The sequence below is a fragment of the Schistosoma mansoni genome, chromosome 2 (assembly GCF_000237925.1).
Source record: "Schistosoma mansoni strain Puerto Rico chromosome 2, complete genome".
NCBI lineage: Eukaryota > Metazoa > Platyhelminthes > Trematoda > Strigeidida > Schistosomatidae > Schistosoma > Schistosoma mansoni.
In genome coordinates this window covers 23,258,670-23,330,758 of record NC_031496.1, presented here as the reverse complement: position 1 = coordinate 23,330,758, position 72,089 = coordinate 23,258,670, and the positions used below count along the sequence as shown (strand labels likewise).

Genomic DNA, 72,089 nt, shown 5'->3' with positions numbered 1-72,089 from the left:
GAACTAACAGCATAGTTAACTATTGAATCTCGGTTCATTGGTCTAGAGTCTAAGTATTTTTACACGAAACCGAAGCTCTCAGGTTGGAATCCTATTTGTACAGTTATATACTAGCGCAGTTGATGAGTCACACACTATGAAGAAACAGTCGTTCAATTGTTCAGGTTTTCTATAGTTGTCTAACTTTGATTTTAATGAAATTCAATAACCTCCACAACATTATACTAACAATAACAGAAAAAACAGAGAAAATAATGAACATCGTTTGGTTATGATGGCATAGCTTAGTTTTGATTATTATCAATAATTTTACGTAGTTGAGACCATGAGTCAATCGAAGCTAGACTACCATGGAGAACCTCCAAACACTGGACGGCCGTTTCGTCCTATTGTGGGACTCTTCTGCAGTGCACATCCACGATCGTCGAGTGCATCCAGGTTTTCCATGGTGGTCTAGCTTCAATTGACTCATGATCTCAACTACATAAAATTACTAAAAATCTCCACAAAACCCCCTTCTAATATTATCAATAAGTTCATATAATTATGCTAATAATCAAATGAATTTGATTGAAACATAAGTTATACACTTTTTTTAAATTCTATTTACTGAATATTCAAATAAAGACAATAGGAACTTATATCAATGCAAATGGTTTAATTATCAATAATAAATAGTATTCTGATACTGTTTGTAGGCACATTTAAGAAATTCGGAATTATCCATGGAAATTTCTTTTTAGTGTTAATTTCTTACGAATAATTTTAGTTTGGAATTAATAACCCAGTATTCAGGCATAAATTTATTCAGCAGGTTCGCAATAAATCTTTTATAATATCTGTACACAATTATTGAAATGATAGTACTTCTAACAAGTTTATAAGGTGAATAATTCTTCATTTCTCAAATACAAGAAACATTTTGATGGAGTTTTGTTCTGTGAGCTGGATGGTTTGGTCGTGGAGCTGATGGTGCCGTTCAGAAGGACGATGAATCATCCACCTGAGCTACAAATCTTCTCCACCATCATAGGAAACATTTTCATACTTCATACTGACTGTATCATATATTTACTTCTGTAAAAGTTTATCAGGTTATCTATTACTGATCAAATTATTAAAATTCAATATAGACTTTATTTAAGGATATTCTTTTTTACCCTAAAAATATAGATCACTATATTTAAATAAATGTATATTTCTTGCAGCCCATTTCAGCAACCGTAAAGTAATTAACCTAAGTGTAATTTATATCATAATTTATCATTTATTGATGAATGTATTGGCCTTAAGGATACATTGTGTTGATAAATTTTTGTTTTGGTTTAAAAACTTGAATAGCTATTAATTGTATCAGTAGTAAATGCTTTTAGAACATTAATTAGGTGTAATTCTATTCGGTTTATAAACCAATTTAGGTTAGACAATCATTGAAAATCTGGAGGCACAGGACTGTCATTTCATACTAGTATAAGAATACCGAGCAGTTCGCATCCACAATCCCACACGTGGGAATGGAATACAGAACCTTCAGTCTCTAGAGTTTACTTTTATCTCCAGGTCACTGAGTCGGTGTCCACCGGTGTTAATGTCCAACTTCAATCGATCCATTTGATCATTTCATTAATTTCTAAATGTAGCTAAGATCACTATGTGAAATATCTATAAATCCGAATTCTGTTTTGTATTGCTTATTTGTCCCTCAACTTAATTTTACAGATACATAATTTCCTAGTCTTTTTACACTATTTCCAACCTCATCTTTTCTCATAATTTTTGACAACATTGAACTAGCTTTTACTTTGATACTTGGGATTTTGGTGAGTGACCTTTCAGGTATATTAAAACCCGGTCATATATTCCTTGTTATCATTAAATATATCTTTGATTCAGTTGGTTACTAAGGACGTTGAATTTAACCTAGTTCAAACTAACTTTTAAAACTATCAAACAATAGAGTCTTATGTGGAACAAAATTAAAATATTTCATGTTAGATATTCAATAAGTATATACCAATCAGAGCTTACTTTTATGCATTTAGTTGCAACTTTACTGGAAATCAGTTGATAATTGTTACCGGTTAACATTACTTCAGAAATTAAAGTCATTTAATCCGATCAGGTGATACAAATATCTTTCATAAACGTTTAGTAAAGATTAACACTGATATCAAAATGTGATGTGATCTACTGATATCGAGATATATTAGTAGTATGTATCATCAATCGAAAATGAAATGCTTGATGGCAGAAGGTTAAGAAGATCAAAGAAAAGAGAACGTAAACAAAGAATGATTGATTTGGAAACAAAAGACTAATGAAATCTGAGACGATTAATTAACATTTCGCAAATGAATTATCTACTGTACGGTTCTCAGATTTTATTAAGATAATTCGTAATTTTATGTTGCTAAGACATTCGATTGTCCCTACTTCTATTCACGTTCACAACAACGATACCACTTTTTACAGGTATAATGAATTAATATAGCTCAATCATGTATAAGATTTCTAATTGTATATATAATAGATATTCCAATTAAATAGTAGAAATATCTAAATTCCTGTTTCGAACTGATTAAATTAATCAACAGTAATGGAGAATATTATTGTGTCTACAGTTACTTTCATGAACTGTTGCTTATAAAGCTTGTGATTTTAGGTAATATCGAGGTAGTCTGAATAGGATGCACATATGCCAACAAGAGACTGATCAATTGCAGTCCAATATAACAATGGGAAGATACAAGTAAAACAACAACACGTGAATAAATCTTCACCCAATTGCACAAGCAAGTGATTATCAGGATTCATTAGCTAACTGGATAACGCGATGACGTTTAAAGCGGATAGTGCTGGGTCTGACTTCCGGAATGAACATCAACTCTGGGATGTATGTACATCCAGCTGACGAGTCCCAAATAGGAAGAAACGCGCGCCCTGGATTTCACTGCTGGCCACCATCTGTCTTTGCTTATAATGCTTATGAATTAAGGTACAATCGAGATAATACGCACAGTATGCACTTATACCAATAAGAGACTGATAAATTGCAATGCTAAATATCAATGGGAATATTCAAGTAAACAATACCAAGTGGATTTTTAGATAACATTTTAAAACCATGACGTTCATGCTTTTACTTAGGAAAAAACGAAGTAAACCGGTTAACAGAATTGTTTCTTTTATTTACCACAATTCCATCACAAATACGTCCGTCTAGAAATTAATTTATTTTATATAATGGTGTACAGGAATGAGTTTAAATGAAGAAGTTCGGTATCTGAGTGTTCATTATTTATTTGTTTGAAGGTACCACAGAACAGTACAGAGTTTCAATGTCTTGTTTTGAAGTTTACCGAATAGCCTATAACCACATAGAATGACATTAGGTTGAGTTTAAGAAGTTTATGTCTATTGATCAATAAGATACCTTTTGATCACTGAAATGGAATCCAGTAGTCCCATTCCACGATATCAATTTATCTATGATATACTTAGTTAATACCATTCGTTGATTATTTTATTAGTCATGGCTTCCGATTGTAAATTCAGCTTAATCTATCTTTACATGTCATTAATGAGAAAAGTGTGTTTTTCTATTTTATTCCCTTAATGCTTTTTCCAACATTCCAACTCATACATAAAGTATAACAAGCAAAGTATTCTAAACATAAACTAATTTCTAAATGCATATACATCAGTAAGCTTTCGAATTAGTTTATAAAGGGATCATAAATTTTTTTAAGATTGCCAAATTCCATTTTCAAAAAAAATTTTTTTTTAGAAAAAAAAGGTAACGAAACAAAACATACCAACACAAAAAACTGAATTTTTCACGAACACATTTTTTCGATATACACATACAAGCAACTATCTTATTGTCGTATAGTTTACAAGTATATTCCTTGAAAGAATGTCAATAAGTTATTTAATACTAATGTCATAACGAATTCCGTTGGTACTGTTTGTTTGAATCTTCCCATTGATGTTTAGAACTGCAATTGATCAGTCTCTTGTTGTCATAATGATTTTAATAAATCGTCGAACAAAAAAAATACTTCCCGATAATGATCTTCTACGTTGTTGTGTTTCTTTTTTCTTTCTGTTAATCTATACTCCCTCAGTTATGTCTATGTATATTACAGACAATGTTTAGAATGTTTGACAAGCAAATAAATTTGTTTATTATGTATTTCCCGTTTGTTTTTAAACTAAGATATTGTAAATAAACAATATCCGTTTGATTTAATTCTTATCAGATTATACAAAAGTGTATAAAGGAATTTGTTCAATAATGGAATTTATGAATTAGAAATTGTTTATAAACGGTAAAATGTTTAGTATTCTAAGCAAAGATGGATAGTGGCTGGCAGTTGAATCCAGGACGCGCGTTTCGTCTTATTTTGGATTCGTCAGCTGGATGTACTTGCATTTTAGAGTTGATGTTCACTCTGGGACTTGAACCCAGCAACTTTCGCTTCAAACGCCATCACACTATCCACTCAGCTACTGAGTCCTGATAGCCACTTGCTTGTGCGATGGGGTGAATTTTAAATTCACCTAAATTCACTTCCCATTGATGCTTAGGCAATATCGAGGCAATACACACAGTATGCACATATGGCCAATAAGAGACTGACCAGTTGCAGTTCTTAACATCAATGGAAAGATTCAAACAAACAATGCTAAGTGTTTATTATTATGTTTTAAAGTTAGAACGAACTGTAAGAATGAACATAGTAAATATAAATAACATGAGGCAAAAGAAATAATATAATATTTTGATAATCAAACCAAAATTATAGGTGGTATTCGTCACAAAATAATATCAGTTAGATTACCATTAAAAATTGGAAAGAATTAGACAGCTGTTTCACTGTTGTATGGAATTCCTTAGCAGTGCGTACCGATGACTAGAAACAAAACAGAGGAATTATAATTTTTTTTACTTCCAGAACATAATTAATCCACCACTTAGCTGACCTGCAATGTTATTTATTTCCAACTGCAGTAGATTCATGATATCGAGAGTATGGTCAGAGAAAACATCTTTTGGGATTCTTCACTTCTGAATGATAGATATAATAAAAATAAATTTTTTATCGCTGATTTTATGAACATTGTTATGTTTTTGTGAGTACATGTTTATTTGTAAGCTTTTGTCGGTTCAAGTTTATCCTGGGATTTTTATACACTGTGATCATTTCCCTCCAAAATGCACTTGAAGAGCATATAGCGGTAATTCCATAGTGTAGACATACTGATTGATCTATTTTATGCTGTAAAATTAAAAAAAAAACAAGGACACTTGTCTCTTTTCCTATTTAGCATAATGGTTTTACAAGGGGCGAGTGCACACTCTTTATAATAACAGCTCCTATAGTGACCTACTTCCCGGCTAAGCTAAAAAATATCTACTGACTAAAATCATTATGACGAATCCATTATCACAATATTTTTCTTTGTCAGTCATGGAGTTTGAAAATGAATTTACAATTTAGACTGTTAATCTGAGCAGCGTTGATAAATCCAGACTACAAAGTTAGGATTGACCTAATTTTGCAATACATACTTGGAGATGTTTAGTGGTATCTCTACCGCAATTATTTGAACTATTTGCCGCTGCTCTTTTTAATTTAACCTAATCAAGCTGGTTCTTTGGTATAACTTGAGCTAACATAAAATCATGTCAGGCTATATCTTGTTTGTGACTGAGGTTTATGTTTTTAATCAAATCTAAAAATTGGATTGCATGTTTAATAATCATTATCAAAGTTTTGTAAAGTGGTTTTAAAATAGATTTAGCCATTTCGTCACAGCATAGTCAGGTGAATTTTCCATGTTTAACACCAACTCCAATGGAACACTTCGGGTAAGGCATAAAGTAATGACACGCCTAATTGTGTTTCAGGAATCAAAATATCTATAAGCTTTTGGCAGTAAAATATCCGCGTTCATGTTTTATATACATCTGAGATCTTACATCTCATGGATATCTATCACTATTCGGTAAGTTATATTACTTCTACTTATTTAAAAGTCTCCGGCCATTAGGATTCTTAATTCTTAAACTAGGGTAAAGTGACTATCATAATCCATCATAATTCACATCAGTTCATATCCTTTTAATCGATCATTTTACTTAAGCTGTAGGGAAATATTGTAAAAATGTTCTTAGTTATTGAATAAGTTGAACACAAACTTCATTGTTTGATGTTCATAACAATGGAGAATGAATATCCGATCAGTTTGTATTTCTTTTTATTTGTTTGTTGACCAATCACTTTTGGGATGTGACGATAGTTTTAGATCATTAGTTATAACATTTGTCTTTTTACCATGTGTTTATTGATGCATTAGCATCTACTCTTTGTCTCTCCTTGGATTCTGATTTTTTTTAATGACTTCTTTTCACTATATGCATCCATATTTTTTTATGAATCATATATTCTATACTTATTCGTTTCTGTTATGATTGATACTGTTACTACTTGTACTACTTCAGGATCTCGCTGTATTCTTGAGGAGTTGGAAATATATATATATATATATATATAAAGGGATAGTTTTTAAGTTCTATAATACTAGCTAGTAACTAACTAATGTTTTCAATGTAAAATCAAGGTAGGATTGACTATATTCTAAGATATATCAGACCATCTTCTTTGAAAGATTTTTATGACAACAAGAACTCATTTGTTGCTACGACAAGCTAATAGTAGCAGTACCACTATAATTAAAGTCAAGATTAGATCTGATGGTTTTCAATAGATTAAGAATTGGGTGTAAAGTTAATAATAAATGTAAGTTTGTGATTTCCAAATAAGCGGAATATTGTTCCCTTTGTAATGTATAATTTTAGTCTTATTTTGGTTATTTATTTACTCTGAAGAAGCAACCTACACAGGTCACGAAACATCAGAAACACAATTTTGTATTCGTTTGGATATCACAAAAATATATATATTTGTACCGTTGTAATGGACAAGAACACAACTGGAGACAATCAAATGTATTTAAGCACAGATTACAAACTATCTTAGTAGGATCTGATAACCATACAGCAAACAGTCCCTTCTGTGAATATATATACATCATCTCTGATTTCATTGTTTATGCACTTTTCTACCAATTGCGCTTCAGTTCTGTTCTTCATTTATCGGTCTTCTGCCCAAATACATTCTATGTCTGACCATCACCATATACTACTTATGAGGATATAAGTAGACCACATCACACCGTGACCTCTTTTCCAGTCAGCGTTTTTTTAATGAGTTAGTTTTCTACGCTGTGGGGTTGTTAACCCCATCCCCAACACTCACAGTTTATCCGAGTTTAGGACAGGCAGTAGCCTCAAAGGGGCTCCAGGCTGGTTGAAGGATGCTGATCAGAGGCTTATGCTCCATTGAGAGTAACAATTGTAAGTAACTAAGTAAGCAAGTACCGTGACTTGTAAAATGTGGTATAGTAGGTCTTAAAACAAATGCAATAGTAATAATAGTAGAACCATATATATTACTGGTAGTAATAGTAGTATGTGTGGAAAGGAGAGAAAATTATTTTTTTTTAAAAAACGGATAATAAAAGTGATGGAATGTTGAAAAATAAAAATCATACTGTTGTTTTAACTATTCGTTTCCCATGAATTAGAAGTTTGTAGTAGTTTTTTTTTTTCATCCTTCACATAATTTGATCTAATCATATTGAAGTAATAAATAATTTTAATCCGTTATATTCATTCTATAATAATCATAATCATAATTGTAAAGCTTTAAATCATTTAAAACTGGAATGTTTGAAAGGGTATTAATAATGATCAAGTATCACTAATCCTCTAATTTTAATTCATGTAAAAATGGTAGAATGAAAGAAGTAACCTTTATCTCATAGAAACGTGATAAATTTCTATACACTATGTAAACATTAATAATGTAGTAGAATACAGTACTTATCATCTCATATGATTAGTGATGGTAAGTTGAATGGTAAATATTTAGTACACTTTATGAAGAAAAATTTTTTGGTATTCAAAAGAAAGTGTGCTATACTTGTTTGATTTATGTTATTCCGTTACTTGTATGATGCATATGTATATATATATATACATATATATAAGTCATGAAAGAAAGTTCTGAAATGCTTAGAAAGAATGGCATGTTCCATTCTATTCCTCTATGTCCAACATTTATTTATTCATGTGATAATTGTGTAGTAAATGGGATTGTAAAATGGAAATACAATAATAGTAGTTATAATTTATGTTTCTTTTTGATGTATGAAAATCATTAAAACGAAATAACCAGCTGGAATCCCTTCAATATTTTATATTAGAATATTCAGTGAAATTAATAACTTCAAAAGACAAATACCTTAAGTCTACTACTGAATAAACAAGATTTAGATCAGTTAGTTATGTCATTTGTTTTAGTTTTTAACAGTTCACCTAAATGTATTCAAGATGGTAAATAATTTTGAACAATGAACTAAATGTTTTGATGAATTACAGAAAACTAAATGTAGTTTAGGACTGCAATTAATCAGTCTCTAATCGGCATATGTGCATACTGTGCGTATTGCCTCAATATAGCCTTAATTCACAAGCATTGTAAGCAAAGATGGATAGTGACTAGCAGTGGAATCCAATTTGACACGCGTTTCCTCCTATTTGGGATTCGTCAACTCTGAGATGTAGGTACATCCAGCTGACGAGTCTTATTTAGGTTGAAGCGTGCGTCAAACTGGGTTCCACTGCTAGCCACTATCTATCTTTGCTTAAATGTAGTTGTTTAGTGTGCAACATCAGATTGCAGTTTTTATCATGTTTTATACTTGAGATTTCAGTCTTATTGATTTTTGTAGTCATTTGAATTTCGACTGATTGAATTATAAAAGAATTAAATATGCCGCATTTAGAGACAAATCAATGTTAATAAAATTGCAAACAATGTAACATTGAATTATATAACAGGTTTTTTTAGTTTTCTAAACTACTGATAAGTTATATGACAGGAATGGAAAATTGTTGGAACGGGTTTTTGTGGAGATTCAGTATTTTCATAGTTGTAAGCGTGAGCCAATTGAAGCTAGACCACCAGGGAAAACCTGGGAGCACTGAACGGCCGTTTCGTCCTATTGTGGGACTCCTCAGCAGTACGCATCCATGAAAAAGTTTTTAAATACTGAAGTGTTAGTTAAATGTAAATTTACTTCAGCTCAAATTTACATCCAACTAAGGTATTGGAAATGAGCATTATAATATATGAATGATAAGATGGTTGAATAAGGATATATTATAAGTTTTCATATTCTATAAACGATACAATCAAATAAACACTGGACAACTTTTTATTGTTGGTGGTGGTATGTTTTTAAAAATATACAAGTAAGATGATTTAGATCTTAGCAGTTATTCCTTTGATTTACAAAGGTATAACTCAGTGGCAGCAAAACTATATGTTGCACAGTACATAGACCATGAGGTGAACAACGTAAAAGAATAAAAAAAAACAAAGGTTTTCTAAAGCTTTTGATGAGTTTTGATGGTTCTGAATTTTCACAAGTCTTCTGTTTTGATCTACTTATATTTATAAGCAGTTCGGTTTCGCTTTTTTGAAAATATCATTTCGTGAAATTACAAATTATAATTTGCCTGTATTCTGTGGTATATTTCATGTGAACAAATATGAAATAAGTAATAACCAGATTAATAATGCAATTATACTGTTATAGCTAAGGGTGATGATTGTCAAACAACATTTTCTTCAACTGATTTCCAAAGTCCTTCAAAGAAATCTACTCTATATAGAATTTGTAGTTGTCTCAAATAAGTGGAACAATTGTTAATAACGCTTAATTTTTACAAAATCTAAGTATAATATAAAGTTGTTGTGAAAAATGAATAGAGGGATGGTTTTAATCACAAATTGCCATTAAACTGAGAACCGCTGAAAACTTGGAATTTAGTTAAGACAGCCAGTTTTCCAATATATACAAACACCATCGGATGATGGCTCAGTGGTCTATTGGTTAAGTGCTTTAGCGCCAGGCTGGTAGGTCCTGAGTTCGAATCTCGCGAGGCGGGATCGTGGATATGCAATGCTGAGGAGTCCCATAACAGGACGAAAAGGCCATCCAGTGCTTCCAGGTTTTCCCTGGTGGTCTAGCTTCAATTGACTCATGCTTTCAACTATGAAAATACTATAAAAGCACATTTTTTTCGAAGGAAAATCAATTTCAGAATATAAATGAAAATATAAAAAATATTTTAAGAAATATAAGATTCAAGTAAACAATACCAAGTAAATTTAAACTTCACCCTATTACACAAGCAAGTGGCTATCAGGACTCAATAGCTAAGTGGATAATGCGATGGAATTTAAAACAAATAGTACTGTGTTCAAATCCCTGAGTGCAGATACATCCAGTTGACGAGTCTCAAATAGGACTAAACGCGGATCCTGGTTTCCACTGCTATCCACTATCCATGTTTGTTTATAAATAAATTGTGGTTAGTAACTTCAGTGATTTTCATTAATCTTGTTTGTTTATTTTTAACAATTAAATTAGAAAAAAAAATTACATTTGGCTAAGACAACTAAATTTAATACTGAACTAATTTATGACATATTCATCAATTTAATTCTTTATTTGTATTTAATTTGAAAAATGTTTTAAGAATTTCCTCTCTCTCTCTATTTCTCCCTCTCTCCCTCTTTCCCCAAGTTACATTAACTATTTTGGTTGGTTGTTTATTTATTCAGGCTTTCTGAAGTTGAAAAAGCGTAAACTAACATTTTTGTTACATGTTCTTTACGATAACCTCACTATAGAGTATGTAATTGTTTTGATCAATAAACTATTTATATGCAATGTAAAGAAGCATCTATGAAACTGACCGAAATAATGAATATGCCTTGAAAAAAGACAAACATCGAAGATATATATATATATATATCGTTTAAAGATCCCGATCATATTAAAAGACTAATATTTGAACGAAGAATATTCTTTTCGATAAATTCTCTCTTCAGGTTCTACAATTATATAATCCAAATTAATAATCCGAAAAAATGGTCAGGTTAAAGCCAAATTATATCGTTCAAAGCATGTAAATTTAGGATTGTCAAACCAAATAGAATAAAATTGTTAATCTTGATATGACTCATATAGAATGTTAACTTGAAACTGTATATATGGTAAGTGAAAATTTAAGATCTATGATCAGATCGCTTCAATCAATAATATATATTTGACTACATTAATGAATTATCATCTTACGATGTAAACAAATTACGATAAAATTATTAATTTATCAGTGTCTATTTATGCATCAAAGTTTTACCTAATGATTAGTTGCCATTCATATTCATGCGTAGACGTTTATAACTAATCATACTTCCATGAGATCCTTTTTTTCATCACTGAATATGTTTTATGCTTGAACTGTACAACAATAAACTTTCATCTCTTCAAAGAATAGAGGAAGCATATAAAGAATAAACAAAAGTGTCACTTCTTGAGTTTCCCAATTATTGCATTCAGATTTTACATATTTTATGAAAGCACATAAGTAAGCGTGACTAAAACACAGAAACTAAGTCTTTTACTGGAAAATATATGGTAACAAATGTGTGTTTGAGAAAATGATAGCTCAGTAGTTTGAATAGACCAATATGTTTGGACATTCAAACATCAAAGATATAACATCATTACCCAAGACATGATTTTATAATTTCAAATAAATTGATACTAAATCAACGTTCAAAATTTTCCAGATAATACTTATTTTATTTTATTTAAACACACAAATATTGGTACAAAGGGGCACCAGATATAGATGAGCCACACAAATCTCATTTGATTTGTGCGGAGGCTGTAATACTGCCCGGTGCCCAAACCGAAACAGATGGCTTTCTTAGGGAGCCACACCCGGAGCCTTTGACCTAAAGATCTGATCCACAAGGCAGTGGAGCTTCGTGAGGAGATGTAGTCCCATGGAAGCTGGTGACCAATGATTGATTCATACGCCATCCGTTCCCTCAGGATACTGGAGTCCATGTGCACCATTGGTTTGGAATCAGGGTTTTCCAAGTTCTCTAGGTGGACATTTCGTGTCCACCAACCCGGTTAAAGCGCCGGAGATTCTCTATTCGTCCTCTTAATTTCGTAAACAACAGTAATGGCACGAGAAGGCAGTAAGTAGGATTTCCCTAACAAAGGCTATATACGCTTGACCATGTGAGAGCATTTCGAGAGGGAGAGCGAACTCTCCCCAATCTCAGCAGTATCAGGGCATTCGGGGGCTTCTAGATAATAAATTCAATGAAAAAAGAAAAAAAATACGAACAAATTATATAAACTTTTCCCATCAACTAATTAATTTTAAACACTTGAAATGCATAAATAAGTGATGGATCAAAAAGAAAATATCGTTTTCATTATGTAACATGTATGTCAGTTAGAATGTTGTTTAGTTTTTGGCAATTAGTAATGTTGAATAACACAAAACCCTAAAACACATCCATACTATATATCTAATATACTATTTTTAGGAATTAGGTGTTTGGCACATGAACAGGAACAATCTTTGTTTTGTTTCTTTTTCTTAGTTTAACGTATTAAATTTAGAACATGAATATTGTTTTTTTTTTGTTATTTGATTGTATTTCATTTAATTTGATCAGATAAAATTCATCAGTTATAGGGGAAACTAATCATTTCATTGAATAACAATAATTCCCAAAGGGCATTTAACACATCGCTAAGTACATGCATGTGATCATAATAATAATAATAATAATAATTACTGTTATTACTACTTATAAACTACTGATGAATATAGAATAGAATGTGAAGAAAACAAAAAAAGGAAGAAGCTTTAATTTCCATACACATTTTAATTTCAATCAATGAATTGTTCTTTTAATTTACTAATTATGAAAATCTTAATCCATTTTAATTAATTAATTACTTAATTAATTAATGAAACAATTACAATAAGCAATAAAATGTTTATAATAAGTGAATGTTTCTGATTAGATTCATAGATTCGAATTGGATAGAAATAAATTTCGATGATACTTTTTTCTTTATCAGAAGGATTTTTGTAGATAATATAGTAATTCTAATAGTTGAGATCATGAATCACTTAAAGCTAGACTCAGTGAAGACATTGGTGGATGTGTCGGTCAATTTCGTTGATCGGTTGAAGTTAGACATTAACACCGTTGGATGCCGGCTCATTGGTCTAGTGGTTAAGCACTCGCGCGCGAAACTGATAGATCCTGGGTTCTAATCTCGTGAGGCGGGATCGTGGATGCGCACTGATGAGAAGTCCCATAATAGGACGAAACGGCCGTCTAGTGCTTCCAGGTTTTCCATGGTGGTCTAGCTTCAAAGGATTCATGATCTCAACTATTAAAATTACTTTTTTTGTTTGATTAATAAACATACAATGTAGTTCATCAGAACATGTAAACAATTTTAGACTGTTAAATAATACATCAGAACTTTCGTCTAAATTTGAATGGATAGTTTCATAGTACATGGGCGCCGAGTTAATGTCAGATATTAAAGAGGTAAAATATATTTGTAAAATCTCAGCAAATAGATTTGTAGCAAATCCAAAATTTTACTTGGCAATCTGGTCCAAGCTTTTTCAACAAAATATAATAAAACATCAAAATTATCAAACATAAAAAGGTACATGATTCATGGTTTAACTGTATACTAAACAGGTTTCTTATATATTACCACCATTAAATTAATTACTTCCATGAATTCGGTGTTCATCTTGTTGTGCTTATGAGGTATGACAACTTTGACCGATACATATATGTGCCTGGTCCTACGTTGTAGTTGACTGACTGACTGAAACACGTCATACAATCATGTTAACAATGTTAAGGTAAGTAATTGCTTTAGTTTGTATGAGACATGTAGTATGTAACGAAATAAGTAGTAATATAACAGATTATATATATTTCCAAGTGGATCTGAAGTGTGAGAAAAAATTTCATTCATTAATTATTCTGTCTGATCAGCATGCATAAAATGAAAATAAGTAAACAAAATAAAAACAAATGAATGAATCCACTTAGTATTGTTTGTTTGAATCTTCCCATTGATGTTTAGAACTGCGACTGGTCAGTCTCTTATTGGCATATGTGCATACTGTGCGTATTGCCTCAATATAGCTTTTATTCACAAGTACTGTAAGCAAAGATGGATAGTGGTTAGTAGTGGAATCCAGTTCAACACGTGTTTCGTCCTGTTTGGGACGCGTTAGCTGGATGTACCTGCATCTCAGAGTTTCAGGCCTACACATCAATGGGAAGATACAAACAAACAATACTAAGTGAATTTAAACTTCACCCCATTGCACAAGCAAGTGGCTATCAGGACTCAGTGGCCGAGTGGATAGTGTGATGGCGTTTGAAGCGAGGGTACTGGGTTCGAGTCTCAGAGTGACTATCAACTCTGAGATGCAGGTACATCTAGCTGACGAGTCCCAAATAGGACTAAACGCGCGTCCTGGATTCCAGTGCTAGTTACTATCCATCTTTGCTTAAAATGAATGAATCGCTGAGATTATTTCACATATAATGACTTGTTTATATTCAGCGCCCAATTTTTTGTCAAGCTATTCGTTCTTATCTTGACGAATATTCGTATAAATGAATGTTTGTATTATTTTTATTGTTCCAGTTATCTGTTTAATATATTCAAATAAGACAATAACAATTACAGTTAACTGTTCTAGACATTTTCAATATGATTGGATTAACTGATTAGTATACAATTAGACGATGAATCATGTACCTGTTTATATTCGATAATTTTGATGGTTCATTATAATTCGTTGAAAAAGCTTGAACCAGATCACTGAGTAAAACGTCAAATTTACTTCAAATTTAATCACTGAGATTTTATAAATACATTCTTCCTCCTTAATGTGGAATGTTACATTGATGATAATTATGTAATGATAGTAGAAGTGTTTAAGGTAGTTTTAACTATTAAAACAATTTCCGTGGCACCATTGTTAGAAGCGATTGAATCTTGAGCAGAATACCGTTATTATTACATGATGCTCTAATTTTTCAAAGTAAATTTAGTCACATTAGATCTTTCTACTATCTAGTTTTGATGGCGTTTTATTCTCTTCATCGTCCTTCTGAATGACATTATCAGCACAAACTTCGGGTACCCACCTGAGCTAAAAATCTTCCCCATCACTATTTACTTTCGTTAAAAATTTATCAGTCAAAATCAAAAAAATTATTTTCAATAACTGGATTGAATGAAAGATATTTTGATAAGTACCGTATTATGTAGAATAAATACCCTTACAAAGTGGAATCAAACCTTAGGAAAAAATAAACTGACTAATAAAAGATAATAGAAATAAAAATTTGAAAACGTAACTCAAACATGACGTTTGAAATAGGTGGTAATTTCGAGTCCTACAATAAAACATTAACACTATGATACTGGTACATTCAGATGACCAACATCAAAACAGAATGAAATAAACATTCGTGATCTCACTCCTTACCTCAAATCTACTTTATCACAACATAAACTTATTATCAAGATAATAAAAAAATTTTAAATTTGATAATATTCAGATTGCTAATTTATTTTATATCTAATGACTTTAAATTCCTTTATATAGTTAATAAGAAAGACGTATGAGATATTTCAAAGCAAAATCAGACGGTACTGGGTTCGATTTCCAGACTGAACATTAACACTGGGATTCAGGTACATCCATCTGACGGGTCCCAAATAGGACGAAATGCGCGCCCTGGATTCTACTGCTAGCCACCATTTATCTCTGCTTATACAGAATCAAATACGTTTATATCTAATGTTAAATGAATCGCTATTTGAAAGTAATTCTTAATAAGCTTTTACTAAAAGTAGTGTGATTTCTTATGGAGAATGTAGAATAGTTGGAGATAGTTCATGACGTTTCGATGTTTACTGAATTTAGGTAAATAAGCATTTAATAATTATGTTTATGGAATGCTAAAATATTAGTAAATACACTAAAACTTAGTTAGGAGAATAACAAGCCAGTCATAGACTACTATGTCATAAGTTAGATTATTAAATCTAACCAGTTTTAGTAAATAAATTAAATGTACAGTAATTCTTTATTGATTGCTACCATTTAGTAATGTAGTGAACGAGACCACAATTGAGGACAGCCAAATGTGTTTGAATATAAAATTACAGAATCTCTTAGCAAAGTTTGAGGACCATACAGTAAATACATTATTTGCACAATATCAGTCAATTGTCTCAGAGTTCATTGAACCTTCGTTTCCACAACAATCATTCACTCTTCTCGTTCTCATTAACCTTCTCCAGGCAGGTATTTTACTTTCGATTGATGATACATACTACTTATATCTGTCAACATAAGTAGCATACACCACAGTAATGGCATATATACAACTTCATTAGTTCAGTGAGATTTAAATAAACTCAGTGTGCTATTATAAGTTATAAAGACTTTTATTTTCCAGTCGTTATATATATAAATGAATACAGAAAGATATATGGACGGATACGTTGTGATTTGCATGTCAGCGCATATTATGATCTAGTAACCTAGTGAATGCAACTTTGGGGATTAAAATAATTATTACTTGTTTAATCACATATATGAATCTCGAAATGATATGTTAGTTAATTAGTCTTACAAGTTTTAAATGTTATAAAAAATACCTCCGATATTCCTCTATAAGGTATTACTCAAAACAATATAACTCAATTTTTGTATTGAATATTGATCGAAATAACTGAAATTAAATGTTTCCATTTATTTATTTATTCAGACACATAAATACTGGTACAAAGGAGCACCAGATATATATGCGCCACACAAATCTCATTTGATTTGTGTGAGGGCTGTGGTACTACCCGGATGCCCAAACCGAAACAGATAGCTTTCTTAGGGAGCCACACCCGGAGCCTTTGACCTAAAGATCTGGTCCGTAAGGCAGCAGAGCATCGTAAGGAGATGTAGTCCCATGGAAGCTGGTGACCAATGATTGATTCATACGCCATCCGTTCCCTCAGGATACTGGAGTCCATGTGCACCATTGGTTTGGAATCAGGGTTTTCCAAGTTCTCTAGGTGGACATTTCGTGTCCACCAACCCGGTTAAAGCGCCGGAGATTCTCTATTCGTCCTCTTAATTTCGTAAACAACAGTAATGGCACGAGAAGGCAGTAAGTAGGATTTCCCTAACAAAGGCTATATACGCTTGACCATGTGAGAGCATTTGGAGAGGAAGCGCGGACTCTCCTCACTCTCGTCCGTACCAGAGCATTTGGGAGCGAAATGTTTTAATTCATAAAGATGGACAAGACTAATGACTTTAAGTACATATATTAAAATCAGATTACATTAATTGGAGAAACAAAGAATGTTACACTGTTATTCTAAATAATTACAGACTAAATATTTGATAAAACCATAATAAATGAATTCCGATTATTCAAAGAACTAGAAAATGTCACTTGTATTTGTTTAATTAATATAATTTTTGAAGATTCCATCATGGCGTCTTATTTAAAGTTAAACATTCAAAAAAATAAGGGAACAATTAACTTTACAGTCAAACAAAAAACCGTCTACAAATCTGATATTATTATTCCTTTGAAAAGTAAACTTTTCTTATAAATTGGATTGGTTTATTAAAATAACTTCTTAATAAGTATTCTAAATGATTTAGTCTGAAATCACAAACTTGTTTTTATGGTCAATATTTATTGTTTTTCTAACCATCATTATACTATTGATCTTTAATGGTAAGAAAAAAACAACTGAATTTGGATAATTTTTTGTTCAGTAAATGTTACCAGGTTTCTACTTAGACGGTTGTTACTATGCAATTAGGTTACTTTAATAGTAACTAACAACTTGGTTGACATTTTTGTAAATATGTAACATTCATCTGGCTAAAATTGAGATGTTTAAATAGTTAAACAATTCGTTTTATTTCCGATACTTAAAGCTAACTTACTACTCGCATATTTACAAGAATAGTTCACAAAGGATAACGTTTGTTAATCTTAGATTTCAATAAACAGAATAAGCAAAATAGTGTTACTAGGGTACATATTAAACACACTTCGATAATAGAAATTACAATTGCTTGTTCCAATAAAACTAAAATGTATTATGTTACCATGGTAACGGGTGGTTGGAGGCAGTTGAAAAATGTTGAACCTAGATTTCCTGTTAATTGGGATCCGTTAGAATGAAGTACCAGTAATTTTGAGGCTACGTATATACACAGTAGAGTCCTAACCCAAACCCCAAAGTTTCATACTCTGAAAAGTTTCGACTTAACTTTCTTGACCACGACTGACGTCCTACTGAAATAAAATATATACATCAATCTATCACTGAATCTCAGTCAATGTCAATATCTCTCTTTCTCAGTGTTAGTCGGAATTTGTCGACCGAAGATCAAGCAAATATATAATTGCTTAGTGGTTAATCAATACAAATTTAACGTCGTTTTACACAAGCAACCTAATCACTTTAAGAATTCGTCGTTTGCCATCATTTATTTTATTAAATATTCATTCTTACCTGCTTCAAACTTAATCATCTATGTAACGAACACCATATGGCATATTGTTGAAGTATAAAACTATCTGATATGACGAACTTTCAGAAAGATCGAGTATCCATAGTGTGAATTCAGTGTCTGTTTTTAAACAAACATGTGTAAATACATGGTGAATATCGTTCTCTTCCAAATGAGAAAACTGAATTAAAAAATAATGAAATATATTAAACTGTTGTATTTATGAAAAATAGTATGAAGAACATTTCAACTGTAAATATCTTAGTGGCCAGTTGATAGGATATATAACAAATTAAATTGAGCGGCTATTTCTCTAGAATAATTCATCATCGTCGTTCATTATGGAGTTAGCACGAAGCTTCATTCTATATCTGGAATTCTATATATGATTGTACTGTTGTGTGCAATAACTATGTGGATAGAAATAATTAGTATTTAGCAGGGAATAGAAGTAAAATACTTATCAGTAGAAAATTGAAATGAAGAGAACAGGAAGGAAAATGAAGAGCGATTAGGATAAGAACAGAATCGAATAGATGATGAAATGCGTGAAGGACAAGTGTAGGAATATATACAAATGATATATTTAATGTATAACTTTCATATTTTACAAAGCTAAGTCTTCGTTCATTACAGTACCACTAAACAATAAGACATTCAGAGTTTTGAATTTCACTTACTGATCCACTCTCAGTAGGGTAAAGGTTCAGCTACTTAGCTTTCTCCCTTCTATGTCAATATATTTAATGTCAGAAAAACAAATGTGTAGCAATATCATTATTTATCTCAGAAAACACAATATTTCACTGATTATCATTCAGTTGAATTACAATACATCAAGTTATTCGATATATTTCTTTATAGACTCCCAAACAAATAAATATAAACAATCTATTGTCCAGTCCCATAAACCTTTTACAGATTATATAATAAGCTATCATTTGAACAAACTGTCAACGTTTAGATAGCTTAGACGGTTAAACGGTTGCAGGTGGAATTTCTATACATTATATATTACCATAAAGTCTATCCGAGAGTAAGCATGGTACTTTTTTTGCAAAGTAAACTACCATTGCAATATAAGCTAAAAAGTATGATGGATTGTCTTAGCAAATGTGAAAAATCATTGAACTTTTAACAAAGATATAATCATATACTCACTAGTGACTGACTTCGAGAGGTAAATCCAGGAGTTCTAGTGAGAAGCAGTGACCAGTGGAGTTCAAACCACGTCTGTTGTGAGATAGGAACCCACTGAAAAAAATTGGTGAACGGTTGCTAAACTTTATGGATTCGTTGGAGTTAGACATAAACATCATGGGATGCCGGCTCAGTGGTCTATCGGTTAAGTGCTCTGGCGCGAGACTGGTAGGTCCTGAGTTCGAATCTCGCGAGGCGAGATCGTGGATGAGCATTGCTGAGGAGCACCGCAATATGACGAAAAGGCCGTCCAGTGCTTCCAGGTTTTCCCTAGTGGTCTAGCTTCAACCGGCTCACGCTTTCAACTATGAAAATACCAAATCTCCACAAAAAACCCCTTCTGATAAAGATATAATTGCATACGTAATTTATTTGAATTTTTCACTATTTTCTTGTATTTTTCCCACCTTTTATGATATGATCAATTTACCTGGGTCTTGTTATTTCACACCATAAAATGGCGTCAGAGAAAGTCAAAATGGTGTGAATATGAAATCACATGAATTGTAATTTATAAGTTTTTTTATATACTACTGATTTATCTTTTTATATGAAATATATATGAAATCAAACAAGAAGTTATCAAGTTATTGAAACATCAATTCAATAGTGAAATGTTTAGTTTGATTCTGTTATTAATTCATAATTCAAATTATAGAAAAGCTTACGTTAGATATATATAAGAACTTTCGCCTAAATTAGAGTGAATAGTTTCACAGTATTTGGGTGCCGAATTGATGTAAGACATTAAATAGGAATAATATATATTTGTAAAATCTCAGCGAATGAATTTGAAGTAAATCCAACGTTTCGCCTGGTAATCTGGTCCAAACTTTTTCAAGGAGATATCATATTTCATTCGCTGAGATTCTACAAATAAACTATTCCTATTCAATGACTAAATTTACTTTAAAAAGACAGAAAATTATACAATAATAACGGTATTTTGCTCAAGATTCAATTGCTTCAATCAGTGGTGCTACGGAAAGTGTTTTAACAGTTAAAACTAGCTAAAACACTTCTACTTTCATTACATAATTATCATCAATGTAACATTTCACATTAAGGAGAAAGAATGTATTTGTAAAATCTTAGTGATTAAATTTGTAGTAAATTCAACGTTTTGCTCAACAATCTGGTTCAAACATCAAAATTGTTGAATATAAACAGGTACATGATTCTTTGATTAGCTGTTTATCCAATCATATTGAAAATTTCTAGAACAGCTAACTATTATTGTTGTCTTATTTGAATATGTTGAACAAATAACTGAAACAATAAAAGTAACACAAACATTCATTTATACGAATATTCGTCAAGATTAGAATGAATAGCTTGACAAAAAATTGGGCGCCGAGTATAGAGAATTCATTATATGTGAAATTATCTGAGCGATTCATTCATTGTGAATCAAGGCTATATAGAGGCAATACCCACAGTATACACATATGCCAATTAGAGACTGACCAGTTGCAGTCCTAACACATCGATGGGAAGATTCAAACAAACAATACTAAGTGAATTTAAACTTCACCCCATCGCACAATCAAGTGGCTATCAGGACTCAGTGGCCAAGTGGATAACGCGATGGCGTTTGAAGCGAGGGTACTGGGTTCGAGTCTCAGAGTGACTATCAACTCTGAGATGCAGGTACATCTAGCTGACGAGTCCCAAATAGGACTAAACGCGCGTCCTGGATTCCACTGTTAGCCACTATCCATCTCTGACTCATTCATTTGTTTTTATTGTGTTTACTTATTTTCATTTTATACATGCTGATCAGAGGGGATAAATAATGAATGAAATTTTTCTCACACCTCAGATCCACTTAAAATTGTACATAATCTGTTATATTACCACACATTTCGTTACATACTACATGTCTCATACAAACTAAAGCAAATACTTACTTTAACATTGTTAACATGGTTATATAACCTGTTTCAGTCTGTCAGTCAGCTATAACGTAGGACTAGTTGCCACACCTCATTAGCACAACAAGATAAACATCGAATTCATAGAAGCAGTTAATTTAATGGTGGTAATATATCACAATTGATTGATCACTGGGTGGTGATCAATGTCATGCGTGTCAAGTCCTTCTTAAAGGTGGTAATATATAAAAGATGTGTTTTGTATACAATTAAACCATGAATCATGTACCTGTTTATATTCGGTAATTTTGATGTTTCATTATATTTCTTGAATCAGATTGTCAGGCAAAATGTTGGATTTACTACAAATTCATTTTTTGAGATTTTAAAAATATATTTTACCTATTTACGTTAGATATGCTTTCAAAATTAAAAGAATACTGAAAAAACATTTTAACGAATCATTTTACATTTCGGTACAAAGTATCATAGTGACAGTAATAGAGATCGATACTAACGTCTCTAAGTTCCTTAGTTACCACTTTACCCTTAAAAATAATTGAACCTTATTTATTAGTAAACATTATATCTATGAAACAGAAGGGTAATGATTTTCCTAACTTCTATTGTTTAGATAATAACTATGAACAATATTTAATAAGCTCATTACACTGATATGTTCCTAATAACGGACTTGTTTGAATATGAAAGTTTCATAAAAAGGATTTACTAAAATATGTAAAGTAGGCACTGTCAAATTTGTAATTTTAGAATCCATAATCTTATCCAAAGCTTCTCAAATATTCATAATTCTATCGTATTATCTTCTATTTTTTAATTAAATTGAAGGTTTAAAAACTCTTCCTCTTCATATACCTATGGGATACTAAAAACTGCAAACATCCGGTAAATAATGCCTCATTTTTTAAATAATGTACATTATTTTAAATCATATGACTTGCGATACGAATTCACTCATTTCTATTTTCATGATGCAATTTAAAGAAGATTTATAGGTGAAAGTCTATTGAATAAAAATGTAGTAAACGAGAATATATGCGGAAACAACCAAATGTACTTGGAAACAAGCTTACAGAATGTCTTGGTAAAATCTGAAAACCATACAGTTAGTACTTCATTTGCAAAATATCCATCAATTGTCTCAGACTTGATTATTCCTTGATTTCCATACCAATCGCTCTCTGTTCTCGTCCTCTTCAATTTTCTCAACCTTTTGCCACCAAGCATTTGACTTTCAATTGATGATACATACTATTTATACATGTCAACATCAGTAGCATACACTATAAGGTAATTATAATTAAAGGGTTAACTTGTTGAGTTTTCAATCAACACATCAGAGGTTTGAATATTATCTCATCTATATTACTTCGCGCAATCGGATAGCATCACTCATCCTTAAACAAAATGTTACAGAAAACTAATAAGCAGTCTCAGACCGTATGATATAAATAATTTTAAGTTTGTTACTAAAAATTGTCTATGTAAATCATCAAGATATAATGAATTGATGTTTTGATATTCTTTTTAAAACCTCAGTTGATTTATACATCATCAACTAGTACAATTAACCATGAGCATAACTTCACTAAAAAATATACATCAGCCGAGGTTGTAAGTTAGCACGGTTGATGAACAGCGAAAGTAATCGAAATTGGTTCTTTAATTTTTCAGATTTTTAATGTTTTTTTCCACCTAATGTTGGTTTGTCTTTGAAAATAAAATAAGATTATTCTACAACTAATTAGAGATTAAATTCACATGGTGTTGTTTACTTATATCTTCCCATTGTTATTTAGGACTGCAATTGATCAGTCTCTTGCTGGAATATGTGCATCCTGTACGGACTGCCTTGATATTTCCTGAAGTCATAACCTTTTTATGCAAAGATAGATAGTGGCTAACAGTGGAATCCAGGACGTGCGTTTCATCCTACTCGGGACTCGTCAGCTGGGTACTGAGTTCGATTCCTAGTGAGATGCAGGTACATCCAGCTGACGAGTTCAAAAACAGGACGAAACGCGCATCCTGGATTCCAATGCTAGCCATTATCCATCTTTGTTTATTATTAGAGATTAGTTTATTTTATCAAATAATTGACATATTATTAAATAAAAACCAAAAGGTTTCGGTAATATTTGCCTAGTTATCCAGGAAGAATTACTTTAGATTTTGGAATAATATTTGTTCATTGACTATTATTATGATAGATAGATAGATTGAAATAGAATTAAGGTACGAAAGTATATTGATTGTTTAAATGTACATATTATTCAAACAGTTTAACTAATCTCTTCAATTCATGTCATTTTTATAACCTAAATTTTCATCGGCATAATCGTTCACTCCAGGATATTTTACATTATTTGTATTAAAATTTGTATTAAAAATTTGTATTAAAAATATATAGTATTCCAAGCAAAGAATAATAAAGTTGGCTAATACTATAAGAGAAAAAGATAAACCTTCATTGCTTATAGAGTATAACTGTTTTTCCTTCTGTAGTCGAATTTCAACTGATCTTATTATGCATATCATAGAAATGATCATTATTGAGCTGATTTGTAAAACACTGACAGTTGTTATGGAGTGTGATTTTAATCAGTGATGAGCACATTTTTGATTGATAAAGTCAATCTGTAGAATGTTAATTAGTAGATTAATATAATCATATGAAGTGGTTGGGCGATAGCTTCTTACAAGGATCCCAAATGGATTGAGATCAAAAATGGAACCAATATCCAAATGAATGACATTTTATCGAATATAATAACATGCACACAAAATAACTACAAGGAAATTTCATGGGATGCCGTAAGAAATCAGCTTGTAGGTAACTTATTCTCCAGACAGTTAAGACCTGATATAAGGTTTCATTCTTGAACATCTTATCAAAAATATGATGCATAATCAAACATATGACATTCTAATTGGGGATTTTTCGCCTAAGTTAGTAGTTCGTTTAATGCGAAAGACCGGAGACACTATTTTGGTGAACAGCTAAATGAATTTTCTCAGAAACCAAAGAACCCGATAATCATGGTTTCAGTCTACTAATGTATTAACTAATATATACATAAACAATCTTAAACATTATAAAGGTTATCTGGCGTGTGTTTTGCAGCTTTGGTAGTTTATGACCGTTTTTCCATGGAAGCACGGTGTTACCAAAAAGTGAATAAATAGGAAATCAGTTTAAACAATGATATAATATCTAAGATATTTAAATTTCGAATTATTCCCCCAGTGTTGTATCAGATTATATCAATAAATATTGATTAATTGGACTCTATCATCACACTTCCTATCCAGAGTATTGTGTGATTTCATTTTAAGAGTAGATAAACCTTGGCTAACATTTTACTCAGTTAATGAATGATTGTAATGTGAAACATATCTCAGCACATTCTATAGTAAATTCCCTTGGTATTCTTCATTTGAATATTCCCACTGATATTTAGCACTGCAATTTATCAGTCTCTTATTGGCATATGGGCGTACTGTGTGTATTAACTCCATCTTGTCTTAATTCATAAGGATTATAAGCAAAGATGGATAGTGCGTAGCACTGTAATCCAGTTGAACATACGTTTAGTCCTATTTGGATATTCTTTAACTGAATGTACCTGCATCTCAGAGTTGATGTTCATTCCGGGACATAGACCCAGCATTATTTGTTTTAAACGCAATCGCGTTATACACTTAGCTACTGAGTTTAGATAAGGACTCGCTTGTGCAATGTGGTGAAGTTTAAATTCAATTGAGTTTTACTCCCAGTGTGGACATCATCTCTGAGATGCAGGCACATCCAGCTGACGAGTCCCAAATAGGACGAAATGAGCGTCGTGGATGCCACTGCTAGCCGTTATCTATCTTGTGTGTGATAGTGTATTATAAAGAAATGATTACGGTGTAAATTTAGCGAAATATAATACGACAATAATAGAAGTGATTTTACAAAGTCAAAAGTTTATAAAGGAGAAATAGTCATTATTCCTATGTTGTTGTATGTAGACTAAAGAATGTTCAGTGAATGAGAACACGAGTGGGGACAATCGAATGCATTTGAAACGATAATTATAGACTATCTTACTAAAATCTGATAACCATACAGTAAACAGTTAATTTGCAAACTATCAATCACTTGTATCAATCTTGACCATACCTTCTGCAAATATCAATCCATAATCCCCGATTATTATTGTTCATACATTTTCATACATATTGCGTTTCTATTCCGTTCTCTTCTTATCGATCTTCTACTGAAATACACTCAATACCCGACCATCGTTACATACTACTTATATGGATATAAGTAGTCCACACCACAAATGTGTACATTAATGCATGTTAACGATGATTAAGGAAAAATGTTTTTTTCTTCTTTTGAAACTTACATGCCGACAACGGTTTATCATTCGAATAATAATTCCGGTCTAATTTTCAATTTGATTAATTAAATTCATTTAAAAATTGAATAATGAATGACATTTATTATTTTAAACAAAACTTTTCATATTTTTGACAGTTAACATTTATCTAACTGACAATTAAAATAATCTGCTAAATTGTATATCCTAAATTGTTTACAGTTAGATTGTAGTTTTCGTTTTTTTATTACTTTCAGTAAATAGATATTCTTTTTTCCATAAAACACTTATTTAAAGCATATTACAGTTGTTCATATATCGATTAAATCTAGACCACCATGGAAAACTTGAAAGCAGTGATGAGGAGTTCCATATTAGGACGAAACAGGTTTCCAATGCTTTCAGGTTTTCTATAGTGGTCTAGATTTAATCAACTCGTGAATTCAACCATTAAATTACTCCAATGTCTACAAAATACTTTTACCGATAATATTCATCATATGATCACTAGTGACTAGTTTCAAGATAGATTTCCTGGAGTTCTAGTGAGAAGTAGTGACTAGTAGAGTTAAAATGTGTCTGTTGAGAGGCAGTAACTCGCTGAAGACAATGGTGGACGGTCACGCGATTTTGGGGATTGGTTGGAATTAGACATTAACACTGTTGGAGGCCGGTTCAGTGGTTTAGAATTTCAGAGATCGTGCGCGAGACCGAAGATACTGGGTTTGTGTCCCGCGAACAGGATCGTGGGTGCTGACTTTTTACGAATCCCATACTAGGACGAAACGGCTGTCCAATGCTTCCAGGTTTTCAATGGTGTTCTGGCTCAGATAGACTCGTAAATTCATTTCATAAAATAAGATTGTTTGTAAAACTCTAATCGTTGAAAGAATCGCAAAATGATTTACACATTAGTTATGTAAGATATGTTACGTGATAACCTAAACGAAGATTACAAAAATAGATCAGTGAAAGCTATTTCTTCTGGATTGTTTTCGGGAATCAGCAACTTTGGTTGAACTTTAGAATACAAAGTATTCTTCATGTTGAAGCCATTAAAGTAGTAAAAACTGTTCACCTGGGTCGATGAAGGTTGATCAAATATATTGTTTTGATTTTTTCAAATAAATAAGTTTTCTTAATGAAAACTTTGTAATTCCTAATGTTTACTGGCACTGAATGAACAATAGACTGAAGCTCTGTTATTTTGCGTTTAAGCATTGTCAAATACAAATTAAGTATAAGTTGTCTTCATGAACTCGTACATAAGGTGTGTTACGATAATTGATCAGTCTATATTTATCCACATACATTCTTTTACATTTTATATATGAATTATTCGTCAGATTGTAAGTAGTTCCATTATTAATGAACTCTAGTCGTTGTAGAATTCAATGTATATCACCTACTGTATTGAGATATGGAAATGATTGAAATGGTTAACAATGGATGTTAAATCTACGTCTAGTTTTTCTTGTTTCTCAAGAATTCACAAAATAACCAAAAACCACCTATGCTAATCTGGTAAGCACCAGTTACACTTATATTTTGAGAAATTATTGATTACTTATTGTGTCATTCGCTTTAGAAAATACACAAATCAATCGTTCGATAAAAAAACATTTCACTTACTCTATATCATCATTTTATCACTGACCTAATAAAAAGTGTTTGGTCTAAATGACTGAAGTTCAATTATAATGTCAATTGTTGATAAATGTAATTTGGACTATATAAAGCCTAGCAGTCGGTATCTAAGTTGCTCCTGATCTGTGAATCTTATATTGATCGAAGGAAGTTATGACATACTGTAATAAAAGAAGGCTTAGAGTTGGATTGAAACATATATCAAATCAATTAGCATAGATTACCCTTGTTTGTCTGACTAGAAATTAATTCTCCATTCATTAGGTATTTTTTCAAATACTTGGCTAACCAACTAGTTTAATATAAGTATTAAAAGTAAATATGAATCTGATCAAGATTGCTATCTCGAACATAAAGGTGATTCCTATTTGTTTAATTCTTATTCATAATCTTAATAAATTAATAAAATAACAAAGTTATTAAATCAAATATTTCTATGGAAATATTATATTAATCGATAATAATTTTCATAAGAAACAGACGCTAGCTGAAAAACCATTGAAAATGTAATGAAGCTGCACAGTCATGTTATTCTGGTTTGAAATTTAACTTAGCAGCACTCATTTGTAAGCACGTTCTAGATCAGTTCTAGTTTCATGAAACAATTCTTTGAAAATCATTGGTTATGTTTGCTGATATACGTTCACTATGATAATTACTAGCCAAGCAAATTTCACTTTAGTAGTCTATCTCATATCTATATGCAAGCAAAGGTTTCATTACAAATCGACTATAGCTGAAGAACAATTAAGGGCCAAGCAAAACTCGAAAGCTTTTACTTAATAATCAGATCTTTTAGCTATGTTTATCGAAGATCGCATTGAAAATGAAACTCAGAACACTTAAGTGTTGCCTAAATCACCAAGCTGTTAGTTATTGGTTTAAAAATATGACTCCAATCATTACGCAAAACTACGCCAACATATTTTGATGTGGCACAAAGAAACAAATTACATCAACTAGATTGTGAATTTAATTCGTTTACGTCAGCCATATCAAAGCCATTTGCTAGCTAGTTGATTGTCTGTAGTTCTACCACTTTTTTGACTTAGATAATGAATTATGAAAATTTTTTAACTGATAGAAACTGTGTCTAGCAAAAATTAAATCGATCTAATTATTCATCGAAATCTGTTTTATACAGTATTATGTATGATCACTGATCATTGATTACTGGAGTCAATAATTTGTGCATTATTGATTAAAACAATAGCATCATCACAATTAAATACTCATTTTATACCGGTCAAGCAAATCAAAACTATCGATTCCTTCTTCTTCTCCAAAAAATATTTTAATAAAAATGAACCATTTGTTACTCGATTATGAAATGGATGATCCCTGAAGATAATTATGAAATACAAGAGAATTTTGTTTGTTTCTTTTACCTACTTAATTATTATAAAGTAATATGAAATGAAATAAAGTTTTTCCTAGGCCTCATGGTTATTTAACTATAACTAATTCAATATTAAAACTATGATTTTTAAGAATTTCGAAATGATAAAAGAAAATTAAGCCTATCATCATTTAATTTATTTATATAACAGGATAGTTAGGTACAGCCTGATTAAATAGTTTTTAATGTTATGAATCAGAGGAAATAAATAAGTCTACGATATCTTAATTTTTCAATAAACGTGGTTATTATTCAATGAAACGAGAATTAAATTATTTTCATTATCGATATGATGAATAAGATCGTAACTGATTAGAAAATGACTGATCTAGGATAGTTTTATTTTCCACAATACCCTATCACATATTATCATATTTTATGAAGTAATTATATAATTATATCTACACAGTAATTTATTGATTCATTAATGTCAAGAACTATTTGGTTTGATTCATTCAATCTCACTACTAATGAGTAAGAATAAAACAAATAAAAATCATTGCATGGAAATATATGTTATAGTGAATTTTCATATGTCGCCTTCTACTTCTCCCTTGTGTCGTGCAAATCTGAATTTCTTCTGGCCGGTTTCAACTTTTTTTTTAAAAATTATATCAAAGTCTATCATCATAATTACTTGTAGAGAGTATAACTAAACGTATTCGGTGTATGTTGAATATGATGTTGAACTAGTAAAATTTTTATTTCTAAACAAAATAAACTACATTTTGAATTCATTTTACATGTTTAAAATGATTAAATTCAAAGTCGTAAATGCTAGAGGTTTATGAAATTTGATGTTGTCTTCTTCAAAAGTGAATATTTACAAACTTAATTGATTCAAGTTAATTGTTTTTTAAGATTTAAAGTGAGTAAAATTTATCACTTAACTATTCTGATTAAAAACGTCGTTTGACTTTTAAATGTCAGTTGATTATTACTATTAGAATGGGGGTTTATGTAGATTGTAGTAATTGTAGTAATCCTGAATGCGGTATTGTGGCTGTACTCTGATGAGGAAACCCATGTTAGGACAAAACGGCCGTTCAATGCTTCCAGGTTTTCAGTGATGGTATAGAATAGATTGACTCATGAAATCAACTGTTAAAAAAATTGATTAAAAGTGGCGAGACTATAATTTATGGACGAGCCAATCATCGTTTGAGGGATCTCAAGGTCACGGCTCCGATTTCGGTACATGGCGCTCATGTACGTATAGTTTACAGAGGATTTTAGATAAGATATGATTATTAAGCGGCTACAATAAATGGGACTACTAAGAAGTTCGTTTATTTTTAATTGCGGTAATTAAATGACTCGTAAACTTTGTGCAGACTACCATGATGTTGTCTTTCGATGTAATATATGTTGGAGGAAGAAGTCTCCTGGTATAGGAACTGTTTCGCTCGATCCAGATTGAGACTAAGGTAAATTATATTAATTCTCGCGAACTGTATAATAAAAGCACCAGTTAGATTGGCCGAAATATTTTCAGATGTTACTGAAGCTTCAGCTGTTCAGTGGTATGAGTATTGTAAGGATATAAAATAAAAATAAAAATGACAAATTTACTCAACCGAAGTACACACAAACAATACTGAATCTATGTGGTCGAGGCTGAGGGAGTTTTTGCGACCTTATCATGGCTCCAGAGACCGACTATTATGGAGCCATATGGATGAGTTCCTCTACCTTCAAAGGTCGTCCATGAGTTATAGTCTCGTCTTAAAAGTCAGCGAAAGCCAAAAGTAAACTGATCAATTATATTGTTTAATCTAACAACAGTGAAATTCTATCATGATTAAGTTAATTATTATAACAATTAATAAAGAAATACTAGATGAATGTACACATATATACGCGTTGAGATAAAAAGGTTGATCTTTGATTTGATGTAACAGATGTTTCCAATTTATTTCATGATTATACAAATATATAGTTACTTGGATTATTCCTAAATATGTAATACCTTATCGATTGTCAATATCAAAACAGTATTCTTTTATTGAAAGACATACTCATACAACATATCTCTTAAGCAATTCTTTAATGAATAAGCATTTAACATGATTGTACTGTTGAGACCTTCAATAGTTCATACCAATCAAGTTACATTTATGTCTTTTTATTTCTGTTTTTTTTTTCAAAACTTTTTTGTATTAAAAGTTCAGGTCTATTTTTTTGATAACAGCTCTCTAGTCAGAAAAAATGTATTGAGCTATCCAAACATAGTTCATATTCATTTTTATACACTATATAAACTCATATTTGTTTTGACAGATAGTCACTAGAGATATGATTGTCTGAACATATTTCTACCTATATTCATGAAACTTTTATCCTCTCTGTTATATCTCGTGGAGATTTATGAATGGTAACTTTGAGAACTGTTTATGGACCAACATAAGTGTATTTCCTATTGTATAATCGTTAACTAACTAAACTATTCATATTCGTGTCCCTCTTATTATAAGCTTTATTTTGATGTATAAACTATTATTATACGATTTACCATTCTTGAGTTATCCCTAGTCTATTAATTACTGTTCCCCACACTCATAGCCACATTTGGCTAAATCTTGTACAAATGTTATTTTCTATTTTATTGGTACGATGTGGTCAGTTTGTTTGGTATATAAACCCAGTATGTTTGTGAAAAATGATCCATATTTCAGAGGCTGTTATTGGTGTTCTGGACTTAATTGGCTGAGTTAGGCAGAAAGCAGGACTGATAAGTACTCAAGACTGCTCATACGGTAAAATCGTGTATCATTACTCTGATCGATAACCCACTCCTCTCTGATTGGCGGGGATCATCACGTCATACAATAACTGGGCACTAGAGCCAATCGATATAACACTATCTTTCTATAAATGAGACTTATTACATTTATCAGACTTTTGAATATATATATATATATTTTATATCTCTTTTTTATTATTATTTCATTATGATATTTAGAGGATTGTATACAGATATACCACATTTATGCTCTGAAACTGGTTATTTAATCTGGATTGAACCAAAACAAACTATGCATGTTTTATTTACTTATGGAGATACAAATTGTGATTTTTTGTAAGTTAACCAATGAGAATTGATTTAACAATTTTTAGTTGAGTAAAACAAAATGAATTTTTGGTTGATTTAATAAAATTTTAAACATTTCTATATGTCGAAGATCAACAGATAAAGTGTTATATTTCTATCTTTTTATCTTGATGAAAATGTACCGCCCAGTGCTTTCAGGTTTTCCTTGGTGGTCTAGCTTCAATTGACTCGTGATTTCAGCCATGTGAAAATGTATCCGTTTGAAAAATCTTACAATTTTCATTCGAGATTTAAACACTTTTCTCAGATGTTTGGTGAATATTATAGCTTTGTACGGCCGTTTCATCCTATTGTGGGGCTCCTCACCAGTGCGCATCCATGATTCCGTCTCGAGAGATTCGAACCCACGGCTTACCAGTTTCGCGCACGAGTGCTTAACCAGTACATGATGATACATACAACTTACATCTGTCGATATCAGTAGCGCACACCACAGTATCATTATCTGAATAAAACCAATATTCATGTTAGTATTTATACATAAGTTAAACAATTTTAACGTACATTATTCCTAATGTCAGTTATTTATTTGATTGACAATCATAGAACAATTAGTTAACCAGTCAAAGTATGAACAAAAAGTGATGAAAACCTATTTCCAAATAAAAGTGAATATTAAAGCATGTAAGGAATGCATAAATTATAGCATCCAACAGTCAGTTCTTTCAACAACAAAAAATATCATTATGCTTTATTCCATTATTGAATATAATGATAACTAAACTGATACGTACTAAAGATAACAGCAGGATATATTGGACTATTATAATTGATAATAAGAAAAAGAAAAAACATTCATAAAAAGAGTTGAAAGTTCTTCACAAAAAAAAGATTCATTTAGTGAATTCATACTTTTTCAATAAAGAACCCTAACAGTAATGTGTTCAAGTTGTAAGGTATTGAAGTAAGATTTGTGAACTAAATGAATTTCATGTTATTCGACTAGAATTACTATTCCCTATTGATTGAAATTAATACATGGATTACTGATTACATATTGTAAAGTTCCAATTTATTCAAATCATTATGACATATAAGTCAAATCTTAACAATGACAATTTTATAAGAAAAGATGGATAGTGGCTAGCATTGGAATGCAGTTTGACGCGCGTTCCGTCCTATTTAGGACTCATCAGCTGGATGTACCTGCATCTCAGAGTTAATCTTCACTCTGGAACTCGAACCTAGTACCTTTCACTTCAAATGCCATCGCGTTATACACTCAGCTACTGAGTCCTGATAGCCACTTGACTGTGCAATGGGATGAAGTTTAAATTCACTTGATATTGTTTGTTTGAATCTTCCCATTGATGTTTAGGACTGCAACTCTGAGGTGCAGGTACATCCAGCTGACGAGTCCCAAACAGAACGAAACGTGCGTCAGACTGGATTCCACTGTTAGCCACTATCCATCGTTGCTTACAATGCTTGTGAATTAAGGCTATATCGAGGCAATACGCACAATATGCACATATGGCTAATAATAGACTGACCAGTAGCAGTCCTAACACATCGATGGGAAGATCCAAACCAACAACACTAAATGACAGTTTTGTTTTATTTTACAAACAATAAACGATAAATTTACTTTATATTTGGATTACAAATTTGTTTATATAATTGTAGAATCGGAATACAATTTAGCGAAAACATAGAATCTCGCAACAAATATATTGGTATAAAGACATTTTCCATGTACAATTGAGAAGTAGGCATTTTGTTGTAACTTCACTAAATACGAAATCAGTAAATTAGATTATTAATGAATAAAAAAACTAACTACTTAATAATAAATAATAATCGTTCTGGTCAAAAATGTCATGTCCAGGACTTATATTATTGATATACCGAGTACAACTTGAGCACTTGAACGCTAGAAGCTTCCAAGTCGCAAATAACAAGACAAAAGACGAATGAGAAGGAATTCTATTTTAGACAGTATCAAATATGGTACAAACCTCTCAGGTATATATAGTTTTTAGTAAAAACGAAATCATCATTATGGTCATCCAATCCGTATACAGTGGTTTTTAGCATTTGTCCAATAGGGAAGCAACACGTCGAGATTCCGGAATGCTCTTCTAAAAGATAATTGGATGGAATGTCTTTGGCTCTTTCTGAGTTTCGTAGAGCTTTCTTGATTTCACCTGTAGGCCATCCTTACAAAAAATTATTTTGTTCTTTTTTGTCCTCAAAGTATAAATTTTCATTTTTTTTTTCATAGATGTTATTTAGAACCAGAAGTTCCAGGTGTTGCAATAAACTATTTGGAGCCTAACAGAATAAAACATTTTCAATATTTTAATGAAAATGACTACAGACCAATACAAATTCATTCAGGATTAGCTGCATCAATAAATGGTTCCACTGGTACTAGATATTCATGTATGGGATCATTGTTTAATACATTTTCTTATGCAATCGATTCAGAAAATGCTCAATGTTTTATTGAATTAAATGTTTTGAATAAAAAACAAATGAGTGAATTAACTGAACCAATTTCACGTCCATTCAAACTTAACTTTCGTTTAGTTCTTTAGTGTAAGCAGGATTATCTTAGGAGTCTTTATTTGTTTACTTCTATTAGAAAAATATAGAATGGAGGTCTGTCATTCTGGAAATATTTGAATGATAATCTTTTTCACATACATTAGTTTATATTTCATCGCATTTTCAGGCTATTTGCACTGTTGACATATGTGTTAACTAAAAGCTGTATTATATTTAGTCAAACTACTGCAAATGACTTTGTTTATCTCTAAATGTAACTTTATTTTCATGAACTATGGCTTGTTTCAAAAGTTCCAATAAAGATTTAATCAACTCATCCTTTTTTTGATATATCTGGATCAAATTTCAATGTTCAAATATTTGCTTGGCTGTAAACTATTAATTTTCATTATTTTCAATCTTATTTTATTTGATGCCCAAAATAAATATTTTTTAAAAGCACTTCATTATGACCGATACGATATTATGAACTATTGGACAGTTGTCTTAAAGAGGTATTGGTTAGTTTAAAATCAACTAAATCAAATGATGACAAATTAATTTAAGTGGGATCGCTACGTTTGGTAGTCTGGTATTTCTGTTTGTTTTGTTTCTTTACTCTATTCTCACATAAATGAAACTCTGTCCGAAATGAATTTATTTACTACTTAGGCTGTGCTAGAGAGGGAGGAAAGCCCTGAGGCTGGAGTACGATAGGAGAGATTGATCGGCTAATAAATTTTATAATTTACTAGTAAGGATGCATTGATTAGGCGGCAACTTCATTTCAGTCAGCCTAATACTGAACTGAGATAGGTATTGGAGCAAAAGAAAGAAACTTATTACATTGATTATGATAAAATTCTAAACAGCCATTTTCCGAAGGTGTATAGAGAGTGCTGAAATTAATTTGAAAGTATCCATCAGATATAAACCCACTCGTACCAACCAATTTATTAAGGTCCATAAAGTTTGATTATAACAAACAGAGGTTTACTTATCAATAACAATGATGATGAAAGTAGATGGTATTTTCAAGTTTGGTATATGAAAAATAAGTCAAAAAGTAAGGTAGTGTTTGACTCAACCAGTGTACCACAGCTATTCTCCACCACTTTATAAAAAGCAAATGACGAACTAGTGTATTTCTTTCACAGACTATATTCAGAAGAAATCTGAATGTCTCACGGTAAATAGGAAGTGTAAAACAAAATCTAATGAAATAACCTACTTCGTTACGCCTTTTATTCCTCATCAAGCATGGGTCACCAACCAGGAATATGTAACCTGCTTTGTCCTGAACTCTTCAGTAGTTTCCAAGTGCTTTTCATTCTTTTGATGTCTGCTTCCACTTTCCATTAAAACGTATCTATTGTTATGCCTTTTTTTCCTTTTTCCTAGAAAATTCGAAGTAAGAGTGTTTTGTGATGCAGTTTGATGTTTTCGCAATTCATCATTCGGTTGAAAGCTAGTTTATTCTTTTCCACGGTGAATTGCTGCTAATGGTGTCCAGCCCGTGAATACTGAGTATCTTGTGTGGACAATTATTTACAAATACTTGTACCTTTTTTTACGATAGTTGTAGTAGATTTCCAAGTTCCATATCCAAACAGTGGGGCTCTCTCTATGTTTGAACTGAAAATTCGAACTCCTCAGCAGGGTACATCCCAGATTCCGCGCTCAGGACTTGAACCCAGGGCCGTCCAGTGCTTCCAGGTTTTCAGTGGTGGTCTAAAATTGACCAATTCATGATATTTATCCAAACTCGACAATCTCCATAACCCTATACTGGTCTTTGGAGAGTGTCAGTGCAACTCCTTGTGTGTGTGACATTCCTTTCTTCATAAGCAGAATACAACAACACCTCTTCTGAATGTAACCTCTTCTGTCTCGCCTGTGTGCAATGGATTTTCCCTGATTCTGAGCACCTTTGGCTTATATCTTTTCGTTTTCATAGCTATTTCAATGGTTCTCACGATGTACCATATCGGGCGGATATTACGTGTGCTTGTACTAACCGTTACCTTGATTGTCAGAAGGGATTCTGAGCTCACAAATGATATTGGCTTTCATCATCAACAATCATAAGTTTTGCACACAATTTGCAAGGCATACTTTGAATTTTTCCTGGATATAGTTTTGTTAAGCAACGTTATTTTCAACAGGATGTGGATCGCTAGCTCTATCTTCAACCATCCCTTTTTCCCCAAGCTTCAGACCAACAGTAATTGTTGGAAGGCTCTAGACATAGGTAAACCTAGTGAATAATTCGTGAGAAAATACACGAGTACTACAGTTACGAGAAAGGAATGATTTTAACAGTGAGTTATACAATGGTAAAAGAAAAACTAAGTACTTACAACATGGAAATGAAACTACATGGAAGGCTACATGTCTGTCATTCGTTCTCTCTATTTCTCTTCGGCAAGAAATACTTAATTTCGATTGATTCACGAGCAAAGTCACTTGACCTATATGTCAGGATTATGTTTACTGCTGAGGTGATGACTATTTGTATATCTCTAAAGGCTCATTCACCAGATGCTTTACAGTTTGATTGCATAAAGTTACGATTTTTTTCATTTTTCGCGCAGTGTGACTACTACTTTCCCTTAAAATGAGAGTCCTGATACATTTGATTTGTATATCAATAAATTGTCTGTTTCGCGCCTGAATAATACCATTTAGGGGCTCACCAACGTGGTTAATTTAGTCGGTGAGCTGAAGTTAGTTTGTTTCTTAGTGTCGGTAGACAATGGAATGGGTTTTACTACTGAATTGATTTTGCAAGTAAAGTAACATGAATCAATCCACACATGTTCCAAGACCACATCAACGATTAGTCAATCTGGATTAGTTTCCTATATCTTTGATGGTGTTTAGGGAACCCATCCAACATCAAACACCTAGTCTCCTATGGTATGGATCCGTTCAGTTTGGTAAATGGTTCAATTGGGGTTCAGTGATATTTCACTGACATCACAGTGTTTGTTATAAATTCCCAAATCCTCTGTATATTTTACGCCTGTACGTATGTTCGAAAAGTATGGTAATATTTTAGATTTGAAACTAATTTTGGGATGATCAATAACTGTCTTCATTAATTAAGCTACGCCCTCATGTTGTGTAGAAACCAAATAAAGGGAGTTGCATAAACGACGGTTTCAGATTTTGTTATAAATATGAATGCGCATTATTGCCTGTACAAATATTACCACCCAGCAACTCAACCAATAACTGTTCAATCAGTAGTCAAATCAAGTGCAACAAATAAATGTTATTCTATCATTTCTAGATAGATCACATACAGATTGCTTCTAATTCTGGAAGAGTACTGCATTTCACAATCAAAAACTGCACAAACTAAGTCAATGCATGCAACACAATTGGAAGGGGAAGCTAACCATCGTGGCTGCTTCGACGGCTAATTATCGACTAAAACAATATTAACGCAGTTCAGGAAAAGCATGGAAACTGAGTGAAAGCGAAAGGAAAACAAAAACTACAGAAAACACAAAAAGTGCCATCACAAATGGAATCAATGGATCAACAAATATTCATCTGAAGGAATCAAGAGTAATAAATTACGAATGTATATTTAGAGGGATTTTCAGATACATAACCTTCAAAAAGGGTATTGCAGTTATCACTCAACACTTACATTTTGATAATCTTTTACGGTGAACGTTGGTCACTCAAAAGTTATCCAACACCCCATGAACTATGAACGAAACATTCATTAGCTTACTAACTTATAATCGATCTATGTTGATGTTGGTACACTCTGAGCAGGTTGACCATTAAAAACAAAATGAAAAGAGAAATTCACCCCACATCACAAATAAAACGGTATTGTAGAAAGCAGATAAAGGTAAATTTGGATCAGTCTTAATTATGTTATCCGGAAGGCACCACTTAACTGTGTTAGACTAATGCTTGACCACAATCCAATGTTGGAGAATACTACTCCTGAAATAATTTAAAAGTGAGTTATTGAAAGTCATATCAGCAGATGTAATCCTTAAGGTCATTTTGAGGATGATCCCAGCATTCTTTTGGTAGTCAATACCACTCCAAAATCAATTATCCTAGGGACATCAGACATTTCGAATGTGTAGCTCCTTTCTACCATCATTTGGATTACACAGTAGCAATGCAAGTTGCAAAGCACGTTTATCGTCACTGTCGGGTTATTGAAGTAATTACATCGCTGTAAACAATCTCAATTGTATCATTCAAAATTCGTTAGGTGGTCCAACAAAGCTGTGTGCCTAAACGATCACCTTTACCATTTTGTCGTCGTCTCTTCGAGTCTCGCAACGGCAGGAAGTAAACGGACTCATTGCAAGTCAACCGGCGGTAAAGCACCGCGAAAGCAACTGGCCACTTAGGTTGCGTGGAAAAGCTCCACAGTCACTGATTGCATGTTGAAGCCTCAAAAATACAAACCTGAAACTGCTGCCTTCAAGGGGATTCGTCATTACTAAAAGAGTATTGTAAGGATTTATTCATCTGTTTTCTTCCGATCGTTTGGTCCAAGAAATCTTCCAAGATGTGGGAACAGACCTACGACTACAGAGCTCAGCTGTGTCTGTTCGTCAAGGACCTAACGAAGCACACTTAATTGGAGAATCTGAAACTGGCAACTAGTGCGTTATACATGCTAAGCGTGTCACTATTGTGTCGAGAGATATTCAGCTAACTCGATGTATCCGCCGTGAACGAGTGTAGAAAAAATTCGCACACCAGTGTACATCGCCAACGTGGATGATCTGCGTCTAGGGATCGTCGGCCTACTTGCGTTCGATGGCGACTGTGTGACCGGCCTGCTAACGCCGAAGTCACACCTCACTGCCAGTGCCTAACGTTGATTACCCTTTCGTCGAATCCAGGTACCATCGCTATTTTGATGACCATACACTACAAACAACCTTATCCCAGATATATAGGAGTAACGGCAAGCCTAAGGATCAGAATGTGGTCATTACTGAATTGACCAAATCATAGCTCGCAACTGATTGATGCAGAGTAGTTGTCCCTGACCTTGACAAGGATCGGTTAACCGCTCGATAATCAGCGATCAAACCGCCGGTGACATTTCACCGACCTTACAGCACTGTCAACGTTCAAGAAAATTCCCCTAGACGTGTTAAAATAAGGCCACAACTTGAAGTTTCTGATTCCGAGATCTATTTTGTCGCTTCCTTTACGTGTTATAATAGCGCAAATATGATATTAATATCGTCAACTGATTTTCCCACAGACAAGTATTTTGTAGCGGTAAATAAATCACCAAAATCAATAGCTCTGTAGGTTTTCGACATCGGATTCGTTTTGTCGGACTCATCTGGCTGAAGGCTCTCAATCATGCATCCGCACCCGATCATGAGTGGGAACGCAGTGCTCCACATCCCTTGCAATCACTAGGCAGCCTAGATCAGTCGATTCTCAATACATTGATAGCCTATCAAATATATCTTCAAAGCCCCCTGATGACGACTTTTTATCTCACCAGTTGGGTACGATTCATAGTAGGTGTTACTGGTTAAAGCGTTTTCAAGCTCCAAATACCTGTGGCAACTTCAATTTCCAAATGTTTGTTCTCAGGTTTTGCTGCAATAATATAAGCTGGTTGGATTCTTCTACGATCGGATAACTCTAGCAAGCCGTGTGAAGCGTTGCCATAATGATATTTCAGGGAAAGATTTTTCTAGTAGAATGTTCATATTTCACCCACATGACACCTCGAAGCAAACGTAAATGCGAATACACTGACCGGTGAAAACAAATAGCTGGATCCACAAAGTAGAACAGTGCTGAGGACATTAAGCTATTATCCAGCACTAGAATATATTAGTAAATGTATCATCTGGTTTACACTGGGACGTGGAAAGGATATTGAAAGCTGCACGCTGACCTTGAGGTCAGGTTGTAGCCGTTTTTTAATCTTGTCTAACCATCCAGTTTTTGGGTCTTTATTACGAAACTAAAGTAATTAGTAATTGAGAAAACATCAAAAATAAAACGAAATGTTTTCTTGGTTATGTCGTTTACTTGAAATCTGTTCATTAACACCTGTGCGGTCAATTGACTTTCAGTAAAGGGCCAGACATAAACAAGTGCAAATCCGACCAAAGGTCAGCACCGGTTCTTGTTGAACAAATGGCCAGTTTTATGCGATAAATATATAGATTGATTATATTTAGGTACATTTTTCGGTAATATATCATTTTCTTGTGGACTGTTCAAAGGTATTTATCTTCGAAACCATTGCCATGGTTAACAGCTAATTCAGAATCTAAGTACCTACTATAATCTCTTTATACGAGCTTTTAGGAATGCTTGTCGGGTAATACCAGGTGTTATCGCCACCCAGTAAGTCACAGGTAATGCTGATTTACCATTGGTAGTCCAGAGTAATTGTGTATTGAATGAAGAGCTTGTTGTGTCACGACTTTTATCACAATGCGGATTCTAATGAGCCATTCACCAACGTTATAAGATTCTGCAATGATAAACTGGTTTCCTAAAAAATTGTTGCTTATAGTTACGGAATCCAAGTGATTTTCAAAACATTGTTATTTCGGTAAGTTTGCATAAACGGTTATGCTATCTGCTATGTAAAATAACTTCGGATTAAAAAAGTCTTCCCAGTGATCTGTTCGAGTGTCTTCAAAAGCATGAGTCACTACATTGTTTCTTTTCTAACTGGTAAATCTCTAACCATCTATTGGTCTAATTCTTTTTACCTTTTAGTAAAGTTGTAAGTCGTGCTGATACATGATGTCAACCAAGCTGTAGACCTTTCTCTCATCCTACTCTTGATGTTATTAAAAGTCTGCAGAATAAATCGGGATTTTACGAGAATAGTTCATCTTTAAACTGGGACCTGCTTCTAACAGCTATAATTTAATCGTAATTTGTGACACCTCTTTATTGGTATAACAAATATATATAAGTAATGGAGTTTCCGACCCTTTATTTCAGCTGTCTACTTATGTCAACAGTGCTACCTTCATTGAATTGTCCAGTCTAGCAAAAACCAATAGTGAACTAACTTGTGGATCGCCACACACTAAACGTTAAGGTGCAATACAAACCTAAGTTCAGCGAAAGGATCTCCTTACAACGAATTTATTATCAAACTGTACAATTATATATATGTCTTATCTTTATCTGTCGCTAAGTGCTGCTTTTTTGTGATTCCACATTAAGCAATGAGGGAGTCTGGCCGAATGACTAGTTACAATGATTACTTCCCTGTGGGACTGGGTCGCACTAGCTCCAATTTAAACAGCGACACCAATTTCGAATTCGCAAATTTGAAATGTGGATTTATGAAAGACATAATATAATGTTTCAATTAGAATATATATTTATCACGATAGGATCTTGCTGATTGCCTAACAGAAGAAATAGTACTCGCTTTGTCAGCTTAACTAAATATGTGATTGAAGATATAGACTAGTGGTACTGATAACTGTTTACTAGTCAATTAGTAATGATAGTAATAGCCTGTAGCAGATTTTTCGACAATTGTAGGTTGGTGGTTTTAAACATACATTCGAAGGGTCACAATCAATAGTTTTTGCAAATATTTGCTAACAACACTCATCACCTTTGAGGCTAGGAAATCTAACATTCGCTAATCATCCGATCTTCAGACTTCAAGAAGTACGTTTATTTACCCGGCGCAATCTTTTCACCTTCAATGTTAATTAGATACTGAACCACAGAAATCTATTTAGTCAATTGTATTTATATGAAGGCAAAATTAGTTTGCTTCCAACTTTGAAACTTCAGACGTATTTACGCAGTAGCCCTACTCTCATCCTTTTTCACTGTTTTGTTTTAGAACGTTTTAAAACTTTATTTTTCTACCAAAAATGACTTATCATGAAATGTACAGAAGCACTACACTGGGGACTACTCTTCGTGAAGCCCTAGATGAAATGCTAGCACATAATTTACTACAGCCTGGAATGGACCACAAGGTAACCATATGAAACTATGGTTAAATTTAAACTTCTTAGGTTATGCAGAAGTTCGACCAATGTATAAGTAATGCTTTGGCAAAACGTGTTAAAAACCGTCTTTCGCTTCGTGGTCATCTGAATACTTACAGAAACTGTGACAACGTATGGACGTTAGTGATGAATGATGTGGAAATAAAGGATTCATCTGCTATTATGACAGTTGATAAGGTAAGCTTAAATTCCCCGTTAATTTGCAAGATTTAATTCCGTTCTTGAGAGTAAGCGTATGCCGTATTCTTAATGTACTCGACACCCTCATCAATACAAGGTTTTTCTTGAGTGTTCTACACCAACCATTAGGTAACTTCAGTGACCGAGCCAGAGCTAATTAGCTTCTCTATTGACTATATTAATTGGTTTCTTAAGGTTAGCCATCATTCGAATGAATCCCCTGGAAATGATAATACCTTTACATAATAATATGACCGATGGTTTAGAATATTTTTCTCTCAGCTATACTACGATAATACGTTAATATGATGATCAAACTAGTTACATTATATCAAATCCAGGATTCACGACCCAGAATAGATAACCATATTAACACTAGATGATGCTTTATTCGGCACAATTGCAGGCAGTCGCACTCGGTGAGTTAGGAGCAGAAATTAATGGGGAAAAGAAATCACATTTAACAGTCAGTACACCGAGTGCCTCCTTGTCTGCGCTCAACAACCAATAATTTACTTCCACTACCACATAACTTTCCGGGAATCGATCACTATCTTTAGCAACTTGCAGTATGCAGACGAGTTTTATTTGGCGAATACAGTGAGAATACGGTCTTCCGACCACTTTGAGTAATAGTACACTGATATCTATGACGTATATCCATCCCCTTCCGTTAGAAGTGCTCTTCTGTTGAAACTGAGTAATAATGCCAGGATGTTTGGGATGCGTTTCTCCCCAACCAAATGTAAATTTTTACTCCAGGACTGGCCTGCGTCAACACCCGAACTAAGGATAGGGAGTGAAGTAGTCGAACGCGTCGACAACTTCACTTATCTTGGAAGTCTGATCAGCCCTAATGGGTTGGTGTCTGACGAAATCTCTGCACGGATTCAAAAAGCTCGTTTGGCTTTTGCCAACTTACGTCACCTATGGCAAAGACGAGATATCCGTCTATCAATTAAGGGACGAGTATACTGCGCAGCAGTTCGCTCTGTCCTACTTTACGGCTGTGAAACATGGCCATTAAGAGTAGAAGATACTCGTAGGTTACTAGTATTTGACCACAGATGCCTTAGAAATATTGCTCGCATCTGCTGGAATAACCGGGCAAGTAATAGCGAGGTTAGACGCAGGGTATTAGGGAACGATGGTAAATCAGTTGATGAGGTCATGAATCTTCATCAACTGAGATGGTTGGGTCACGTGTTACGTATGCCTGAACACCGATTACCACGACGCGCTATGCTGACTAGTATTGGGGACGGTTGGAAGAGAGTTAGGGGCGGCCAAACCAAAACATGGCATCAGTGCTTGAAGTCACTAACTTCTAGCCTGAGCCATGTTGGCAGATGCAGACTACCTGGTTGGGGTCCGCGTGACTATCGTAACCAATGGTTAGAGACTCTATGTGACATGGCTCAGAATCGATCACAATGGCGTAGGTGTATACACTCTTTATCTTCCCTTAAATCTTGAGACTAAAATTGCTTCATAACTTTCTTCCTTCCTGTGCTGTATCCTTATATACAACCTATAATTTATATACTACCACCACCACTAAATTAACTACTATGAATCCGATGTTGATCTTGTTGTGCTAACGAGGTATGGCAACTTGGACCGATGCATATATGTGCCTGGTCCTACGTTATAGCTGACTGACTTTGGGACTACCTATTAGGATTAAAGAGCGTAAAAGAATCCAGACTGTTGACTACCTCGCTTGTCTTGAAGGTTTCACCAGTTTTCTATAGGTGGCTGACGAGGTTGAAATTAGCAATACTCGCTAGCGTTTGCTAGCTAGCATCCCCTGTGGCGCATGTGCATACATCATTTTCTTTTAAATCTAAAAGCCGTCCCATATTCTTAGCTAGCAGCTGAAGCACATCTATTAACTGGTAGATAGCAAGCTCGAACACACCTCATATTTGCCTCGGTTTGGCACCCGGGTAGTATCATTAGTCCTCAAACAATGCGGTTTAGAGTTGAATAGCACATAAATGTGTCCTTAGTAGATAAATTACATCATCATTAAACCGTCCACTCTATACTTAGTCTTCGTCAGTGATTTCATTATTTGATGCTTATTTTACCGTTTTCCTTTCAGTGTGAACTGTCATTTTGGACAGATAAATATTGTTGTTAGGTCTAAATATCCTAGTTACTGATTGATGTAGTTCGTTATTCAGTCAGAGCCTAGATGATTTATTGCGTCAGTTTAATTTACTTAACTGTTAATAATTGTGAAATCGTGTGTTCAGCTTTGCTAGAAGTTACAGTAATTACATAAGACAACCTTATCAATTGTCTGGACTGTTATTTTCTTTTGAATCATTACCACTCCGATAATACAAACAGACAGTGAAACAATATGACTTGGAAGCTCAAGTTAAATTTATAATGTTTCGTTGATGATATAAGAGTATACATTAAGAACTTAAATTCAGTGTTTTCTATGTGATTAGATTAACTCAAATATGGTTTCTGTATTACATTACCAGGTGGTCCGAAAAACTTGGAGAATTACTTTAAATTACGTATTGTATTGTGCATTATGTAGTCCTCCGTCCATTAAACGGACTTGTGTGCTTCAATAAATCATTACATTGAGCAATGGCTTTCCAACAGTTAAAGGACATCCTTTTCATCCTAATAGAGGCTACTGTAAACTTCCACTTGGTGATTGACATTTAGCATATGTTCTGTTTGTATGTTTAATAGCAGATAATCTTATTAGTATCCAACGAGAAAACGTTTCGCTAACAAGCCTGTATTAATAACTAATCATTAATACTTTTTGTCAACTTTCAGATAAAAATAGTTGCTTGTGAAGGCAAGAATGCAAAACCAACTTCCTCAAAAATATCCGTATCCTCAATCAGTGATCGTTCAAGGTTAGGTGCTGGTATAGGCGGTGAGGATAACGAACAACGCGAAGCTTTTGATTCTGGGGATGAGATGGAATAACCAGTGATGATTACTAGAGAGTAATTTACTAAGGGTGATATGAGAAACAACTTGTACAAATAATACTAAGAATACAATTTTTTATCTAAGAAATTATTTCTGACAAACGTACATAAAAAGAGAATTTTGAAAACATGATAATCCGTAGAAGTCTCTTCATTTTCTAATTAAGTAATATAGACATGATTAAGTATCACACAATTTACTGAAATTAAGCCTGATATGTAGTGGAAGCTGCTGAACCTCCATGACCTGTCCAGTCGACATGAACAAATGTGCCTGGATTGTCAGTTTTTTCAAATTGATGGGCTCCAAAATAGTCACGTTGAGCCTAAAAGTAGAAATTAGGATTATTTAATTCATGCAGATTGTTTTAAAGAACTCCAGCTGTTCGTCTTCTAGGGCTACTTCCAGTCCCAAACCCACACAAAGCGGGAGGGTTGGGCATGGGATCGACAACCCCTATCCTGTAGAAAACAACTTTGCTGAAAGAACGCTAACCATAAAAAAACAATGTAAGCCACTTAAACTCTGCTCTCTGAGTTTAAGGAAGAATTATGATGTCTCATGATAAAAGCCGAGATTCTTCAGTACTCACGAGGCCAATACCCCTTCTAACACACCAGAGCAGCAGTTTTTATAGGTACATGGGACGTCCGGACAATGTGGGAGACCAAGAGGATCAGTCAAATAGCAATGGAAATAAGGAGATACAACTTGGCAGTACTTGGAATCAGCGAAACCCATTGGACAGCAAAGACTAGATATGGGAGAGATGCTGCTGTACTTTGATCACGAAGAAGAAAATGCTCCACACGCTCACAGAGTTGCTCTAATGCTGTCCAAACAAGCACGAAATGCACTTGTAGGATGGGAATCTCATGGATCCAGGATAATCAAAGCATCATTCAAAACAAGAAAGGAGGGGATCACAACGAATGTTATCCAACGTTATGCACACACCAATGTCAGTCAGTCAGTCAGCTACAACGTAGGACCAGGCACATATATGCATCGGTCCAAGTTGCCATACCTCGTTAGCACAACAAGATCAACATCGGATTCATAGTAGTTAATTTAGTGGTGGTGGTAGTATATAAATTATAGGTTGTATATAAGGATACAGCACAGGAAGGAAGAAAGTTATGAAGCAATTTTAGTCTCAAGATTTAAGGGAAGATAAAGAGTGTATACACCTACGCCATTGTGATCGATTCTGAGCCATGTCACATAGAGTCTCTAACCATTGGTTACGATAGTCACGCGGACCCCAACCAGGTAGTCTGCATCTGCCAACATGGCTCAGGCTAGAAGTTAGTGACTTCAAGCACTGATGCCATGTTTTGGTTTGGCCGCCCCTAACTCTCTTCCAACCGTCCCCAATACTAGTCAGCATAGCGCGTCGTGGTAATCGGTGTTCAGGCATACGTAACACGTGACCCAACCATCTCAGTTGATGAAGATTCATGACCTCATCAACTGATTTACCATCGTTCCCTAATACCCTGCGTCTAACCTCGCTATTACTTGCCCGGTTATTCCAGCAGATGCGAGCAATATTTCTAAGGCATCTGTGGTCAAATACTAGTAACCTACGAGTATCTTCTACTCTTAATGGCCATGTTTCACAGCCGTAAAGTAGGACAGAGCGAACTGCTGCGCAGTATACTCGTCCCTTAATTGATAGACGGATATCTCGTCTTTGCCATAGGTGACGTAAGTTGGCAAAAGCCAAACGAGCTTTTTGAATCCGTGCAGAGATTTCGTCAGACACCAACCCATTAGGGCTGATCAGACTTCCAAGATAAGTGAAGTTGTCGACGCGTTCGACTACTTCACTCCCTATCCTTAGTTCGGGTGTTGACGCAGGCCAGTCCTGGAGTAAAAATTTACATTTGGTTGGGGAGAAACGCATCCCAAACATCCTGGCATTATTACTGAGTTCCAACAGAAGACTCTGCATTTTGCCAGCGTCTTCACTAAACAGGACTATGTCATCTGCGTATTCTAAGTCGCTTAGTGGTCCCCCTGGTAGGAGATCAATTCCTGTAGATTCAGTCGAAGAGAGTGTTATTTGCAGCAACAGGTCTATAATGAAGTTAAACAAAAACGGGGATAGTGGACAGCCTTGACGGACACCACTTGAGGTTGTAAAATCATATGACAGTTCGCCATAAGCTCTTACTCGATTGGTAGTGTTCGAGTAAAGAGCCTTCAAAAGGTTTATGTACTTCTCAGGTACACCTTTCAATGACAGACACTGCCACAGAACCTCTCGGTCTACAGAGTCAAATGCTGCTTTCAAGTCAAGAAAAACTATCATTGTCGGACGCCGATAAGCGTGTCTGTGCTCTAAAACTTGACGAATGGTGAATATGTGGTCGATACAGCCACGACCAGGTCTGAAGCCAGCCTGATTTTCTCGTGTTTGCAGTTCACGAGTCTTAGGCGCCCGATAATTATTGAGGCTAGTATTTTAGATGCTATGTTAGTCAGACTAATCCCTCTATGGTTATCGCAGGATGATTTTGACCTCTTTTTATATATTGGGACAATCGGTGATTGTGACCAGTCGGATGGGATTACATCCGTCTCCCAGATTTTAGCCAGAATATTAGTCAACCTAATCGCTAAAATTGGACCACCATATTTAAAGACCTCTGGAGCCAATCCATCTGGTCCAGCTGCTCTTCCTCGTTTCAGATTACCTATAGCCTTTTGAACTTCAAGTAGGGTCGGGGGGCCTACTTCAATGTTCCATTCAGGTTTTCTAGGAATAGTGGGTAGTTGTGCAGTAGCTGAAGGCCAGCTAAACTGCTCCTTAAAGTGTTCCGCCCATCGTTCTAAACGTTTAGGTTGAGAGCAGATAAGGGTTCCGTCTTTTTCCGAGATTGTCTCACTTACACTTGACTTCTTAATTCCGGTTTCTTTTATTAGTCTGAATAGTTGCCTGGTGTTGCCTACAGCCGCTGCCTTTTCCATCTCTTTTGCTTTCGTTGCCCACCACTGCTCACGATCGTTCCTTAGACTTTTAGTTAACCTAGATCTAATTTGTTTACGCTCTTCGTCATGTTCAGAGCCTGATGGGATGAGTTTACGCGAATCCATCAGTGAAATAGACTTAAAAGAAATCCACTGGTTTTTTGGAGCCCTATGGTTTAAATGACTAATAGATGTTACTGCTGTTTCCACAGCTGTTCGTATGTCTTTCCAAGCAGCATCTGGGTCAGTCTCGTTTACAGAACTGCCTAGATGTGAACTCAGTTGTTTCTGGAATTCGCATTTGGCTTTCTCGTCCTCCAGTTCAATCCTAATGGGTCTTCTTAGTGTAATTTTCCTGCGTCCATTGAGGCGCAGACAAATGCGCGCTCGTATTAAAGCGTGATCAGAGTCTAAACAAGTATTCCAATACGAGCGACAATCTTCTATTGAGCCTCTCCAACGATGACTGATGACAATATGGTCTATTTGAGTCCATCGTTGGTTTGGTGCAGGGGGTCGCCATGTTAGACGATGTCTCTCCTTATGTTTAAAATTAGTGCTTGCTAAAAATAAACGATTGTCTGAGCATAGTTGCAACAGACGATCACCATTATCGGTTCGTTGAGCCGGAATACTAAAACACCCACCTAAATGTCTTTCTGTTTGATTTAAGCTGCCTACCTGGGCATTAAAGTCACCCGCTACGACTACTATGTCTGGGCGCTTAGCTTTCTGAAGAAGCTCAGAGAGTTTTCTGTAAAAGTCATCTTTCACTTCATCATGGCTGCAGTCAGTGGGAGCGTAGGCAGAAACGACGAAAAGGCAACGACGTGTGTCCCTATCCTTCCGAGTTCTTACGGAGCCATTTAGCCGGACAGCACACAGGCGACTGTTAACGGGGATCCATTCTAGTAGTGCCTGTTCTGCCCTTGTACTTAGTGCTATGCCTACACCTGCAAGTCCGCGAGAACTAGCCAACGGGTCGCCAGATACACGGAGGGTGTATTTCGTCGGCTCTCCATTTTGGCGAGGTGAGGTCAAGTGAATGACCACACGGATCCTGTATGCGTGTTTCGGAGACACAGCATACATCAATGGTACGAGATTCTATAGTTTTAGCTAAGGAGGCCTGTTGACCGATTTGGCATACGTACGTACGTTGAAGGCTCCAATGTGTAGTTTGGAGCGAGGTTTTAGTAGACCTGGGACAGCATTTCGCGCACTAGAATCGTTGGCCATGGTGACACTTGAGGAGGAAACCGGAACAGGAAGTTTAGTGTTGAAAGTCAAGGTAGAAGGAATAGTAGGAAGTGAAGGAGATTGATTATGAATACAGTGGTCTTGAGTGCTGTTAGAGGTATGAGGGCAGTTATCACTTCCCGGTTGCCCACACCGTGGAAGGATTCTTCTAGAGGTACCTGAAAAGGAAATTGGGTTGGGAGTGGTCTTAATGACCTGAGAGCGTGACCGCAGTGCCCAAGGGACAACTGCTTGAGGTCGGTCACACACGACCTTTTTGTGGGTAGTTTTTGTGTTAGCTCCGTTCTTCAAAAAAACCTTACCGCCGGAGACGGATATCCGTGGGATAAGGCGAGGTGTGCATTTTTAGGGTCAACCTTTCCTAACCCCACCCCTCCTTGTGGGAAGGCAGCATCGCTGTCATGCTGGTTGTTTGAAGGAAACACCTTACTGCTGTCACCTCTGTACAGTCAGCAGTACGACTTCGCCTTCGGACCTTGGGTTTGCTGCTTTTAGTCTCACCGCTCTTCAACCGCCCTGTCTGGCATGGTAGGACCTCGAGGAACGATTGTTCCAGCCAGCATAGCTCGATTGCTTCATCACGATAGGCAAGCCCGACCACCACGTCAAGGTAGCAGCAACGATCGGGCACACACCAATGATGGCAACGACGACAATAAAGATCAGTTCTACTCGAGGCTTCAATCAAAGTGAAGTGCCCAAGAAAGGATCTCACCATCCTGATGGGAGATCTAAACGCTAAAGTTTGAATGGACGACATAGACTAGGAGAGGGAAACGAAAATGGGGAGAGATTTGCAAAGCTATGTGCATTCAATAAATTGGTTATAGGCCTCACAATATTCCCACACAAACGCATAGACAAAGCTACATGGGTCTCACTGGATCACACCACGGAGAACCAGAGAGATCATATTTGCATCAGTAAAAAATCCAGAAAGACAATCGAAGACTTGAGAACCAGGAGAGGAGCTGACATAGTTTCAGATCACCACCAGCTGATTGTGGCCAAGATGAAACTGAAGCTAAAGAAACACTGAACAACTGGGGAAACAGCAGTACAAAGGTTCAATACAGGCCCCCAAATGCCCTGGTACGGCCGAGAGTGGGGAGAGTCCGCTCTCCCTCTCGAAATGCTCTCACATGGCCAGCGAATATATAGCTTCTGCCAGGGAAGTCCTACTCACTGCCTTCTCACGGTATTACTGTTGTTTACGAAATTGAGAGGACGAAAAGCGAATGTCCGGCGCTTTAACCGGGTTGGTGGACACGGAAAGTTCACCTAGGGGAGTTGGAAAACCCTGATTCCAAACCAATGGTGCACATGGACTCCAGTATCCTGAGGGAACAAATGGCGTACGAATCAATCGTTGATCACCGGCTACCATGGGACTGCATCTCCTCACGATGCTCCACTGCCTTGTGGATCAGATCTTTCGGTCAAAGGCTCCGGGTGTGGGCCCCTAAGAAAACCACCTGCTTCGGTTCGGGCACCTGGGCAGTATCATAGCCCTCATACAAATCGAATGAGATTTGTATGGCGCATATGTATCTGGTGCTTTCTTGTACCAATATTTATGTGCTTAAATAAAATAATAAAATCAATACAGCATTCCTTCCAAATACTAACAAACTCAACGAATTCAAGATAACTCTCAACAACAGGTTCCAAGCTTTACACGATCTACCGAAAGAAGAAACTACTATGGAGAACAACTGGAAAGGAATCAAAGAAGCTTCATCGAAAGCCTGGACAAGATTCAAAAACTTAAGAACAAGAAGACAGCAATTAACAACAGACAAAAAAAGGAAAGGCAAGATACAAGCTGAGTACACAAAAACACACATGCAAGTGAAGAGGAGCATTAGAGCCGACAAGCGGAAATACACGGAAGACCTAGCTGCGACAGAAGAAAGATGTGGGGAAATATAGTAAACCAGAGAGATCGGTTGAGGACAAAAAAAGGCGAACCAAGTACAACATGGAGAACGCCAACTCAATCACACTTGACGTAGAAACTCTGAAAAATGTGGAAACTTTCACTTACCTGGTCAGCATCATCGATTAACAAGAAGGATCTGATGCAGATGTGAAGGCAAGGATTGGCAAAGCAAGAGCAGCATTCCTACAGTTGAACAACATATGGAACTCAAAACAACTGTATGCAAGCCAACATCTAAGTAAGAATCTTCAATACGAACGTCAAGACAATTCTACTGTATGAAGCTGAAAATCGGAGAACTGTCACAACCATCGTTGAAAAACTACAAGTATTTATAAACAATTGCATACATAAGATACTTAGTGTCCGTTGACCGGATAACATCAACAACAGCCTATTGTGGGAGAGAACGAACCAGGTTCCAGCTGAAGAGGAAATTAGGATAGGACGTTGGAAGTGGATAGGACACACATTGAGGAAATTATCAAACTATATCACGAGGCGAGCGGTAACTTGGATTCCTGAAGGCAAACGAAAAATAAGGTCAAAGAACACACTGCGTCGAGAATCGGAAGCAGACATGAAAAGGATGGATAACTGGAAAAGATTGCCCATGACAGATTTGGACGGAGAATGCTGGTGAGTGGCCTATGCCTTTTCATAAGGGGTAACAGAGGTAAGTTGTTTCAAAGGATACATTCATATTTGATGGACGTTATAAAAAAGTCAAGCAGGATTAAAATCTTACTTGTATTAAATTAGCAGGTAAATGTGGACATTTTATCCCATCATAAAATGATAATGCAGAGCTGAATACAGGTGTAGGAATCGCGTTTAAAGCTCCATGAGAAACCACTCTACGCCATCCATCCTAAAAAGCAAATCATAATAACACTATGAATAATAATTACTAGAAGTGTGAATCAAGCAGATCAGAAAAACAGGAGATATCACTGATCTGTTTTGCGTACTGACAAACTGCAGCAAGTTCAAGTACAAAGCTTATTTATTTTACCGAGATGATCATGGCCCGACAATAAACCTGTCTGACTCTATATGTCCAGAAAGATAAGGATGAATAGAAGAATTGCATAAACTCATGGAAATTATAAGTTGGATTTCTTAGTTGATAAAATAACTGGATACCGTCTTACGTCATCTCATAAATGGTATTAAATGTGCATTACCTGCAAACGATTAGTACATTTTAATCTGATTGTCTTGAAGTTCTACTCTAGGTTATGACGAAATGACCACCTTACTAGCCATTATCATTCACTCGTCATATAAAATGCAAGCAGTATATCGTGACCTATGAAAAATGATTATCAGTTGCATAACAATGTGTTAATTCACCGCACATCTAAATATATATATTCGGCTGCTGTTCATGTCTGATAACGTTTAGGCTATTCAGCTGCTGGTCAGTCTTTTAACCAGTAATCTGTTAAATAGAGGAACAAGAGCAAAGTTATTATCACAATGTTAGTGCTATCTTAATACACTATTTAGTTTAAAATGCTCATTGAATTTTGGCTTGTCAACGGAATCACCGATACTCTCTCTCTCTCTCTCTCAGAAAAAGCAATTATTTACAATCTCGTCTATTCTTCTTGTTACGTTTAAAAGGTTAAAGGTAAATCTGACACGAATAGACTGTATCATGATTCATTGCAAAAAGTAATTCAATCACGTATTTGTATCTTAATTAAGATTGCTTTAAGATAGAGTAGTTTAATAGTTCACCTAATGGATTAAGAACTACACAAAAAACATATTACACATAGTATTCTGTAATTAAAATATAGTTTATCACAATCGTTAACCAACCAATAAATAGATAATTATTTATTCGCACAACTTACCTCACATTCATCAATAACTTTTTTAAAGAATGGATCTAGAAGCAAATTACTCAGATTTGGATTTTTGTCGTAAGCTTCTTTTATATTTCCAAGGAATTTGCTACAAAGAAGTGAGAATGAAAATAATGATAATATACATAGACAACAAAAATATATAACGCAGAAAGTTGTGGTAAATATTACTTTATGGTTCATACTTCTCCATAACCCTATCAAAGTAGTTGAAGTAAATCTCTGTAGATACGGTGCAACGCAATAAACAAGCATAAATTAATGTTCTTGATTACCAATGGTCGAGGTTAAACTTGACTGATCCTGTCAAACTGGATCGAGGTAGACAGACGACGATTCGATATTGTGAAGTAGTCAGTAAACAGATGAGAAGTTTGAATATATCGGAATAAAACACGCTACACGTTTGTCAAAATAATGGCTACTGACCTGAAGGACACGCAGCAGAATTTTATACACGAAGTACGTAAGAGGGTACATATCAACGCTACTATACACAATACAGTATACTTGTCGTTTTCAAATATGAATTTTTATACACAAAGTTTGAAATAAATCCAAACTCTTAGTGACTATTCTCAAGATGCAACATCCTTTCTTAATAAAGACCAAAAATCAAAGAGCGCTCTTATGAAGGTACTTCGTAAAGACAAGACTGAAGGGGAAGCAAACATTTTAACGCAGCAGACAGCAACAATATTTACACGAAAAATATTAAATCCTAATAAACATGAGATCTTTGTCAGAAGTAAGGGATTGGGTTTTTTATTCTAGTTTTCACAAAAACGACCGTTTAGAGAGTATTCCTGACTATTGATTGGTCTTCAGTGAGTCTTAACTTGTAGTTGCTGATGGTAGTGTAATTACCAAGTATCTCGGAGTCATTACTAAGCTAAATGACCCGGAATTTCGGTACAGCTTAATTGATATTGAGAGGGTGAAATAAAAAACTAGAATCGGTGAGTTAGTTTTATGATATGCGGACCTTAATCAACAAAGCTTATCTGTGACTATGAAAGAATTAATACACATTCAGAGGTTCAAAACAAGTACTCATGCTATAACCGACTTTCTGTAATGACCGAATTGTGTACCCATCAGTTAAACGGTCAAAGGTAACTGGTTCTGTAGTTCATCGATAATACTTAACTCATAAGCCGTGTTCAGATTAAGATTTGTGATGTCGTATGAATTTCTCGGTATCTGTAGATTAGGAGGAATTTTCTTTAAGCAACTTAACCACCAAATCTTGTAGATGTTATTATCAAGGTTCGACTTGATAGTTTCAAGTTTTATTCTCTACAGAAGTGGCTTACGCTGAGTCACGCAACATCACAAATATATTGTTTTAGCTAACTAACCCCTGAGTCTTCTTTTTCCATTTTGTTTAACCGAATAAGCCTCTACTTTTTAATAAGCCCTACTTTTTCCTTTATATATATATATATATATATATATATATATATATTATTAAGCTGATAATAACCAACCTGCGTATGATGCACCCACCACGCCACATAAGAGCTATCGCACCAAGATCCAGTTTCCAACCGAAGGCTTGATATGCCTGTTGCAATAGCATGAATCCTTGGGCATAAGATACTATTTTTGATGCATACAATGCCTATAATTAAACGATAACAAGTAAGATGCCTGTGAAAAAGAGCGAGCAGTGTCTTTGATGTATAGGAATTTAAATTTGACGAATATTTTCATATTCTAATTATACGATAACTTAAAGTTTCGAATTTACAGTTCTCATACATCTTGACGACATACTATGGCCATCCTACTTCACTATAACTGCAGAAACAATTTTGTAATAACCATATTTATTGATGATTAACCAGACAGTGAAAGAAGCACCTAATTAAATACGAACAGACGAGAAGCGTCATTTATCTTGAGTTTAAAAAAGCCCCTTGTAAATAAACACAGAATTAAAGTTTAAGGAATTTCACTTCAATAGTTGTAGCCATATAGTATTCAACCAATTAAAACAAAGCAGCAACTTACATTAAGAAAATATCAGTTTGTAAACACATTTTATCTAGTTTAATAAGCGGAACTTGAACATAACTTTAGCTCCCAAATTTCTAAGTTTAGTACATACATATATGTTTACTTGATAATTGAGCTGTGCACTATTTCTATGTATTTTAATAACGATTTAATACTAATCAATGGAGGTTGGATACATTCATATTGTAAATGGCTCCTCCAAAATTATTGATTGTCTGTTCATTTGCAAAGATTGGATTGTTTTTTTCATGTCATGTGGTTATTAAATAAATAACAGAATAAAAAGCAAATGCACGAAGAAAGAGCTTATCGATAAAACAACAGCTTATCAGGCTTATATTGTTATAAGTGGACAAAAAATTGATGTTGGCTCGATACAAAAAAAAAAGAAGGTAAGGGCTACAAAGAAATTTATGGTATGCACCAATATAGTTCAAAAACTATGTCTGATTTCGCTAATTGTTGTTTTATTTGCACTGAGTAACAGTTATATTTGAATAAATTGAACTGGGTAGCACTACATACTTATCGGTCAACAGATTAGTATATGATCACAATTTAAGAATAGACGGATGTAACTAATTTATTGGGTTATATACGACCATTTCCTTCTAACACTCATGAACTACTATTCAGGCAATCAGAATCCTTTCGCAATGTAAATGAAATATCAAAACTCCATCTTCCAAAATTAGATAGGTAAGGTATAGATAGATCTTACATGGAAATACTTTTATCATTTTATGTCATCAAGGCACTATACACAAAAAGTTGAAGTTACAGGAAGTTTGCCCTACTTTTTTATTTTGCTCTGTTATCATGCGCTGACGTCTCAGGTTAAGCTGATGAGTAGATTCACAAAATCGATTGAGATAATTATAAGCTGTTGATCAGATTTCGACAGTGATATATGTATCTACATAGCATTTGGTCATTCTACGTAATAATTGGCGCGTTTAGGATAGTTGGTTTTTCATCGCAAGAATAAGTATACATGAAAGCAGAGATTTCAGTCATGTCGAAATTTTGTGGGCTACTAAAAGGATGTCATTCATATGGAACATAGATTTGGAAGACGCTTTTTTCGGGAGCGTAGATGTATGTCAACACGAAGATAATTATTAGATATGATAATTGACAGGAAATTCAGACAATCAAACGAAATGAATAGGCAAACATGGATAATTATTATTGTTCTTTGTGAATGTTATAAAAGTTAAGGCTTTTTATCGATTTGCAGGCAATCTTGAAAATATATGGGAACATGGCGAGTGACTAACCGCATAATAAAAAACACTGTTTTTCATTATCTTACAGTTGAAATGCTTATCATTGTTTTTAATTAATGAATCCATTAATCTGATAACTCCCTACCTTAAATATTCACATAAGCATCAATCGCATTTAGTTATTTGTCTTTTGCGGACCCAAACAACGATGTCATTTTGGATAAACAAGATACATTTAAAGATTAGCCATTTAGTTAACTGCTCTTCATGAATCCTCAATAACCAACTCATCTTACCAAGTAAAAGTTCATGCATTCGACTTTGAGTTATATTATGTGAAGGTTGATGATACTATCTGAGTATCCAAACCGAGGTGTTTACACCGGAGTTCGAACCTGCGACCTATATGGTGGAAGCTAAATGTACTTACCGTATAGTTAATCATCAAGTCTTGGTTATATGCCACTACTAGTCATCTAACTTAACCAGTACTTACATCTGTATGATTTTACTAAATTTATTATATGCCTCAAAGTCGACAATTAGCTTTACATTATGCCAACTCAAAACAGTAGTAATTTTGGAGGTATACATTCAAGAAGAACAAAAAACCATATTATTGCATGATAGAAAACATTCTTCTCAAAGTAAAGCGATACATAATATGAATGAACTTACTTTCCAAATGTCATCAGTAAGCTTCTTTGCAATTTCTGGACTAGAACAACAAAATGGTTTGTCAGGTGTTGTGTTTAACACACTACATGCTTCTGAACGAAGTGTTCTCATTGATGATAACTGACGGGAAAATACTGCCTCAGCTTTAGAAAAAAGGATAAATAAGTTTGAATAGTTATAGAGACTGGTGATTCATCAAAAATGATACAATTAGATTGCTTTATTTAAAAGTGCTAAACAACCATTTTTGTCATCAGTCCTAGGGAACACAGATAAATTTTACTTTGAACACAATTCGCTATCTTAAATAAGATGGTAGTAGCGCCATGAAATAGTTAACACAGCAATTTGCAATATCTATATATTTGATGGACGAGTCTATATGAACTGATAAAAAATTTCTAAGTACTACGGATAGGTAGACAATTATCCACAATGGTCCGCTAAATTTTATCCTAGTCAGACCAGTAGCTGTTTGTTGAGTATGAGGGAAGACATAGACATTGAAATAAAGAGTTATATTAGTACGCTGAAATTTTATGGTTCTAAAAGAGCGGTTTTGGCAAAGCAAGGGCAGCATTTCTACAACTGAAGAACATATAGAACTCAAAACAACTGTCAACTAATTTCAAAGTCAGAATCTTCAATACGAACGTCAAGACAGTCCTACTGTATGGAGCTGAAACGTGGAGAACTACTACGACCATCATCAGGAAGGTACAAGTATTTATAAACAGTTGTCTACGCAAAATAATCAACATCCATTGGCCGGATACTATCAGCAACAGCGTTTTATGGGAGAGGACAAACCAGCTTCCAGCTGAAGGGGAAATTAGGAAAAGACGTTGGAAGTGGATAGGACATACATTAAGGAAATCACCAATGTGCATTACAAGGCAATCCCTAACTTGGAATCCGGAAGGGAGGCGGAAAAGAGGAAGGCCAAAGAACACATTACGCTGGGAAATAGAAGCAGATATGAAAAGGATGAATAACAACTGGAAAGGAAGGCTCAGGACAGAGTTGGATGGAGAATGCTGGTGAGCGGCCTATGCTCCTCAACGAGGGGTATCAGGCGTAAGTAAGTAAGTAAAAGAGCGGTTGCATACTCAAATTTACTAGCCCAATATGGACTGAACGAACTAAAATTCTCCTGTTTAGTCAAAATTATGGTCGAATCGACTTTTTCTGACTGCATTAAAACAGTTGCTTGCTATAATAGTACTATGGTTTTCATAGAATATAATTTGATGCCGGAGAGTTTTGATTCTTATTCAATCTCCAAAAGGGACAGCGTAAGTTGTGAATACCAGTAGTATCATACTAACCAAATATAAAGTATGTTATGAACCATCACAATAAAAGGTTATCATATAAACAGACGGTATTATTTGAGTACGAGTCAATTTAGACTAAAACGTGACACGCGCAGATACAAATACGTTTGAATGTATTGATTTAGAGCATCTAAAAGCTCTGTGATTAGCAATAAAAGAATAGTTTTTTAGTGTTTGACAAAACACGTGAGCCAAACTAATTTTAGCTTTATTTACATGTCTATAAGTGGATTTTAATCTGTTTATAAGAAATATAATGAAAACTTATTGAAAGAATTACTATTATTGAGTATCGTCCAATTTTTCAAGTGAGGCACTTTACAACAATGAATTTCAGTCATACTGGATAATAAACAGATTAAATGACTACTGCTGACAATTAAGTAAAAGCTTGTAGTCTTCAAGTCAACTGATGCTGTATTTTTTTGTCATAGTTATTTGGTGGTTAAGTAATGAAAGTGAATAGGTAATCGGTAATATATGTTTTGGACCTAGGATGAATTTTCATTAGCTTAAGTAGCCACAGTTTTTATCAGCGCAGAAAGAAGACAGAAAACAAAGGGGGAATCAAATTATTAGTAATATTAATGGTAGTAGGCGTGAACACATGAATGAATGTAAAGGAAGAAATAGAAAAACTCAAGATACAGAAAAAGAATGAATGTATTTGTGGTGCTTTGATTGATTAATTACCACGATTATCTAGCGAACGCCACTCAGGGAAACATGTATATGTTGTTAACAAGTTTCAGTCCAAGAGTTCATAATTTCGTTGAATGTTTTATTTTGATTTGGTTTCAACTTTAACTTTTCTCTAATCTACTTCTGTATCAAGTCACTACTGCATATTGAAAGTAAGGTATAAATAAAAGCATCTATAGTTTGAAAGATATGCAGTTTCGTTTAATCATAACTTTACTGTAAATTAATGACAGTGAAAAGGGGACTGTATTTTACTAGAAACTGGATAAAACTAAAAACTATGAATATGAGCACATATTAAGATAGTTGAGAGGGGAAAATAATAATAAATCAAAGGTAATTTTATTCGATCAGATTACGTATTTCTAAAGGAAAGAAAATTTTTAACTTGAAACAAGAAAATTATAGTGGAATATATTAAGTATGGTAGATACTAAGATTATAATTAGGCGATATAAAATAAATTCTACACCCAATTGGGCCTAAATGCTAATTAGTCCTGAGTAGTAAGAAATATAACACAGTACTACGGATAGGTAAGAGTTTTACAGTTAAAAGGGATCACCTACTAATTAAGTCTATTTAAGAATTATCTCAACTTTTAATGAACTTGTATAATTCTCAAAAAAAATTTAATTACTATTTTCGCTGGACAGAGAACGCCCAAGTCAAGTATTATCACATGAGAAATTCCCATCATATTCAAACATAGATATATGAACAAAGAATAGCATGGGGATTATTGGAGATTGTAGTATTTTAACAGTTGATATCACGAGTCAATCTAAGCTAGACCATCGATGAAAACCTGAAAGCATTGGACGACCATTTCGTTCTAGTATGGGGTTCAGCAGTGCGCATCCGTGATCCCTCAAGCGGGACTCGAACCCAGGACCTTCGATCTCTCACGTGAACGCTCAACCTATAGACCACTAAGCTAGCATCCATCGATGTTAGTGTCTAACTTCAGTCGACCCAATATCTTGCGCAACCCTTCATCGATTTCCTGAGGTGGATAACTGTCTCTGAGGAGTCCCATACTACGACTAAACGGCTATCCAGTGCCTCCAAGTTTTCAATGGTAGTCTAGCTTAGATTGACTCGTGAATTCGACTGTTAAAGAAGTCTTTTCAATAAATTCTCTTCAGGTTCTACAATTATATATCCGAATTAAAAGTCCAGAAGGTTGTCAGGTTTGAGGGAAAATACATCGTTTAAAAACTATAGCATCTGAATTTAGGACTATAAAATAAAATGATGTTGAGATGACTGATATGAAGTGTTGACTTGAATAAGTTCATACGTCCATATGTTGGCAGTAAAATGAAAACTTGTCAATATGCTGTGCCAATGGATAATTTTTCAGCCTGGTGAGAAAAATGTCATTCTATATGGAACCTAGTAGTGAACCATTCGCGACAGCATCCATTTGTCTACATATTTCACCATTGAATTTTACGCTTATCTTCATGGTACACTTTAGTAATAATTCTTTAACGATGTCCACAGGGATTGTAGTCTTTATTTCTTGTTCCACAAGTTTTTCACAGATATATTCGACAGTCTCCCTGAATGTTACGTCTGAGGACATTATCATTTGTTCTTTGGTGTTTGTTTTTAATCTCGTCCATAAACTGGAATAAATCCTTAACACTGTGCTTCGCAATGCGTTTGTGGAATGGTTTTAAAATAGTTACCACAGCATATCTATCGCACACAGACCTATTTATGTTGATATAAGTAATTGAGTAGTAAAAACTCTATGATTGGTCTGAAATCCCTAAAACTACAAAGTATGTATAATGCAGTGGAATAAATTGTCTTGAAAAAAGCAAACATTTATTGGTCGTTAAATAATTATTAGGCCAGTAGACACTTATCAAGTTTGCAAATACGATCTAGTACACATAATAGTTTCTAAATTAAACATATCTGCTTCTGGTGTAACTGTTATGCCCCGATAAGGATAATGAATGGTAACTTTGGTATCTATTTATGAACCAATACTATGCATATATTTTTTATTGTATAATTGCTAAATAACTAAACTATTCATATTCATGTCCCCTTGTTATAAGCTTTATTTTGAACTATAAACTATTGTTATGTGATTTACCATTCCTGAATTATGCCCTGTCTATTATTTACTGTCTCCCCTATTCACAGCCACATTTGGCTGAATCTTGTACAAATGTTGTTTCTTATTTTATGGTACGATGTGGTCAGTTTGGTGTATAAACTCAGTATGTTTGAAATATGACTCATACCGCAGAGTCTGTTCTGGACTTAACTGGCTGGGCTAGGCAGAGAGCAGGACCGAAAAGTACTCTAGACTACTCGTACGGTTTCGTGTATCACTGGTCCGATCGATAATTCGCTGCTCTCTGATTAGCGGTCTTATCACGTCATACGTTAACAGGGCATCCACTCGGTCACAAGTTATAACAGTAACAATAATAGCACAGAGACGAATTCAGAACCGCACATGAATGGTTTATAAATGAGTATTTAGACGATCAAATAAAACTAATTCATACTACGAACTAATATATACACAGTCGCTACATCCGTATCTAAGATATCTTCATTTATTTCACGTCGATAGCACTTATTGTGGATGTGCTCTTCAACAATTCTGATGGATATTTTACATGATGCAAACAAATGAAAAATTACTACTAGTCATATTGGTGCGCTAGTGATCTGAACTTGCACAACACAGTCAATTGTTTTATTAAATGAAAATTTGAAATTTCGGTAATACAAATATGCCCTTTACGAGAAAGAGGTATCACTGTCTACCTGGTATTTGCATTGTCTTTTAATATCAGCGTGCTCTGATGGCCTACATCAACATTTCAATCAAATAGACTAGCATCAATCGATTATTGTGCATGATCAGGACTATATTCGTGAATTCAATGAACAAAACGTGTTCATAATAATTATAAAACACATCTCGTAAAAACTCCTACGACTAAAATCTCTATTATAATATATGTTCTCAGAGAAAATCTAATATTTTAAAGCTATGGAAAAATATATGTGACATATGCATGATTGAACACAATCCAAATCAGTGCAATAAATGTATTACTGTAAGGAAACACAGTCTTCTCGTGAAAAATAAACTCAACTAAATAAATAATATGGATTGAAGTAGAAGTCAGTATACAAACTAGATAACTTACCGATCAGCGTCACAGGAATACCATGATCAAGTCCACATATTGCAGTCCATTTACCAGTACCCTTCTGAAGATGAAAAATAAAGGAAACGAAATTTTTATAACTTACAAAGCTTGCAGTTTACCTGAGCCAATATACGCTTATACCAGGTTGTATATTTCTCGTTATTTAGAATATACTCGGTACTCTAAGATAAAATATGGTAGAAGTTCAAAAATCTTCACTTGCGAGTATGATGTCATTGTGACTAAAGAAATATACACCATTGTGATTTTAGTATTTATATCGGTAGTAATATGTAGTGTGTGTGAAATATCTTTTATGGATGAAATTCACTAATGTTGTAAAGGTTGTTTAGTATGCACACAGTCCCAAAGTCAATCTGTGATAATAAATTACATCTATGAAAGTAAACAATCTTGTTTTTATTTTGAAATAATTGGTTATATCATATTAGCATTAAAGGTCATTCACTACTCAACAGGATTAGGATTTCATTAACCTGTTTAATTCACTTCCATCAAACCATGAAACGAGGGATATTTGGTCGTAGGATATATTACGTTATTTTTTTCTTGCTTGTTGTAAAGTGAGTGAGGTTTTAGAACAATTTTAATAATATCCATAAGAAAATTGTTAAACTGTAAGAAATTTATTATTTTGTTATTTTTTTATCTTCATCTGATGTGATAACATTGATGGTTCTTTGGGATAAATTTGGAACCAGAGATATTTTTGAACTAAATGTATGTGAGAGACCAAAGTTCATGCACTGATTTGTATATGTCGGTTAACAGTAGATGGAAAAATTTAGAGTCCTATTTAAATTTATTTCGACTAAACAGTCAAATGGCAGCTCATTGTGTTCGTTTCCTTTCCCGTACGTAAACTTGATATAAACTAAGAATACACTTATCAATTTAGAAAACATAGTTATGTCTTTTCAATGATGATAAACATATCATCTACATATGTGAGTAAAATTCATGGTCTGATGGCACTGAGGAAAAATATGCAATTTGGTACATTCATATTTAGTGCAAACATTTATCTAATTTCATATATATTCCAAAGAACCATCAAATTATCACATCAGATGAAGATAAACAGAAGAAGCAACGGAAGAATTTAATGAGTTTCCCATGAATATTATTAAAATTGTATTAAAATCTTAGTGGGTTTATCAGTCAGTCAACTACAACGTAGGACCAGGCACATATATGCATTGGTCCAAGTTGCCATACGCCATTAGCACAACAAAATGAACACCAAATTCATAGAAGTAGTTCACTTAATGGTGGTAATATATAAAAGAAAGATTGCATATACGGACATACTACAGGAAGAAACATATGAAGCAATTTTAATCACACAGTTGCGACCAGTCAGATAGGATTACGTCCAACTCTCAGATTCTAGCTAAAATATTAGTCAACCTAATCGCTAAAATTGTACCATCATAGTTAGAGACATCTGGAACCAATCCATTTGGACCAGCTGCTCTTCCTCATTTCAGATTAGCTATAGCCGTTTGAACTTCAACTAGAGTCGGAAGACCTACTTCAATGTCCTATTCAGACTGTTTGGGAATGGTTCGTAACTGTATAGTAGCTGAAGGCCAGCTAAACTGTTCTCTTAAGTGTTCCGCCCACAGTTCTAAACGTCTGAGCTGGGAGCAGATAAGAGCGTCATCTTTTTCTGAGATCGTCTCACTTACACATGACTTCCTAATTCCAGTTTCTTTCATGAGTCCGAAAAGCTGTCTTGTGATACATACAGCCGCTGCCTTTTCCTTTTCTATTGCTTTCGTTGCCCACCACTGCTCACGATCGTTCCTTGGACTTTTGATTAACCTAGATCTGATTTGCTTTCATTCTTCGTCGTGTTCACAGCCTGATGGGATGAGTTTGCGAGAATCCATCAGTGAAATAGATTTAGAAGAAATCCATTGGATTTTGTAACTCTGGTTTAAATTAATAATAGATGTTATTTCTGTTTCCACAGTTGTCCGTATATCTTTTCAAGTAACATCTGGGTCAGCCTTTTTTACAGAACTGCCTAAATGTGAACTCAGTTATTCCTGGAATCTACTTTTGGTTTTCCTGTCCCTCAGTTCCATTCTAATGAGTCTTCTTAGTGTGATTTTTCTGCGTCCAGTGAGACGCAAACAAATGCGTGCTCGTATTAGAGCATGATCGGGGTCTAAACAGGTATTCCAGTACGAGTGACAGTCTTCTATCGAGCCTCTCCAACGATGACCGATGGCAATATGGTTAATTTGAGTCCATCGTTGGTTTGGTGCAGGGGGTCGCCATGTTAGACGATGTCTCTCCTTATGCTTAAAATTAGTGCTTGCTAAAAATAAACGATTGTCTGAGCATAGTTGCAACAGAGGATCACCATTATCCGTTCGCTGAACCGGAATACCAAAATACCCACCTAAACGTCTTTCTATTTGATTTAAGTTACCTACTTGGGGATTAAAGTCACCTGCAACGAGTACTATGTCTGAGCCTTTAGCTTTATGAAGTTCAGAGAGCTTTCTGTAAAAGTCATCTTTCACTTCATCCAGGCTGCAGTCAGCGGGAGCGTAGGCAGAAACGACGTGTGTCCCTATCCTTCCGAGTTCTTACGGAGCTGTATAGACGAACAGCACATGGGTAATTGTTAACAGGGATCAACTTTAATAGGACTTGTTCTACTTTCGTACTAAGTATTACGCCTACACCTGGCAGACTACGAGAACTAGCCATCGGGTCAACAGATACACGGAGGGTGTATCTCGTCGGCTCTCCATTTTGGCGAGGTGAGGCCAAGTGAATGACCACACTAGGATCCTGTATGCGTGTTTCGGAAACACAGTATATATCAATGGTACGAGGTTCTAGGGTTTTAGCGAAGGAGGCCTGTTGGCCGATTTGGCATAGGGTGCGTACGTTGAAAGCTACAATGTATATTATGGAGTGAGGTATCAGTAGACCTGGGACAGTGTTTCACGCTATGGTGACACTTGAGGAGGAAGCCAAAAGAAGTTTAGAGTTGAAAGTTCATGTAGGAGGAATAATAGGAATTGAAGAAGGAGATTGATTATGAATACATTGATCTTGAGTGCTGTTATAGGTATGAGGGCGCTTATCACTTTCCGGTTGCTCATACCGTGGAGGGGGTTTTCTAGAAGTACCTGAAAAGAAATTGGGTTGGGAGTGGTCTTAGTGACCTGAGAGCGTGACCGCAGTGCCCAAGGGACAACTGCTTGAGGTCGGTCACACACGACCGTTTTGTGAGTAATTTTTGTGTTAGCCCCGTACTTGTTGGGACCTTGCCGCCGGAGACGGATATCCGTGGGATAAGGAGAGGTGTGTATTTTTGGGGTCGACCTTTTCTAACCACACCCCTTCTTGTGAAAAGGCAGCATCGCTGTTATGCTGGTTGTCTGAAGGAAACACCTTAATGTTGTCACACCTATGTACAGTCAGCAGTACGACTTTGCCCTAGGACCTTGGGTTTGCTACTTTTAGTCTCACTGCTCTTCAACCAACCTGTCTGGTATGGTAGGACCTTGAGGAACGATTGTTCCAGCCAGTATAGCTCAACTGGTTCATTACGATAGGCAAGCCCGACCACCACGTCAAGGTAGCAGCAACGGTCGGGAGTGTGTTTATATCAGGTTACAGAGATGGAAGATTTCAATGATAACCTCATGTAAAAAAGTGAAGGTTTCTTTGTCTCAAATTGACATTCATTTCTCAGTTGATGAGTTGGATGTACAACCTCTAATAGTATACGATATTATTAACGTCGAATACCAGAGAATACAACTCAACATGTAAGTGCAGATGTATTCTCTTTTTATATTCATTTAGATGTTAATTTACAGTATTCCTCCATATACACCTTATCATTCCGTCTTTTTGAACTAAACGTTGGATGTTTAGACTTTCTCATTATCATACTTACTACAGTCATTTTGACTCCTTTGCTATTCATCTTGTAAGTTTTATCATTATCTTACTCTAGTATTCCGACTTTGGATAACATACAATTGCAGCAGGGTGTACGTTGACCATGACTAACTGACTGTAAATTCATTTATAACGGTGGGACACACCTTTTGTTAGGAAGTGACACTAATCGGTTCCTTAGATCAAAATGGATGAATTATGGTTCAGTTTGATGATGGAAAAAGAAGTGTTATAACAATAAAATTATCACCCAAAAGTACCAACCACCCTAAGTACAACAAAACAGAAAAGTTTCTTGTAACAAAAGAAAAGAATGTCATCAGTCACATACTTGTCCCGCAGCATCTAGTATCTGATCAATAAGGTATGAACCGTCAGGATTCTGGTAATTAAATATATGACTAGTTATTTCAATGAGGTAGGATTCCAAAGGACCATTGTTCCATTCTTTGAAAACCTTCGGGAGAAATTTGAAAATACAAAAAATGTAATCGAGTTTTTGGATGCTAATAAATTTTCATATGCTGTTTTTCGTCTCGCTTGTATCTAGTCTAATGCCATTCATGTGTGGTTTACCAAGTAAAAGACTTGATTTGTGGTTAGTACAGGGGCAATCTGATAAAGGTTATACACTGTACTTAATAACAGTATCAGCAGAGATAGGGATCAGTTTACTACATCTATTAACAACCAACTAACTTGGAGTCATAACAAAAACATGTAAAAGCACTGTTACAATTCACTAAGTAATAATCAAACGCGCGCTTCCGATTACTACTACCGTTTTCATTAATCAAACCTGCTACAGTATAAATAAAAAAGGTAATGATAAACTGATTGATGAAACTGTGAAAGTTTATCGACTAAGATGGTTGGAACATTTTTACACGTGACCGAAGACCGTCTACTCTAGTGAGCAAAGAAGTTGGAATAAAGATGAAAAAAGGCAAAATAAAGATTCCAGATGAGTTAACTATTAAACTGAGATATGTTAGGAAGTGTTGACCTCTTGGATGGATCAACTCAATCTATGGTTGGGAACCTTGACAATGCCGGGATTCGGTCACAGTGTTCCAGATGTATAAGTCTTTACTTTTCACCACTTTTAGTATCCTTATTTTAACTATTGCTATTCATCAGGAATTCTTATCACCAAGCTTATGTGAAACTTGGTAATTTGGAATGATGAGGATTCGTGTACAATGTAGAAGAATTAATACTAATAGTAAGGTGAGGAAAAAATAAGGACAAGAAGTGGGAAAGTTGGAGGTGTTTAATAATTAATTACCTAAATAAAAGACAATATACCTAAGTGTTTAGAATAAAAAACAATAAAATACTTACTTGTGCTATTCCATTATTTTGGAAATCGCCCAAATACCGTAACAAATGGTATGCTTCTGCTATCAACTCCATGTCAGCATATTCAATCCCATTATGGACCATTTTTACATAATGTCCAGAACCAGCAGGTCCTGTCTGAAAAATAAAATGATTGAAACTCACCATAAAGGTGGACTAACGTCTACTCTCAGGGTATTGAGTGGAAATAGAAAATAATATACAGTAATCTATATCTAAAAAGTAAAGTAATCCATTTCAGGAGTCTACGCTAATAGACTGGTGACTAAACTACTTGGTCACATAATTATATTTCTATTATTATCATTACTATTAGAAGAAACTAACAAAATGTTGCTTATATTTCTAAACGACGATCAATAGAACATGATAAAAACAAATGACAATGGAAAGAAAAACGAGTCATCATTTTTAATCTATGGTCTAGCTATAAAAGCACTATTACTAAAAAGCGCAGAATACTCAATTTGGATTAACCTACCCAGTCACAGCAAGGTTCACCAGATCCGGCTTTAGCTGCAATTGCCTGGAAGATTGGTTTGATGTGAGGCCTAAAAAATATAATGTATAAGTAAAAATACCATGACGAAAGAGTATAAAAGAAACAGAAACGACGTAATTCCTGCAACACCGAAACGTAGTAAAAAATTTTCTTATGGAAATAATTGAGTATATTTCTGTATTAGCCAATATTAAATCAGGAAGTTCTTACAGCTAGTACTAATATTTTTTAATGGTGTTCAATGAATTTAGTTCGTGCAACCTCCGACTACGTGTCGCGTAGGGAGAGTGATATAAAACTACACTTCCCGAATGTTAGGTGCAACAAGTTCACGAAATGTAGCCTGTATAGAAGTGGATCACATTCCATTGATAGTTAATTCGCTTGACCATCCATCGATTGTCACGAAGCAAAATGACTTAACCTAGTATATGTCAAAAAAACCCAAAATTTTAAATCTTTCAATGGGGATTTTTAAGCCGTTTAAATTTTTCTTCAAGAAACAATTAATGCTATGAAAGTATCCATGTTTGGATGACAACGAAGCTTAACCATAAAAGTCTCAACTAAGCTTTCAACATAAAAATGTTTAATAATGTCTTTGGTATAACTAATATACGCTACTGCATCCATTAGGCTTCAGTTCATTGTAGTGAACTAAAAAATTTATATTGTCCAAACTTTTACAGCATCTAATCATGTTTATTTTTGTCAACACTTTCTACATAAGCATTTCATTTTATCAGATAAAAATCTTACCATTCTAGCCAGTGAGCTTATCTTTTATTTCAGTTCGTTCAGGTTCGAGTCAACAAGCCGATACTGTAAGTAACCACTTAATCACATTGTATCTTTGAATATAACCTATTTTTTAGCAATTTATTCATTCGTTTTGGCAGTCCAAAAAGTCTCACTCAAACTTCATAACAGTCAATAAACACACACTTATCTACATGAAATATTTCGTGGGGATCCTCATTAGATCATACCGGGGTTTATATGTAAATGCAAGTTTCCGTGAAATTATTACGCGATCTGACGATGCAAACAAGTAGCTTACTTAGTGATGTCCATCACTAAACAACTAGGCCCAAATATTTGTAATATGTCATAATAAATCAATTATTTAGCAAGTAACGCAAAACTAGTTTCCCCTTGATAACAAAACTAGTTAGAAAAAGTCAAGAGAATCTGAATTATTTTGCCAACTAGGTACTTTTTCAAGTAATACTACCTGAATGCCTAGATTAGACTAGGTGGTAAGTGGTTGCAAGACAAGTAATTTAACCACTGAGCAGAGAATGATATATGAGAGGAGATTACATCCTTATTTGACTGATATATATATATATATATATATATATATATATATGTACCCATATATCACCAAATGCCCTGGTACGGCTGAGAGTGGGGAGAGTCCGCTCTTCCTCTCGAAATGATCTCACATGACCACACGTACACAGCCTCTGTCAGACCGACCGTTGCTGCTACCTTGACGTGGTGGTCGGGCTTGCCTATCGTGATGATCCAATCGAGCTATGCTGGCTGGAACAATCGTTCCTCAAGGTCCTACCATGCCAGACAGGTCGGTTGAAGAGCGGTGAGACTAAAAGCAGCAATCCCAAGGTCCGAAGGCGAAGTCGTACTGCTGACTGTACAGAGGTGTGAAAGCAGTAAGGTGTTTCCTTCAGACAACCAGCATGACAGCGATGCTGCCTTCCCACAAGGAGGGGTGGGGTTAGAAAAGGTCGACCCTAAAAATGCACACCTCTCCTTATCCCACGGATATCCGTCTCCGGCGGTAAGGACTTTTGAAGAACGGAGCTAACACGTCAAAAATCCCCCACAAAAAGGCCGTGCGTGACCGGCCTCAAGCAGATGTCCCTTGGGCACTGCGGTCACGCTCCCAGGTCGTTAAGACCAACACTAATCCAACTTCTTTTTCAGGTCCCTCAAGAAATACCCTTCCACGGTGTGGGCAGCCGGGAAGTGATACTAGCCCTCATACCCTTAACTGCACACGAGACCAAGTTGGTCGCTTTCAAATCCTTCCTACACCTAATAACTCTGTTATCTCCACGACTACCCTCCCCTATCACAGCCCTCACACAAATCAATGATAACTGCTACTGGCCTCATTGTTATTGTGTGTCAGATATGTATTTGGTTCCCCCTTGTACCAATATTTATTTGTTCAAAATAAAATCAATGATAATGAATATATTTCTAGTGATTTAGAAAACAAGTTTAGGCGTTCGTGGAATCATAACAGTATTCACGCACTACTACGATGGCCTAAGCGTTCTCGGATTCACAGTAACTACAAGATTTACCTATAGCCAGCAAGTTGTACGGACTGAAAGACTAATAATAGGGAACAGAAAGACATCGATTGGTAGTGATATCGAAGCAACTTACCAAGCTTCAGGGTTACCTCCAGGCATAAGACTTGGTCCATGTCTAGCACCCTCTTCTCCACCACTTACACCCGTCCCAACATAAAGGATCCCCTGCTTAGCTAACTCTGAACAGCGTCTGTCAGTATCCATATACTCAGAATTTCCTCCATCGATTATAATGTCACCTTTCTCAAGCAAAGGTACCTAAGACAGAACAAATACAAGTTTATTTATGCATGTGTACACGATAAAACACATTACAAAACTTTCGGATGTAAAACGGTACTTCGAATTGTTAAAAAAAAATTTATTACACCGAATGTCCCATAAAAAAGCTGGACATTAGAAATTTTTCTCACGATTAATCGACTAGCTTTAATTATAAATATACAAATATTGATTTAAAACGGGTTTTGTCTCAGTATGTTTCGTCCCACATGGTTAAATACCGATATATATTCAACGCAAGTAAATCCACATTAAAACTATTAACACGAACTTTGTTTTGTACAGGCAGCGTGAAGCTGCAAGTCGAATAAGTAGAAAATTAGGACTTTGAACAAATTTATGTCAGTTTATGTTGTTATATTTGGAGTCAGAAAAGATAACAAAAGGAAAAACCAAGGAACTAAAATAATAGCCCCATTAATTTAAAACTAGAAGAAAATGCCCAAAGACACTTGAAATTAGGAAGATAATATCATACTAATAGTTAGAAACAAGATGATGAGGTATGGCTG

The 72,089-nt window shown here is 34.6% G+C and overlaps 3 protein-coding genes across 3 annotated transcripts; 2 read left to right on the top strand and 1 right to left on the bottom strand.

The window, feature by feature from the left end:
* Positions 1-32,078: 32,078 nt before the first annotated feature.
* Smp_161190 (hypothetical protein) lies at positions 32,079-34,779 on the top strand (the record flags this gene model as incomplete). Its single annotated transcript, XM_018796138.1, has 2 exons — positions 32,079-32,206; positions 34,464-34,779. 2 exons carry the CDS (start codon positions 32,079-32,081, stop codon positions 34,777-34,779), a joined length of 444 nt encoding a protein of 147 aa, XP_018650381.1.
* A 7,986-nt stretch (positions 34,780-42,765) lies between these two features.
* Smp_071830 (putative transcription initiation factor iia (tfiia),gamma chain) lies at positions 42,766-45,903 on the top strand (the record flags this gene model as incomplete). The annotated part of the gene is made up of 2 exons (XM_018796137.1): positions 42,766-42,933; positions 45,748-45,903. 2 exons carry the CDS (start codon positions 42,766-42,768, stop codon positions 45,901-45,903), a joined length of 324 nt encoding a protein of 107 aa, XP_018650380.1.
* Positions 45,904-46,114: 211 nt separating this feature from the next.
* Positions 46,115-71,499, bottom strand: Smp_071840 (putative 6-phosphogluconate dehydrogenase; the record flags this gene model as incomplete). The annotated part of the gene is made up of 10 exons (XM_018796136.1): positions 46,115-46,234; positions 52,836-52,958; positions 53,953-54,052; positions 55,455-55,588; positions 57,894-58,036; positions 63,124-63,187; positions 67,415-67,540; positions 68,428-68,562; positions 68,927-68,996; positions 71,369-71,499. The coding sequence occupies 10 exons, from the start codon at positions 71,497-71,499 to the stop codon at positions 46,115-46,117; spliced, it is 1,146 nt and encodes a 381-aa protein (XP_018650379.1).
* Between the last annotated feature and the right edge of the window lie 590 nt (positions 71,500-72,089).